Source organism: Physcomitrium patens, chromosome 14 (assembly GCF_059467195.1).
Source record: "Physcomitrium patens ecotype Gransden chromosome 14, ASM5946719v1, whole genome shotgun sequence".
NCBI lineage: Eukaryota > Viridiplantae > Streptophyta > Bryopsida > Funariales > Funariaceae > Physcomitrium > Physcomitrium patens.
Genome location: NC_143423.1, coordinates 15,657,477 through 15,729,066, shown reverse-complemented (window position 1 = coordinate 15,729,066; position 71,590 = coordinate 15,657,477). Strand labels below are relative to the sequence as shown.

General features: G+C 33.6%; 6 protein-coding genes and 2 long non-coding RNA genes across 20 annotated transcripts in view; 5 read left to right on the top strand and 3 right to left on the bottom strand.

Annotated features, from left to right (window-relative positions):
* The window catches only part of LOC112291758 (uncharacterized), a 4,041-nt gene extending 2,627 nt beyond the window's left edge, over positions 1-1,414 (top strand). The window contains exons 5-7 of one of the 2 annotated variants that reach the window (XM_024539621.3): positions 1-206; positions 477-986; positions 1,134-1,414. The exon at positions 1-206 is cut by the window's left edge and continues 3 nt beyond it. In XM_024539621.3, coding sequence (XP_024395389.1) covers positions 1-206; positions 477-954 — 684 coding nt within the window. In that variant the 3' untranslated portion in view covers positions 955-986; positions 1,134-1,414. Of the gene's footprint in view, positions 207-476 lie in introns of both variants that reach the window. The other variant, XM_024539620.3, reaches the window with a different exon arrangement.
* On the bottom strand, positions 239-2,898 carry LOC141046222 (uncharacterized). The gene is made up of 3 exons (XR_012218979.1): positions 2,156-2,898; positions 1,742-2,003; positions 239-1,347 (listed from the first exon to the last, which is right to left on the bottom strand). It is a non-coding gene; the product is annotated as an uncharacterized LOC141046222 (long non-coding RNA).
* Positions 2,899-3,680: 782 nt separating this feature from the next.
* On the top strand, positions 3,681-8,005 carry LOC112291757 (uncharacterized). Its single transcript, XM_024539619.2, has 2 exons — positions 3,681-7,277; positions 7,388-8,005. The coding sequence occupies exon 1, from the start codon at positions 3,681-3,683 to the stop codon at positions 6,822-6,824; it is 3,144 nt and encodes a 1,047-aa protein (XP_024395387.2). The 3' UTR covers positions 6,825-7,277; positions 7,388-8,005.
* Positions 8,006-9,584: 1,579 nt separating this feature from the next.
* On the bottom strand, positions 9,585-13,086 carry LOC112291805 (uncharacterized). Of its 2 annotated transcripts, none has more exons than XM_024539710.3 (12): positions 12,903-13,086; positions 12,478-12,686; positions 12,123-12,323; positions 11,881-11,962; positions 11,662-11,805; positions 11,466-11,526; positions 11,150-11,219; positions 10,807-10,919; positions 10,593-10,658; positions 10,340-10,459; positions 10,032-10,166; positions 9,585-9,906 (listed from the first exon to the last, which is right to left on the bottom strand). In XM_024539710.3, the coding sequence occupies exons 2-12, from the start codon at positions 12,538-12,540 to the stop codon at positions 9,771-9,773; spliced, it is 1,191 nt and encodes a 396-aa protein (XP_024395478.1). In that variant the 5' UTR covers positions 12,541-12,686; positions 12,903-13,086; the 3' UTR covers positions 9,585-9,770. The 2 variants fall into 2 exon arrangements, with proteins under 2 accessions (XP_024395478.1, XP_024395479.1); XM_024539711.3 differs by having other exon boundaries at positions 11,662-11,781.
* A 94-nt stretch (positions 13,087-13,180) lies between these two features.
* Positions 13,181-17,427, top strand: LOC112291806 (uncharacterized). Of its 8 annotated transcripts, none has more exons than XR_012218957.2 (8): positions 13,191-13,496; positions 13,688-13,800; positions 14,331-14,640; positions 14,957-15,112; positions 15,321-15,425; positions 15,667-15,771; positions 15,983-16,079; positions 17,079-17,427. XR_012218957.2 is itself a non-coding variant. In XM_090256042.1 (7 exons), exons 3-6 carry the CDS (start codon positions 14,623-14,625, stop codon positions 15,742-15,744), a joined length of 357 nt encoding a protein of 118 aa, XP_090112168.1. In that variant the 5' UTR covers positions 13,181-13,496; positions 13,688-13,800; positions 14,331-14,622; the 3' UTR covers positions 15,745-15,771; positions 15,983-17,072. The 8 variants fall into 8 exon arrangements, 4 of the variants coding, with proteins under 4 accessions (XP_090112168.1, XP_073394953.1, XP_090112166.1 ...); XR_016506437.1 differs by having other exon boundaries at positions 13,246-13,496; positions 15,940-16,079; XM_090256042.1 differs by lacking the exon at positions 17,079-17,427 and having other exon boundaries at positions 13,181-13,496; positions 15,983-17,072.
* Positions 17,428-23,782: 6,355 nt separating this feature from the next.
* Positions 23,783-26,035, top strand: LOC112291320 (uncharacterized). Its single transcript, XM_024538524.3, has one exon. The coding sequence runs from the start codon at positions 24,628-24,630 to the stop codon at positions 25,672-25,674; it is 1,047 nt and encodes a 348-aa protein (XP_024394292.1). The 5' UTR covers positions 23,783-24,627; the 3' UTR covers positions 25,675-26,035.
* A 1,278-nt stretch (positions 26,036-27,313) lies between these two features.
* LOC112291321 (vacuolar protein-sorting-associated protein 37 homolog 1) lies at positions 27,314-30,854 on the bottom strand. 4 transcript variants are annotated; one of them, XM_024538525.3, is made up of 7 exons: positions 30,731-30,854; positions 29,569-29,904; positions 29,018-29,105; positions 28,414-28,453; positions 28,220-28,266; positions 27,787-27,907; positions 27,314-27,692 (listed from the first exon to the last, which is right to left on the bottom strand). In XM_024538525.3, the coding sequence occupies exons 1-7, from the start codon at positions 30,754-30,756 to the stop codon at positions 27,523-27,525; spliced, it is 828 nt and encodes a 275-aa protein (XP_024394293.1). In that variant the 5' UTR covers positions 30,757-30,854; the 3' UTR covers positions 27,314-27,522. The 4 variants fall into 4 exon arrangements, with proteins under 4 accessions (XP_024394293.1, XP_073394674.1, XP_024394294.1 ...); XM_073538573.2 differs by having other exon boundaries at positions 27,833-27,907; XM_024538526.3 differs by having other exon boundaries at positions 29,569-29,901.
* A 28,121-nt stretch (positions 30,855-58,975) lies between these two features.
* Positions 58,976-59,409, top strand: LOC112291058 (uncharacterized). The gene is made up of 3 exons (XR_016506436.1): positions 58,976-59,025; positions 59,189-59,243; positions 59,377-59,409. It is a non-coding gene; the product is annotated as an uncharacterized LOC112291058 (long non-coding RNA).
* The last annotated feature ends 12,181 nt before the right edge of the window (positions 59,410-71,590 follow it).

Sequence of the window (71,590 nt, the reverse complement as noted above, 5' to 3'; positions counted from 1 at the left end):
ATGTCCTCTATTGTGAACTTCGATTCGGTGCTGGCAGACGCCATTGCTAAATCTCGAGTGTTAGTAGTTGAAGGTTACTTGTGGGAAATTAATCAGACCATTGAAGCTATTGCTCAAGCTTGCGAGACTGCTCGTCAGCAAGGGGTACTAGTGGCATTAACTGCTAGTGATGTCTCTTGCGTAACTCGGCACCGGCAACAATTTTGGTGAGTAACAGATTTAGCACGAACAACTTTCGGGCCCAAATAAAACTAATAAACTGGCAGTCGGGTGGCATTCGGAGATTGCCCTGGATTTCAGTGTTGTTTCTATTATCTCTGAAGTTTTGTCTACGAGTCTCTTAAGATAGAGATGTAATAGGGACTCTGATATACTCTACTGTATTGTGTTTGGGCACTTCGAGATATACATATCCTATGCCCTTCATATTGTAATGGAACGCCAACTTGAGTTAATGTTTGACATCTTTGCTGCAGGGATGTTATGTGCCAAAGCTCGGACATACTGTTTGCTAATGCCGATGAAGCTCGAGCTCTCTGTGCCCTTGGAAATGATTGTACACCAGAACAAGCTACCAAGCATCTGAATCAGTTTTGCTCATTGGTTTCTGTCACTGATGGGGCCCGTGGTTCCTACATTGGATTGAGAGGTGAAGTGTTTTTTATTCCACCTGCACCCTGTGTCCCAGTGGATACCTGTGGTGCGGGAGATGCTTATGCTGCAGGTATACTCTATGGACTGCTTCGAGGAATGCCAGACGTTAGGGGAATGGGTGATTTGGCAGCTCGTGTTGCGGCTGTTGTGGTGGGTCAACAGGGAGCACGACTTAAAGAAGAAGCTGCTCTAGAACTTGCTGAATCTGTGAACAGTTTTTCAGATGCTTTGGATAATCGAATAACGGTGCTTATGGGAATGAAAGACGAAGTGAAATCTCAGAAAACCTCGAATGTATGAGCAGAAGTTTGATTCGGCGATATATATTTCTGGTAAGGCTTTGCTAGACTTCACCGTCTCACTTGAAGATATCACTTTACTCATGACTTGTCCATACCTGGCGAAGATTATTTTGAGATTTGCGTCAACCATTTGGGCAGCCAGTCTGAAATGTCAGCACGTTGACATCTGATCCTAAGGAATTTGGCGAAAACTTCCGCGAAGACGGAGTCATCATGATCTAAATTCATACGAACTGTGGAGCCGAAGATTAAGATGTGTAAAGATATGGAATTGCACCTGATGCCTGTGGCTCGGCATGATCGATAGGGACTGAGATGAGTAAAGATCTGAGTTTTAGGATAAGTCTTGAAACGCATCCTTTCAACATACATTCCTGGGTCCCCAGACCATCTACATTCATATCAAAAACATTTACAGAAATTAATTTAACATTGAAACATTGATCCTGGAAAACTGACATATTGTATTGCAAGTCTAGCCATGTCTCAGTGCACCTGAATATTTTTAAAAGAAACTTTTTCGGCTCTTATCATGTCTACTGCGGTCGTCAGTTACAACATAGTTCGAATCATATATTACCCGGGATATACATGTGAACGTTAAAGTTACTATGGCTGCCTCCGAAGTTGCACATACATGCTCAAGGCTGACTGATTACTTAGGAACAGTTTCTATGTCGTCTTTTCTTCAATAATCTCATCACCAGTTTAAATGCCAGTCATTAATTGGTATTGACATGCAACATAGAATGTGCTTTATCAATTTGTACAATTATATGTCTCACCTGAAGACTATTTGCATAGCTTGCGGTCGTCATCGTTATTGAAGGAGGGTTGGACAACTTCTGGAATAAAAACACATGTCATCATCCGCTGGAATCTGCACACTTGTGACCATCGACAGCCGCACATTTTATGTTGTCATCACGTTGCATTGAAGATACAATCAGCTCAGCTGAGATAAAAACAAATCTTTGTTATTCGCTCTTCCCTCGTACACCATACTATCTTGCTTTTTCCTTGAAGAGAACTTAACCTTGAGCACTTCTGCGTAGCATTAGAGAATATTCAGCACGTAGACTCTCTCTTACAACCCTATCTACATCCTAATGCGGCAGCATCTGTCTTAACGATGTCTCATCCCGTTTCAAAAGCAAAGATTACAATCAAGATAACTTATTATGTGGAAAGTATGTTACTTTTCAAAGCCAGGGTTGGATCAAAACGGAAGACCGAACGGCATTCGACTACATGAGAGCTTGATCCTCATCCATGACTACTTTATTAGTTTTCTTTGAGGTAAACGACGTGGAATCGGTGCACTTTTGGATAAACATCTGTGAAGATGTGTCATCTTGATGATTTGGCACAGGCAGGACCATATCCCTTCTCACATGCAACGCTGAGTGTCTTCTCTTGGGATGTCGATTGATATACCTCGCTGTTTTCATTTTTGAAATTATCTTCAACTAATCCTTACGATTCCAGAACGGATAGCTCAGTGTGTCTCTGGGAAGTTGAACACCTACACAATGAAGCAGTCTAGTCAGTGCGTTGGATAGCGTGCATAGATACTGTTAGTACGTTGAGAAGCATACCTGACAGGTATAAGATCTGGTTAGATGTAACGGACGCTTCCGTGCGGTCTCAGGAGCTCGTGATGGGAAAATGTCATTTGGGCTCCACGTCTCTTCATCACTTTCATAGACTATTGCAGCGCTGCTCCAATCTGAACCTATGAAAACTCTAGGATTGTTAAAATTAATGAAAACATGAACGGGTCACTGGAATCAGCAGAGGTGTTCATTCAGAAAATAAAATCCGGAACTCAATGCGATGAATCGTTCAAATTCCACTTGGTCTGAATGGCTGCCATCTTGCAACATCTCCATCTGAGTAACGCTGTTTGGCTGTAGTAACATGTGTTTATCGGAATGGCTCGATCGTGTCTCAAAATGCAGGAGCATGTTACAACCTCAATTAGCTATAAAAGCAGATTGTCGATCCGCAACATCGAGAAACGGCACCATGGTTGAAGAGTGGACTTTGGTATCACAGAACGTCATCCAACCTTACGTTTCATTGCGTGCAATGTGGGAGAAAGAGGAAGTTTGCGGGTGAACTGATTCAGGTCAATGCTCTTTTTAAGGCAGTTCCCAGGCAATCAATGTTACGGAAGCTACGTGGAGTGAAAATCATTATTGTTACTAGTCTTCTTTTGTTTGACAAATCGGAATTTATTCAGACCTAAATTGTAAGTTTTTTTATTTCATGTGATCTAAGACATAAATCGTCGAGAACAGGATAGAGAGTGACACTGCCAAATACATAATGAACCATGTGATAATATTGCAGATAATATACTTGATGCAAGATAGCGTAAAGCTTAGGAAAATGCTGATATTGTTATTATATGCTCTAATACACGTATCCAAGTTCCATGTTCGGATACTCAAGCATTTTCTTCTTCCTTTTCTTAACATTTACAACTTAGAATGTATGAAGTTTGGTCCAGTTCAGACGGGTCAGTGTTGAAGCAGCCCTAACATTTGTTCTTCTGCAATGGTGCTCAACAGGTATATCCGGTATAGATATGGTTGTAGAGCAAAAGTTGAGCTATTAACAGCAATTCAATGGGCGCTTAGACCCTAACATGCGAATCTAGATCATGAAACTTTCTCAGCAATGATGGAATTGGTTTGTTTGACAACGATATAAGAATCGATGACGAAATACCAAGGTGGAAACAAATTCCAATATAAAGACCATATTTCTGCCAATGACCAGAAACATGATCAAACTAATAACGAAGCAAATATGAATGAGAAGCTAGTCCCTTCTCCCGGCTGGACTACCAAAGACAACACAAGAATTCTTCTGGAAATTTATGAACCTGAATCACACGCTGGAGAACCAAAACGAGATATAAAAGGAGGGGCTTCTTCCCTTCACTTAGAGAGTGAGTCTGGTTCACTTCCTGCATCCGTGATCCCTCATTACTCCAGCGATTGCAAGAATCTATGCTGCGGGTCCCCATGTCCTACCTCTGATCCGCGCTACCCATGTCCTCCTCGACAAGCTGGATTCTGTTTATCTGGGTTACACCAAGAACACAGAGACAACTATCCAAATTCTACAGAAAGTCGCATTCCAAGTGGCTACCCTGACTCTGTAGAGCACGACGACCTCTACTTGCCTACATCTCATCCACTGAACGCAGTCTCCCACAACTACAGCGGTCCCACAACCTCGAGACCCTGGTCGCCTCCCTCCCCACGACAGAAATGTCATTGCAGGGCAGCACAACATCACGTGAGTCCCAGAGCAGCTTGGGATATGCAAGATCCAGAGTTCAAAATTTGCTTCCAATCCTTCCATGCCTCGCCCCAAGAGTCAATTACCAGACCTGACGAATCGCACTTCTCTTTGGAGATGCCGCTGCAGGCGTCGACAATTAAACTCGAATCCAAGTCAACTTCTCCGATGCAGTCCTATCATAACGGCGGTTTGAGTCAAAAACATTTAGGAATCAGGGATTGGATAGGTATAAGTTGCCAATGTAGTCCTAGAATTGACCCTGATTCTGGGCCTAAGTCATACCAAACGCGAAAATCAGGGACTAGTTCACCGATTTCTGCTGACGACCTGGAGCCATCTCCTTGCTCTTCCCCTTGTTCTCCAAAAACTCGTCTATCACCTCGCCGTCCTTCGAGTGCTTCCCCTGATTACCCTCTGAAATCGATGGAACACGCCCCCCATCGGCTACTCAGCCGGTTACCATATACTGCAGAATTAGCGCAGCTGACTGTGGAGAAAAGCTTTCAGAGAAGCTGTTGTTCCCGCGAGGACAATGCCAATCATGATGAGTCGAATGGCGAAAGAGCTGGGAAATTGAAGCTCTATGATTCTGGAACTGGTGCTCTGATCAGCAGAGCTTCACATCCAGACAGCTCTTCTGAAATTTTATTGCCTGGCACCGGAAGTTTGGAATGTACTTGCCAGAAAAAACCAGCGAAGACAAGCCACAACCAGTTCTGCTATCCCACTCAGAAAGGGTCTCTTTCCCCGTCTCCCTCAGGCTATAGTCCTGCCACCAAGCAATGGCGCAATACAGATTCCGATCCTAGCCATGGGGCATTCCTCAACGATGTCAAGAGGATATTAAGTTCAGGTGTTCCCAAATGTCTAGTTGATGACAAAAAGGATTGGAGAAACGTCTGGAAGAAACCAGATCGAAACGAGGATTGTAAGAGCCTAGATCGGCAACAGGACTTAAAACAAGACTCAATACACGACTTCCACGCAAAGGTGAGGTCTGTACTCCACTCGGATTCACCAATAACAAATTTTATTCCTAGCGAAAGAACAACAAACCTGATGCAGGAATTATCCTCCAGCGGGAAAACATGTCAGCAACATGAATTGCTCAGCTCCACTGATATTTTCTCAAGTGCGAAGTCAACATTGAAACCAGCATTACCATCGATTGTTTCCTGCGGAAGACTGACAGATTCGAGTTGGAAAGAGTATCCCAGAATAGCTAATGCTGCCCCATGCGAGGCATCAGATTGGAGACAAGAGCATCCACCCCCACAGATTAACTTTGCCTTATGCGAGAGAACCACAGATCAGAGGCAAGCTCAACGGGAGTATCTATCAACCAGAAGCTCAATGGGAAGCTTGCGGAAATTGCCCTCGAGCGGGAGTCCAGCAGATTGGAAACAAGCTTCGAAATCTCCATCAAACCTGGACTGGAAGTTCCCATCGAGAGAAACGGACTACAAGCAAGAATATTTCTCATGCCTGAAGACCACAGAACGGGGCACTTCACCAATTGTCTCGACTCCTACCAAGTTTGAACCCAGCCCAGGTTTAAGTAGATCGCGTGACCGGCCAAAGACGGCTCCAATTTTCACAAACTTCAAGCATGGCGAAGGAGCTTGCACATCCAGGAAGTTCCAAAGAGGAAATGATCGCTTGGACACGACAAAAAGAACATCTGCACGGAAAGCTCCAGAGGCTTATATTTCACCTCCGGAAGAATCTGACGAAGACTGTCGGCACCACGTACAAATCACCGATCCTCCCGAAGCTTTGAAGTTATCAAAACGACCGTCGAAAGGCAATTCCAATAAATTGGACAAATCGTCGTGTTTGCGCAACGATATTCCCAAACAGGGCGTAGTATGCCAATGCTGCTGCGGAAGGTGCAAGACCACAAACTCCCGGGGCCAGGTTACGACGAAATGCCCCTTCTGTGCAAACGTGCACTCATGCTGCTGTGGCATGTGCAGTTGCCCCTTCCCGACCTGTGTCAGCAAATCCCCACTCGCCGACTCGATCTCGTCCAAGTGTACTTCCACCACAGATTCTATTGGCAACGACAAGCTACCTTCGGATAACTACAATCGAAGTTTTGCGTCACGGCATAAATCTCTATCTCCAATGAGGGGCAAGCATCCTGCAGGGCTTGAGAAGCCAGATAAATTCGGCCCCCGCTCCAAATCGTCTCTTTCCAAGCATACGTTCCAGAGAGCAAGTCCTAGATCGGCGTTTCAGTCCTTCCACGATTACCTGAAGGAGGAATCTCGTCGTTCGAAGTCAACCTTGAATTCTTACAGACGTCGTTCTGAGCGACAAAGTCGCAACTGGCGTCCACCATCGAATTCTCCTGACCGGAACTGCTCCAGGCGAACGAACCAGTTGAGTACAAACAAAGCTCCCGGGGAGCTACGAGCACCAAACGGCACCCACCCAATCCTGATGTCCTCAAGAGAATCAAATATCCAAGCTGTCGAGCACCGCCTACCTTACAGTAGATCCCACCATGGTTGCGGTTGCCCACAATGTACGCATGGAAAATTGTAGCTTCAGGAGATTGATAATGCGGAAGACAGCCGTTGGATCACTGGCGCCATTTGACATCTGCTCAGACCCGATTGATTCGCCAATGATTCGATTCCAGCTGTTTCAGACAATCTGAATACTGAATCATACCTCGTTACTTGCACCAATCCTATCGATGACATTAGCATTGTGGCATCAGAGAAAGCAAAGTCCACACCCGCAATCGAATCGAAGTTTCTGAAGATGGTCTGGAATGTCAAACGCTCGGCAAAGGAATGACATACCACAGAACCACTGTCCCCCGAACGTCGAGTCTCCATCTATGTGCACCCGGGGGAGTTGCTACAGCAGAGATTGCCAACACTTCGGTGATGCTCAAGTGCAGGGAATAGAAGCAAAGCTGGTGATCAGCTCAAACGTCGATCAGGGCACGATGCTAGACTCCATCCTTCAGAACTACACAGGCCTCGCGAGGTAAGAGACTCATGAACAATCTCTACATGAAATGCTTGCTCGAACTACTTGTGAGATGGGTCGATTGGCGGTGAGAGGAGCTCATGACTGCGAGAATGCGTGCCCTGCAGGAATTCTCAGGCAGCTTTTGGGCGGACTCAACGAGGCTACTGAAGCACGCAGTCCGCGGCACTTGCGTTGCCGACAAATCAAGCAAAGCTATATGTCAGACATCCAATTTTCCACTCTGTTCATCATCGAATCATCCGCGTGCTTCATTCATCCAAAACACAACGTATGCTTTGTTCATTCGTTCTAGCGCACTGGGTGTACTTCATTCATCTACTTCTAATGGAATTTTGATATATATTTTTCTTTTCTTTTTTTTTTCTTCTCTTCATTATATTTTCCACTGTATGCCTGCAAGACTTATTGATTTTGAGTGTAAAAAGTTAAGGGTTTTGGTGTGATTATTAAATAGCAGCTGTTTTTTTAATATTTGAGCCTAGATTTATCTATTGTTGCAAATTTATTTCGGAATTGCAAAATGGGTTGTCAGAAAACTACAAGGTTGTCTAAATTAGTTTAGGCGCTACATTTTAGGAGAAATGGTCTAAGAAGTTTCGTTTTTTGATCTTGTGGGATTGTGCATTTAAGGATTTTGAAGTGAATAGACTTGCCTTTGAAAAGCACTTTAGTCCTACAAAACGTATAAAATTAATTCCGCCTTGTAAATTATGGTAGTGTTATCATAGAGATATATCTAAATTATGGTAGTGTTATCATATATATATATATATATATATATATTTTTTTTTCAACAATTTTTTTTTAAAAAAATACCATGTTCAAGGATCTATATAAAGAATTAGTTTTTTTAATCATTTAGTACAAAAATAATAATGATAATAATAATAATAATAATTTTATTTGTAGAGTAAAATTAGAAGGAATAACATTATATTTATATATGATTGTTAAGTAAAACTATGAATCTTAAACTCTAATAATCAGAATAAAAATAAAAATAAAAATTAATTATTAAACATGTCATGAACATAGTACCTAAGTTTGGTAGAATGACCGTAATATGAGTTAGGAACAAGTTCTTAAGGTTTAAAGTGTTGAAAATACCATATAAAAAACTTTTAAAAAATAATAAATAAATAAAAACATATTTTCTTGAAAGTAGTGTTTTTTTTGACAGTATTAAAGTTTGGAAGGCAAGATAACACAAGGAGCTTTAGGGGTTGCATTCCACATAAGTATAAAACATGTTTAAAGTATATGTAGCTTCATGGCTAATAGAAAAAATTATTTATTCCCTTAGCTTTTTTTAATGCCTTCACATATTGTACACATATATTGCTGTTTTCTACAAAAATAGTTCTTTCAAGTTCTTATTTTAATAATATCTTTTGTAAACTTTGTGTAAATTCCATTTGAATGCTCTCTTCAAGAAAATGTTTCTTTGTGAATTCTACATATATATTATTACTATTAAATTAATTTTTAAATATTTATTTTTAATTTGGATTAGAATTCTAGTAAATAAAATTAAAAATTAAGTTATAATTTTAGCCAAAAACAAAATTTTATTTATGTTCTATATTATCTATTTGATATTTGTGTCCATCACTACTCTTTTTATATATGTTATTAATTTACCTTCATTACATTTTATGGTCAGGTATTGATTTTTGTAGTATTCTAATATTTTTATTATTATTTATTATTATTATTATTATATTTTTCTCTCATACCTCTCATTCTAAACCCCTTAACAGACTTCTTTCCGTTTTACACAGGAGAGAGGGAATTGGTAGGAAAACAGGAGAGCAATAAGCTAGACAATTTGCACAAATATGTGTGAAAATATTGGCATCTTAGTTCATTTGTAGCACCCAAAACCAAATACTAGGTGTGATTGATTAAGAACCAAATATTATTAGGGAAAGGCATTAGCTTTATCAATGATGAATTGTAAGGTTTTTTGTGGTAAGCATCCAACTTTCTAGATTGCACTGCGTTTTTCTAGATTGCACTGCGTTATTGAAGGTACGATGGATGACTTTATGTACACTCATGGTGCCACAACATTCTTTGGTTAAGAATAAGTGACCTGTCATATTACCCTCTTGTCTATATATTTTCCTCACGTGAGTGTTGATAATATCAAAAAGACGGCCATCACCTGGGTACTTGGATTGGTTTTGTGCAGTCTTGGCTAGAAGTATTGCCATGTGAGGTTAGAAAGACAAGAATACAAATGGCTACAGACGCCTCCCAATTACAGCATCCTCTCAAAAAGAATTCATACATATATCCTTTGATAATTGCCAAGAAGTTGACGTTCTTGTTGCACAAAGCATGTACTTAGTATAAATTGCATCGTGATGATATGAGTAGATCACAATTGAATTGGTCTCTTTGAGCCCCTTAGACTTAGACGCTTGGGGATGAAACCCCCAGCATCAATTTAGCCAACATAAAAATACAGAAGTCTAAGGGAATTTACAATGGCCTGCGCAACTCGGCAAACACATTGGAATTCCCATCTTGAGTAGATGTGCGGATTAGGAGGAAATTGTCAGTAGAAATTTCACGCTTCCACTCCAGTCCTATCGAATGCGCCTCACCTGAGACCTTTCTGCGTGCACACCGGAACCAGTAGCAGTAATGAGAGAAAAAGTCACACGAGTCTCTTCCAGATTACAATCTGTTTAGTTTTGCTACATGCACACAACAAAAGCTCGGTGCTAATTAACTTCAAACCTGAATGTCCATCCCCAGCAGTTTGCCCGTTTGATGTGCGAAACGGCCACTTTGAATTGCGTAGTGCCATGCAAGTTGTTCATGAGTTTCACTGCAACGTCTCTAGTTCCTTGTGCAACGTGCTTCAACTCCACACTGCAATACACCAGGACTTTGCGGTAAAGTTTTGATTTGTCACCCGTGTCGTTCAGGTCTCACAGATTGTGGAAATCAAGGTGCGTGTACCCAAATGGAATGATAAGGTGTTAATAGTCTAAGCGCTATTGTTTCGGTCCTATCCGATGCATTTAAAATAATGATCAACATACCTCATCTGATTATTGTGGTGAAGACTTCTTATAAATGCAGTCCTGAGAGTGTTCCGTTCACTAATCCGATGCTGAGTCTTCAGGCAGAACTCGTGATTTTGTTGGAAATCGGTGGTGAAACTGTCTTGTCAACATATATAAATAAATATAACAGTAGCATGAAAAACACAAACACACACACACACAAGACTGGAAACTAGTACGTTCTCGTATGTGTATACGCTCTAACCGTAAGTACTGAAGTGAATTTCACCTTTTAGAGATGTTTCCAAAGCTCCAAAACGGCAGGGCAGCTTCCAGTCTTACAGAGTGTTGTCCCCTGCATTGTGAACGTGGGTAGTTATAAAATTAGGGCTCATGGGCAACACCAGATGCAAACGATGCCACAGTTAGATTGCAAATGGGTACATGATATTGATGTAAATGTAACAACCCTCGTAGAAATGTGTATAGCCCGAGCCGGTTACCTTAAATTGGTAATGTATGTATTACTGAGAGAGAGATTGTCTTTTGTGTTCTTGGATTGCAACCGCAACAATCTCTCTCCAGTCCTTAAATTGGCAAGAAAAGTCTCCGACATCTGATATAAATAACCCACACGTTAAGCAATGCACTCTTAGTTGCACAATGAAACGTCTACACACTAAAATCGTTCAGTGCAGGCGTAATACTGACGGCACTCTCTTTCCAGAAATACAGCACATAACAGAATCAGCTGAAAGAATAACACAAATACCATGTTGTTTTCGAAAGGACTTCCATGTGCATCTCTATTGAGAGAACACTCCTGATCTCCTATTAAGACCTCACCTTCCTAGTCTCTTTCTCTTGCTCCAACTCCACTTCAAGAGTAGGATCCCCAACAGATGCCAAATAAAAACTGACACACCAAACATACGATCATTTACAAGCATGCCCCGATAGTTCAATTCATAGGATCAGAAATTATTTCGTGAGATCGCGAAATGCCACAAGACAAGAACACACCAAAAGAAAAAGTATACCATGAATGTTGCCATGGACAAAATATCTTCAAGATCACTATAAAATAAATAAATAAATAAATAATTAGAAACTTCAGCATCGGCTCAAAATACCAAAGACTATCTCCATTCGTGACACCTACCATGTCGAAAGCCTGGAGGCTGGAAGTATGGCATGAGATGTATTGCACGTAAATTCTTCATCTGATAACGAGAAACACAACATTTTAGAATCACACATCACAGTGCGTTGGACAACGATATATTTTTCGAACGAGGTCTACGAAGGAGAACAAACAAGAAATAGAAGGGCAATTGAGGACTTCAGATGAAATATACCTCCATTGAGATTATTGACGTAATTCGTAGTCAGACTGTTGCTGGCGTCCAATTTGTGAGAGGTTGACATGAGGATTGACTTGTTCTCCCCTAATCTCCCTTGCTCAAAACAGGTTGACACTGCACACATTGAAGCCCCAAGTTCTACTCAAAATGACCTCACCCCTATTGGATTTAAAGCATCTCCCCGCTAAACATCATGACCCCAAAACTACTAACCTGAATGATTCAAATCAATTGAAATATTTTCTTCTAACTTTCTCCCCTGCTCCAACTCGCTATACACGAAGTCAAGTGACCGCTGCACATCTTGATCTTGACGTCAGTTGCTGAAAAATTTTAAGTCAGCTCAGATATTGATATACACACGGTAACCTTTGAAAATACACTACTTCACTCGGACCCCATCAGAGCGAAAAACAAATGGATACAAATGATAAAAACAGAGAAGGGGACCTTACATTGACCAAATATAGCACACCAGTAGGTAAGGACCAAGCATGCCTTCGCTTCTTCCGCCTTCCATCCCAGAATGCAGAGTCCAGTCTTCCTGAAGTTGAAGCCGCAAGAACCGACTCAACAGACTCATCATCTGGCCTTGCGGTCTGTAGAATATTCTCAATCACTGACAAGCTCGTTCCTCTCAATTGCTGGACGGGCATCTGCAGAGTTTTGAGAATTGAATCGAACAGTAAGAACCTACAAATTGGCATGACCACCCAAAAGAATTGATGCCCATTAATAGAAGAATAACATCCTCCGTATTCAAGAAAATCTTCATAAACTGCCCCAGTAGGGTCACAAATCGATTCTCACCTCTGCATACAGAAGAGCGCAATCCCCCACAAGCAACCACCCAGCTCCCATTGCGTCCGGCATACTAATGCTCACCCAAAAAGTTTCCAAATAAAGCTCTCATTGAAAAGCTCCCCTTCAAATCAACCTCAACACAGGAAGGAGGCAGTCTAATGCACTTCCCACATTCGCCGGTTGGACCCACCCAATGCGTAATCCTTAGAGACCACCTACACGAATACCTCAACATTTTCATTACCATGCTAAGATTCTAGGACCAACTCGACTCAATTATCAACAACGTACAAGCAAAGCAGAGCAACACATGCGTAGAACATCAACCGCCAATATATGTGCTGAAGAGCTAGAAAGGAAATTGATTTGGCCAGAATTGCTGCGTGAGTAATCAGATTAACTCTGCAGAGATTTTTGTTAGAGATCTCAACCTATAGGGCATACAACGACGAGAGCTGTTCCTTCTACAATATGCCAACACAGATGCGCGATGCTTGATTACCATCCTTTGTTCACGACACTAACTCTGCCTTCATCCTAAGAAAAAGAATTTCATCCTCTCATTCTCTCCAAAGAAGTGGTCAAGCTCCTTGCAGTCAGGACTCTCCTGGCCGATCTGACAGGCTTCGGGACCCCCAATCCTCTTCGGACGGACTCAATTTCTGAGTAATGGCAGTGGAGAGGCTAATTTTTTCTCTAATGTTGGTTTGAATCTGATGATTGATGTGGGGGCAGCTACTGGCGGAGCAAGCTTACACAAGTAGAGACATGAGTGCAAGTAAAGTAGAATTCTTAGCTGGGTCTGGCTTCGAGGTGCCTTAATAGTGATGGCGTTGCTGTAAAGTAGCAGTGCCCAACATTGTTGGTACGGGAGCTCTCTGGGTGTTCGTAGTCTGTGTTGCGACCTTCGATTGAGTTTTGTTTCAGAGCGCTCCGTCGGCTGTGGGAGGTCAGGTTAAGAGAATATGGGTTGTGGGGTCAAATTCAACTTGGCGGTAATTCACAGAAAATGTGACATCGTGAGGGTAAGAGTCACCAATTGTGTTTTTTTGGGTTTAGAGAACAATGCCATCCTTGCTCTTTGTGATCAGGGTTCTTTTATTATGCTTATCGAGGGGTAACGCACCATGTATGGCGATAAGATTTGGTGGCTCAGGGCTGCGAGATGGGAGGAAATGACAAGAGTGATTAAGCAGGGAAGATCCTCGTGATACAGGCTATGAACGGGAAAGAGCGATGGCGTTGGATCCGAACGTTACGTAATCTGAGACAGCATCACCAACCATCCTCACAGATGCCATCAATTCGGGAATGTCCTTTCCTCCGAAGGTACAGCATGGAATTACATCTTTTCTCTTCTACTCCTTCCTTAACCTCTGACCCCCAACCTGTATTTAAGATTGATTTCAATGTATTAAGTGCAGGTACTCTTAACGCCGAAGGTCTATGCACATGTTGGTATAACAAACGGTTGTGATACATGCTCTTATTGAATCTTCAGTCATGCCACTGCAACAGAAGTACAAGAAACATTCGAGGGTTGGATAGACGCAAACTGGAGTTAACTTTGATCACTTTTCACGGTCTCCATTCAAGCCGAGGACATACATGTAGACGAGGACAAGCATTATTTGACTTATAGGTTTTATGAGTAGCTTGCTTTAGAACTGCATGTGTGAACGAGATGGATCTCACGAAAATTTATTTCTTTTCGTTTCCTTTCGTTTTGAGCTAAGTCTCGAAGATGGAAATGCAAACTGACGTCTCGCATTTCTAGGCCATGTACATTACACGGTGTAATGTTCCCCACATTTGATTAGGTTTAGCCCCTGATGAAGTTTTGGTGTCATTTGGCTCAGGAATGACGTGGATGTCGAATAAATTGGTTGTGAAAGCTTTGAAGCGCTGAAAATCATTAGAGAGCAGGACGCCATGAGCTGTTGGCGACCAGGTCTTCAGAATTCGTGTTTAGCTTCACTCGCTCGCGATCGTGAGATGTCCATGGGAGACCTCAAGCTTCGTAGCATACTTGCTAAACTTTATGCCTAATTTCTGTCGCGGTGTTCAGGTCAAAGATGCCTCGGTGCAGTTCGACTATGATCAGATTGATCCAAATGAAGAGGAAGCTCAACTCGCTCTGCGTAACAAGGCATGTTGTCATGTTTGCAGGTTCGACGCAATCTTTTCGTTTGGTGACTTTTGTGAGCTTGAGTCTTGAGCCTTTTATGATGTTGCTTGTATATTGATCACTAGTTTATTAGCGCAAACATGCTATGTTCCTGTGCTGTTGAAGGAGTAAGGGAAATGTAATAGATTCAGATTCTTGTCAGCAGGTCCATGTACACATCTTAATTTTGCTGATTGATTAGGATCCAATGAAGAGGGAGAGAAAAGTTAACAAGCTTACAGGCGAGCTCTTTGAGTATATAATCTACAACACAGTGTCACCTGAACTTGTCAAATCTGCTAATGTCGCACGGAGCAGGAGGTGGAGCGTTTGTTGCTCCATACATTATGGGAAAGTAAAAGCAATAAGCACAAGTGTGGAGAATCACTAACGACGAACACGTTCAAGGCTGCCCGTTCGACTAGTAAACTTTCAGATAGTGGAGTTGTGCAGTTGCGATGTAACATCTTACCGGTGAGAATTTATCTATCGCAAATCATTTATGCCAAGCTTAGATAGTTTATCTTCTTCTTCCATTTATCATTTTGCCTCTAACTTTATGTCGATACTGTATCATCAATTTTGTGAGAATTAGGAACCTGAGTGATCAGTAAACCTTGTAAATGGAACCGTTGACATGTTAATCGCTGCTCTACAATCACTAGATGTATCTATTTATCAGGTGATACATCTAGCTGGAACGGCGGAGAATGTGGAGATGTCTATTCGAGCGTCTGAGAAATATCGAGACGACGTGGTCAACCTGGATGCACTGTTGGTTCCCATGGTATGGACCAAGAACAAGACCAGCAAATCTAGGAAGTGACTTGGTTTTGGGGGCAGGCCTTCTGTAAAACATCCTTCTGCTCCTTCAATTCTTATAAACAGATTCACATAGTGAGGACCTATTGACTTCACGGTTGACTACAAGAACAGTAAAGCATTGTAGCTGGTGGTTGGACTGTAAATGTAGTTTCCCTAAGGCTGCTTTCCAAAATAACAGTTTTCAATTTGGGGGAAAACTTCAGGACGAAATTGTGTACCGAGTTCAAGCTGCGGCTGCGAAAGGGGTAATTCAAAAAAAGGAAAAAAGATTCAAAGATTGAATCACTCTGGCCAGTGCAGTGGGAGAGGTAGGGATCTGAGACGTGGGCTGTGTTTGGTTTTTTTTATCAGTTATCAAAGTTAAATGTCACTTCTAGATTTAAGGCTAAGTATGCATTGCCCTGCATAGCTCTTCTAAAATTATGGTTTTTATTACATATGGATAGCATCTTCAATGCAAATGTCTGTTCCCGCAGTAATCATTTGTACGCAACTTGGAACTGTACGAAACTGTAACAGTTGGGTGAGAGAGCAGCAAGAACCCGAAGAATTGACTCCAAGAGAAGACGTTCTCATTGTTCTGCAGCTTGGTGGAAGAGTCGGGAAATCTAGATGAGTGCGTTCCCTAAACTCGACTCTGCCTTGTTTTCTCTGCTCCATCCTTAGTAGCCTGTTTCTGGCAAATGAATGTTTCAACCTCGTTGATAATCCCCACCTCAATCCAGATCCCCGAGTCCTCTTTTGTGTTTTCCAACCCTGACTCAAAACCAGAATCAGATCCTACACTTGCCGTGACTTTCTTTGGAAAATAATTATATTAAAAGAGATGAAGAAACCGGTTGACAGTAGTATCCAGCCAACCAGTATCATAAGGTCACTTGACATTGTGGTCGACTCTGGGTTGGCTAAAGCACGATTCAGGAACAACTCAACCCTCTTTCATAATCACAATATGTGTGTGTGTGTGTATGTGATGACAATATGTCAATTACAAACGCTGTAGTGACTACTTGTTTGCTATCCGATCGATCCAGAGTGTTATTTTGATGCAAGGAATGCCTGAGTAGGTGGATATTGTGAATCAAAAGACGCCTCTTGACATTTTTGTTACCAAGCTTGAGAAGTGAATGCTTTCATGCTTCTCTTACCTCTTGACGAGGACATCGTGTCTTTTTGTAAGTACATCTTCAGCATAAGTTTGGATTAGCAGTGATTGACGACACATGCAATGTTCATGGATCACACGAAATCTGTACCCATTTTTGCACCACGTTGGTGCTAGCAGGCAGGGAAACAATGTCTGCAATAATATGCAACTTGCTGCTGATCCTTCTCTTCATCCCCAAATGGAAGTAATTTTTATTGTCCCCTCGAGGCGAAATAATGTATGCGTCCTGAAGGATTTTGTCTTGCTGACTGGTCTGTAAAGGTTCCCTATGTCGCACAACATTAGAGAGGACCTTATTTTTTACGTCAGAGCAGTTGCCGCAGCTCCCGACTTTTGTGTATTTCTACCTGATTACAGAAGTCGGATAGTATAGAAACTGGAGAGAATGTGTTTTCATTAAACTTTGAAAAATAAAATTTGTAAAAATCATTTTTTGTGCTCCTCCAGGACTATGTAGGGAATAATTCTTTGGGTTGTTAAGATCCAGAAGGTCGCCCTTGAGAGGAAGAGCCAGGACAACAAGCAATATTTCCAACTTTGTCCAAATCGCACTCTTCAGTCAGGTAGTTGGGTAGTGCTCCTCAGTCATTTGCTTTTTGCAATATGTATGCCTTACTGGTTCTGGTCAAACTCAAGGGAATTAGTTTCCTCTGCATCCTTTGCATACTATTATAGGAAACAGATAAATGCCTGATTAGAAACGCTCTCAAGTGTGACACCCATCACTGTTGGAGTCATGGCTAAACCACTTCCAGATTAGACAACAAAACCCATCTGAGATGTGGAGATTTTGGAACATGCTGGACTCGACACTGATCATGACCCTGTAACTACTAATTGATAACAGGTTCCGCAAAAAAAATTCTGCAAACCAAAAAAAAAAAAAAGTAGAACTCAAGCTTCTTGTAAGTTTCTTGATGGTTGCTGCTGCTGCTGCTAAGTAGGATATAAGCATCCAAGCCCCACAGACTTGGACGTCTTACCAAACGCGAACAACCGACATGACTGCCAAAGGTGCACGGATAGTGACTCTCACAACCTGAAGCTAATGAATGCAACCAACTCTTATGACCTCAATCATTCACAAGAGCTCATGGAAAAACCAGTGTATTTGATTTGCCTTGATTGTGACTACGACCCCTTGGAAGGCAAATATAATTCTTCCCTTTGACCAACCTTTCGTGCACCCCACTCATCATTCATCATGTTTCATTGTCGCAGCATCCATTTCTTACCCCCAAGTCCTTCAATCCAGATGAAACAGAAGAAAGATAGAGTGGGAGAGATTCTTTCCTTCCTTCCTTCCTGCTGAAAAGAGTCCAGGTGTGTGTCATGTTTGACAGCCAATGGACTTGACTTGGGTTCCATCAAACAGACTCGAAAGCTTTGCAACAACATTGGTTTCATAGTGTGAAGCAGCTTCAATGGGTAGGGGCCCTGGCTGGAGTGAGCTCACTCACGTCTCCAACCAACAAGCCAAGGTGAGGACCAAACTGAGGAAAAATTGGTTATGGCCTGTGCCATGATGTAGATTGGAACTCCAGTTTATTGTTATTCTAATACATTATTTATAATGAACACAGAAAGACAAAGATGACAAAGAAGAAAGAAAAAGGAATCTTAAGATTTCTTTACTTTTATTTTGAAGTCAACCAAATTGTTGTAATTTTTCCTAAATAAGTAAACAGGGAGCAGAAACAGGAGATGCTAAACCATTGCACCTAGGAGGTTACCAGTTTGATGCTGGAATCTGATTTGAAACTTTCCACAAATGCCTTTGTAACCACCAACCCAAATAAGACTTCATCTCCACCTTCCACCCATGATTTGCTCCAAAGATGCTCCACATCTCATCCCTTTTTATGATGCATTGGAAACACAACCAATGTTGTAAGAATACTACTCAGCAGTGTTCACACTCTTGCAATTTGTCATCTTCTTCTTCCTTCTATACTCCCATGCCCATTGAATTATAGCAGTACAAAGTGGTGCAGGAATCCATTCTGGATGCCCACACCTAGCCAGCAAGTCACACACATACTCCTCAGTTTGGGAGAACATAACACAACAATTAGAAGAAACTACACATTCAAATCAGGAGCCACATGAAAAACTGCCCATGTTCATTTTGCTGATAATCTCTCCAATATCTTACTTGTTCCTATTTTGACAAGTAATATGGACCATGAGGAGTTGCATTGTGTTTGTAGATAAAGATTGGTATATTTTATGTGTTTACCTGCAATGTACACACAATATGCTCAACTTGGAATTCATTCAAATAATGAAGCATGAATGGCTGAATTTCATGTGTTTATGCATACTGTTCATTTTTATTCCGTTGTGTAAGATTAATTGGTCATATGCTGCTTGCATCACCTGTCACATTGAAATATATGTAGTATTTCAAAAGGCATGTCCTCTCTCAGAAAATAGGAGGAAAAAAAATCCATGGGGAGTTGTAGACCATACAAAAGAGCATTTCTGTAGAAAGCACATGTTTGTATGTGTATATATAGTTATATAGATATATTTGTGTGATCTTGAGCTTGGCCCAATATGCTCTTTCTGCAAAGAAAATAGGCAACATGAGGCAATACCCTCAAAAGCCAAAAAAATCATGCAACTTTCCTACGTGGCACACAGCCACATATGTGCTCCCATGATTTATATATATTTGGAACTCCATCTTTGGTACACTTGGCAGCTGCATGCCTCTCCCAACCAACTGAGGTCCAATTAAAAACCAACATAATGAATCGAGAATAGATTGCTTCCAGTTATGCAGTCCCCATCACTGTGCTCACAAATCTTTGTATTAAAAAAAAAAAAAAAAAAAAAAAAAAAAAAAAGTGAAAGTAGAAGAAGAATAAGAATACAAACAGATGGAGAAGTAAATTGCTCCAGATAAATCTCTTTCTTTTTCTTCCTGTTTTGGCACAGATGGAATAGACTGTAAAGCATGTTAGTGTATAGGGAAAAAAAAAAAAAAAAAAAAAAAAAAAAAAACTTATGTTCAAAAGATGTTGGAATAAGTATCCCTTTTTGCCTACAATGGCTTCTTAATTTTAGGGGTTACTGGCAGAGGAACATTCCAACCATAAAAAAAATTGGAAAATTAAATAAAGTTTATAGGAAGCACTTGAGGCCCCATGCAAGTCCAAGTTGGAGAAGAGGGGAGAGGGGATGCAACTCTTTCTGAAATATCTCACCATGTTTGGCTGATGCTTGACTGAGGCAAACTCTTGAAACCCACCACAAACATCTCTCACCAAAGTCTCTCCCCCCAACAAAACCCCATTCAGGAGGGACCTGGGCCCATTCATCAATCACCACCCATGAACATTCATCCACAACAGAGGGGCCCACATTATGCTCGACTCCCAAGGCAATGAGAAACATTCACAGTGACTTGAGCCACAACCCAAATCTGGATTGACCAATCTTCCACCCTACTTGGGTTTGTATGGTGCAAAATATATATTTACTTTCAACCTCAAAAAAAAATTGATGGTTTTTACCTGAGTGGGCATACTAAAAAAAAAAAAAAAAAAAAAAACACTCAAAGAAGATCTGCAGCCATGTCATTGTGACATCTGCACTGAAGTTTCCCATGATCTTTCTTGCCATGAAAATGTGTGGACCAATCGGGGTTTACAGATTTTAGCCTATGGTCCTATTAGGTTCATGTAGTGGGGCTTACTAAGCTTCCCAAGGATGTGGGGCACTGGCCAAATCTGCACTTAATCAAAAACTCTGCTTCCTTCTCCTTGCTGTTCTGGACAAGTTGCAAAGAATGGGGCCTGGTTTCATGGCAGGGCCACACTAACAAACCCTAGTTTGGCACCAAATGCAGCATTCTCATTGTTGTTCAGCACAAGTTGCAAAGAAGGGGGGTTGGTTACATGGTAGGGCCATGCTAACAAACCCTAGTTTGGCACTAAATGCAGACTTGCATGCTCCAATGGACACTGCCCATGTCACTCAATGGGCAAAAAGGCTCTGTTCCAAATTTAGGAGAGGGGAAGTTCCTGTGCCTTTGGACATCAGTGGAGCTGCCCAGTATGCTGGCTGCATTACTCTCTGGTAAACCAATTTTGCTAACTGCACAAAGCATAACATGCAGCCCCATTGTTGGGGTGATTCTTATGGTGGTGGGTCTCCTGCTGAACCCCCCAACCCCTCTGCACCTCCTTTTTTAGGGGGAGCTTGGTTTGGTTTTGAATCTGTATTTCATCTTCTGGTCAAAGCCTCTGGAACCATCTGCCACAATAAGGGAAAGGAAGGGAAACACCACAACTCATACCAAACCAACTCTGACTTCCAAGGATTCCATCATTTTTGGCATCTTGACTTGTCTTTGTATTCAGGGTTATATTTTAGAGGAGGGAGGGGGGGGGGGTGAGCCAATGTCTGGAATGGGAGGGCCCTAGATTTGTAAACATGATGAAGAAACCAAAGGTGAAAAATAGGACCTGGTGTCACAGGGATGGAGGGTCCCCCCCCTCTCGTGTGGTACCTGAGAGTACCCATCACCTCTTCACAAGTGTTGTCCATGGGGAGAGCCCATGGCCATCTAATCCCACTAACAATGCATGAGCCCAAGCACAAAATTTTGGATTTGTGGAGTACTTCTATTCAAAGAGAGGGACCCATATCCTTGAAGAGACTCACTTTGGTTTCCCAGCTTTCAAAGTTTGTAAGTGGCATGACTGGAATTGTGTGAGAAGGTTTACTGCTCCTGCTGGAACAGGCCAGAATTTTTCCCCCACTTTTAAAGCTCAAAGAGAGCCACACATAAAGTTTATTAAAAAATTTAAGTGCTGGTTTGATGAAGTCAAGTGATTAGAAGATAGAACTTTTTCTTGTTGTGGGAAAGAGCTAAACTCATAGCCAAAAATCTTACTTGATCAGTATCTATCTACTTCCCTTTATGACCTGCCTTTTTCCTAAAGCATTTCCTGTCCTTTAGATGCTCCATGATCACTGTGCTGCTGGATTCTACCCAACTCAGGTACAGCATGTTTAGGTGTGTAGTGAATTTCAAGATCCGGAAGTGAAACAGACAGAGGAAATTCTGAAATCTACATACTTACTTTTGAAACATAGCAAAATAAGTTCCAAAGATTTTCACATGGAAAGGGGGGAAATTGAGACAATTTTAACACAATTTTTAAAAATTCAAATGATAAAATATCATCAAAAAAGAAGGTTAAGTGAAAAGGTGAATGCGATCAGAATCCCATGTTTAATGTGTAGTTGTGTGTGTGTGTGTGTAAATATATATATATATATATATATATGTATATGAAGCATGGAATGACATTGCAATATTGCACTGGAAACCATTTTAGCAGCCCCCACCTCCATTCCATCTTGTCCATGTGCAAAGTTATTGGAACAGAAGAGAAAATGAATTCATAGAATATACAGAACTGCACAGAAATGGTTTGCTGCAGGCTACTATTGGAGATTGCAGGCTTGTCTCAATGCACCCTTTTGCTACTCAGTCATGCCTGTGCATAAGTTGGAATGGCAACTGAAAAGAAAGAAAGACAAAGTGGGGGCTGGTCCCTTGTTCCCTTCACTATCAATACTAAACCTAATACTGTGTCAACTGATTGTCAAGAGCTGGATTCCCAAGCAAGCAAGCAACTCATATAGACCAAGACTTAGTCTACTAGCTTTCACAGGAAACCACCTCCACCACCCCCAACAACACAACAAAATGAACTACAAGAGCAGTAAGTAGGAGCAGCTTGACCCCATTGTCAGTCATAATCTAGACCAGAGTATTGTGTGGGGCTTGCCCTACAAGGTCTTGGAAGAAATGGTGAGACTCTTGAGACACTGGCTGTGCAAGTAATTGATTTTGATGGGGTGCTTATCTCTCAATTTCCTTTCTCTCTTTTGTTGGTATTGTCTGTATTGTTGCCAGTAATGACCAGCATGTAAGAATGGTATGTAATGCTCCATACATCAAAGGCTGTGGTGAGTTTTGGCAAAGAGCACAGAAGGGTGTGTGAGGTGTTTGGTCTCATCTCATCTCCTCCAGCAACACTTCAACATTGGACCACCAGTCACAACACACAAGCTTCCAAAGGGCCACCACCAAGTGGCTTTCAAACTTGTAGGCTGACCCCCCCCCCCCCCCAAATAATGCATCCACAATGTAATCATATGTTTTGTAAAGTGAATATGAATGGTAATAATAATCATGCACCTCAAACCATTTTTTATTTTTTATTTTTATTTTTAAATTTTTTGCAACCAAACATAGTTATTATGTAACATCATAACATCATAGTATTTTAGGTATGGAGTTAAATAATTACATTGAATGATACATATTTTACCATTTTCTTGCTATGGTTTGTATCATTTAAATTTCTCAATAACTGTTAGTTGATAGGTATGATATAAACATCAGTAGATGAAATTATAACATGTTCTTGTTGCATATATTTCCAGAGTCATTCACTCCAAATTTGAAATTTTCATGGTTTTTTCTCTTTTAATTTTTTGCTCCACATTTAATTTTCTAAAATTTTAACCAGTAGAATATTCAGAAAATTACAAAAACATACCAAAAAATTGGATCAAATTCAATAACATGTTTCAACTGAACATGAAACATGGACAAATATGTGTTTCTATTCAATCCTCTCCAACCACCATTCACACCACCTTTTGATACATGGGACCCCACCAAGCAACAACATCTGAAAAGGAAAAAGAACAGGGTTATTCTGAAGATAAACATGTACAAAGCATTACTTAACACACACTAGGGCAAACAGTTTCATCAGTTGGGGGGAGGGGGGAGGGGTAATTAGATTCTTTCTCTGCTAATCAAGCCTGGGAAGGGACGAGGACTGAATCACCAATCCATGTATGACACGTGGTAATCTAATGAAGTTCGGTAAATGAGAGGCTCGGTATCCGCTAATGGAGGGAGCTTCCACGGAAGATGGATAGGGCGGCTGACTGCCCTCCAATTATGCATTCCGTGGGGCAGAATCCATCTCCCCACCGGGTTCCCATTGCGCCCGGCCCAGCCCGGCCCGACCAACCCTAGGCGACTGCTAGACAACTGGGAGAAGGCTATTTCTGCTTCATCTTCTTCGTCTTCTTCATCGTTGCTGAGCCTGGTTGAGGGCTAATCTCTACCTATAGGGACGACATCGGTCCACGTCGCCCTCCATTCAGATATTTTCTCGCTGTCTCCTGCCCGCCTGCCCGCCCGAAGTTGCCCGCGAGACCCCGATCCCACCGCAGAGTTCGTTCCCAGGCTGGCTTGCCCTCTATCGCCCTTCGCTCTCTCTCGCTGGCTTCATCTCTCTCTGGTCTTGTGGTCTTTCTGGAGTTTCTCGTGCACTTTCACATGCACACACTCCCACTTCCATTTGCCTGCACTCCCGTCTGGCTAGATTTTTTGTTTGCCTTCCCTTCCAACATCGCCGTTGATACACCGATTCTCCTACAACTCTCCTCGGCTGCCGCCATTCGCCGCTTGTATTGAATCCCGTTGCTGTGCCGCTTCTGAGGCTTACTGCAGCGGATTGGGTCGTTTTTAATTCCATAAATTGGCTGCGTAGCCGTTCCTGTCTTCTGGTGTGTGTTGTGTTGTGTTGTGTTGTGTTTTGTTTCTTTTTTTCACTTCCTGTGTTAAGGTGATTTCGGGTGGTGTTGCTGTGGAGCAGCGACGGAATAGGATTTGGTGGGTCGGAATTGGCTGTGAGGAAAGTGAGTTCAGGACTAGACGGAGGATTAGATTGATCCAGGCATTTGTTTCCGGTGTTGTAGGTGAGGGATTTTGGGGGAGAACCGAGCGGAAAAGGTCACGGCCTTGGTTAGGGGGACGCATTCCCTGGAAGTTCCCTACTAAGTCGATGGGAGCTGAATTCTGCAAAGGTTAAGAAGAGTCAATAGTTTCTGTGAATGATTTCCGTCAGAGTTTAGTACTAGGTGGGTGGCGTAGTATATCCAGGACACCATGCAATTGCCTGCGCAGCAGCAGAATGATAGTGCCGCCCTAGTTGCCACTGTGCCCCATGGCTCCTCAAACGCCCTCAACGGTGGTGGTGACGCGCCGGCGAGCCCGTCTTCACCCGGGTCTCCTTCCAAGAATGCTATCGCTACGCGCGAGAAGCCAGACAAGGTGCTGCCGTGTCCTCGCTGCGAGTCCATGAACACCAAGTTCTGCTACTACAACAATTACAGTGTAACACAGCCCCGCCACTTCTGCAGGCAGTGTCAGCGCTACTGGACCGCGGGAGGGACGCTTCGCAATGTGCCCGTTGGAGGAGGCTCGAGGAAAAAGAGTCGGCATCCAAGGGGAATTGCAGAACCCTACTTGCAACGCTCGGGTGCGTTTGGTGTGGCTAGTTCCGGGGAACAGAGCGCGATGCAGAATGTGGGGTTCCAGCAAATGTTGACGCAGGATATGGTCGGGTTAAACTTCGCTCAGCTGCCAGGATTTGGCCCTCAGAATCCACATCACTACTTGCCTTTCTCAATGGACCACACCCAGGTTGCCTACGTACCCATGACGAACAAGCCGCCTTGCCAGGAAGATTTATCGAACCTTCATGCAATGTATGGAAACGCACCCATGAGCGCTCCCACAGGGGGATACTATCTTGCACCTGAATTGGGAGGTGAGAATTCCGGCAACGCGGTGAAGCCCGAGTTCTGGGTCAACAACATGGTTGCACCGCAGGTGCCGGTCCCGGGAAGCAATCCTAACCAGACGGTTAACAGGAATGGGTGTCTGGACTCATCCATGCTATTGAATTTGGGTCTCAACAATCGACCATCCGCTCAAGTGAGCGGCAACGGAAAGCCCGTATGGGACCAGCAAGATGTGAAGCGCCCTCTTTCGCAGCAGAAAAACGGATCGCCGCCGCACGGTTCTAGCACCATAGAGGAAGAGGGGAGCACTCCCACAAACGAGTACTCCAACAGCGGATACGAGGAGGGCGACACTGTTTCCTCGATGTGGAATGACATGCAACATGACATGGATAACATATTCCAGTAATGACGATGTGGTGGAGTTTGTCAAGGCTCTTTGTTTTTCGGTCGCGGAAGTTGAGAGTTAGAGGTCCCGTGACGATTCATTCTTTGGAGGGAGCGATACACCTGTAAATTACACTTTTCTGTACATTTCCCCCTTTTTATAATGTAGGTTTTGGGATTTTCTTTGTTGCTGCTTTGCGGGAAGTTGTGATCTATTGAATGTTCAAACACGGATTTGTGAATAGAGAACTGAGTTAGAGAACTGCGCCTTGAAGTCATCTGAGTTAGTGGCATTGACTATTCATGCGATGCGGTCCTCTCTCCCCTTGTGATCGGATTGTGCATGTAATATATATGGACTTTGTGTAAGCTTCAAGGTTAAAGCTCGTATTCTCCTCAGGTTCCTATCATTCGTGAAATGAAGTGCCCAGTGCCTGTAACCAGCTATGGTGATTGTTTTCGCGAAGTGAAGGCCGCGGATTGATTCAACAATTGATGACTACTTTGTGTGATGTCTCTTGTATCGAACTTTGCAGCAAATTTTTGTGTGGCTAGATTTCTTTACGCTGATATGTCTGAGAGCTGAGAGGGATCACGTCTATGGTCTTTTCAAGTGTAATATTGATCTTGACCTCAACAGAAGGCAAGGGGTGAAGCAAGCGACACGCTAAGATTTGTGAGCACTCCAGTGATCACAGAGACCATTGTGAGGGCGCCGCAGAGACTACTTTCCACGTTTCAAATGGTGTGTATAGTTGTCCCCAACTTCTCTGTTGAGTAGCAGAATGCCTGGAGTGTCATCTTTCTTCCTTCTACAGTCTGCGAAATGAAACTAGGTACCTCGTCCTTTTTCCAGAGCAAAATTTGGGTGGGTAAGTTTAACCTACGAAATGGGAATTCCATTACTATCAGGAGCCAGAGGTTCCCTACCGGTTGCGACCAAAGATTGCACGAGTGCTTACAGCACTACTTGGAGAGAGGTGTACTTAGAGGTACGTTACGATTGAAGTGGAGACAGCCTAGAGTTGACTGCCTACTCAACATCCGTGACCCTTCGCTATTAACCCATCGACATTATGGGATACGGCAGCGTTAAGTGCCTGTGGACAAGTACAGAAAGTTGTCTGTTGCGTACTGTATCAAAATAGTGAGGTAGATCTGCTGGATCAGTGAATTTTCAACTTCTCGTGCTCTTGCCATATAGAATCATAACACAACAGCATAACTTTGCTTCATCATGTTAGTAATTATTCTCAGCCGTTGACAATCTTCTTAGGCGTCCGGCTCTCCCCTTACAACTTCGTCTGTCCAGTCTGCTGCGAGTGCTAACGGACTTTATCCTTAATTGAAACAATTCTCTAAACTGTTAGCTTCACTGAATGCTATAATTAGATGTTAAGTGTAGTGAATAGTGATGACAGCAGATGACAGACGTTAAGAGAACACGCAATTATTCAAGAGCTTTAGCCCCGGTGTGGAGCAGCTAACGTCATGATTGGAAAAACTACCCGTGATCCTTGAATGGCACTTCAGATGTAGTATGTGGCTGGCTGGTGGACCAAGATCATGCTCAAGCCATTAAGTAAACACTTGGTAAAGAAAAAACATCGGAGGCGACCCTGAATCAATCCCAGAACAAAAATACACTAAAGCACGAGAACTTGCACCCTGGAAAAACTGATACATTATTTCTATATTCTCGGTTACACATCACAATTACAACCACCGTCGTCATATCCAGGCATCCATTAGGGCCCGATCAACAGTTGTGTTGGAAAAAGAACTGGATCGACATCGTATACCAGGTGTGGGCTAATAAATCCACTGTACAACTAGGTACGTAAGTGCGTACACTAGAATGCGACAGAGGCTACCCAGAAGTGCTCATAGAGGAAAGCATCGCCATGCGGATCAGCGAACGTCTGTGATAGAGGATACGCTGCTTGCGATACGTTTGAATGAATTCAAGGAGCTCTATTTCTCCTGCTAGAAATTCGCGATGCAGATTCTCAGATTCTTCATCAGTTTCATTTACAGCATCTGCAAATCCGAACCCAAACGTTAGAGCATGTAGAGGTAATTTTCTCTATACATCTATTGCACTGAATGAAACGTTTCTAGAATTCAAACGCACCCTGAAGTTTTGAAAGAAGGACAGATGGCGAGCAATTGGCTTGCACCTCCTTGTACCGCCTATCAACTTCCTCAAACTTTTCTCGACTAGCAGCAAGCTCTGTATTCCTTATGATCATGCACTGTGATACGAGAAGAAACGCATGAGGAAAAAAAAATAAACATCAGACATATCTCCCTTGACATATGCTCGAGATTGCAGTTTTTTCTGTTCTTTTTTTGGTTGATAAGCACCAAAATTGCATGAAATTGACCTTCACTCAACATTCATAGAAGATAGCAAAGGGAATAAATACTAAATAAGAATTAATGAAAATAGAAAATCAGACTATGTGCTACACTTGAAATAATATCTACTTTTTCTCATTCTAATACCATACTTGAGCATGAATAAATAATCAACGGAATAAGGATAAACATTATGACAATTATACCTGAGTCCTGAGCTCAGCGAGTTCCGACTCCCTAGCCAAATTGTTTCCTGCTCATTACAGGTTGCACGTGAATGACGCAGCAGCTACAGAAAACACCATGCTACACTATGGCAAAATGCCTACGAAAAAATGAGAAATGTTTCAATGTTCATCAGTTTCAACACTTAGAGAGAGCAGCAAAGTTACGAACTCACTTGATTCATCTATAGTAGACTTCTTCAGTTCAGCGGCAATCTGGAAATTCCCACACAATGTGGTGAGACGACGTAGTCGTTCAACGTTACTCAACTGAGTGAGCCAAAGCATACTGACACAAGTCTAGAGAAATTTCAAATTTATTATAAAGGCAAACCTACATGAATCAAATTTGACCAATTACAAAGATTTATAGTTAGGCAACCATTTATAGTTAGGCGCAAAGGATCAAACATTGAAAAAAAATACAGGCAACCATGTTTGACGGCAGTTTCATAGAGATGACGAATGGATGAAATACTAAGTTCAAAAGCACAACATATTTCTTGAATCTAGCTGAAAACAATACAGATACCACACTCTGAAATATATAATAAGAAATCACAAAGCAATGCACGCAAAAAAAAAAAAAAAAAAAAAAAAAAAAAAAAAAAAAAAAAAAAAAAAAAAACTCGATTTTAGACTTAAGTCACAAAAGTTATCATATGTCTTCAATACGATCCTCCAAAGTTGTCCTCCAACGACAGATAGAAAAGCCGTTGAAGCACAAACGATTCCTACATCCTGATCCGCATAGACTGGTTCATGACTATGAGTAAGCACCGTATCCAGCCGCCTCACTTCATCAAGTGAGTGTAGAAATGCATTATATGCATCTTTATCATTCAGCAATCTGGTCAGCTCCTCTGGACTGCACATGTGGAAAAATAAAATCAAGAGATGTAAATAAATAAAATTATCACTTGAGTGGAGAAATACACCACCAGCACTACCATCGTATCAAAAACTTGCTGGACCTACGTCATTTCTAAGAATAGTTCGTGTTCGCCCCAAGAACCTGAAAGATCGACAAAATTCGGCACGATAGATTTGTCCCTCTATAATGTTCTTACACTTGATCGACTGTTGCTTTGAAGTGAAGTGACACAAAAGGATCAAAGCGCTCAGGCCAAGACCACGGCCAATCTATTGAACTCAGCGTCAAAACTATGTCCGACGTAGCGATTAAACAACACCAATCAATACTGCAGGATGAAAATAGCTGCTAGATGTATTGCTCTTTTAGCCACTAGGTACAACACGAGTCTTCAAAACTTCTAATTGTCCTTCACTAGATAATGCAAATATGCCAGTTCTGGGGGCAGAAACGTCACCTCTTTTCTTTCAAGCTTGATACAGAATTAGGAGGCGCTGCATTTGACGGATATGACATGGAAGACGAAGCCGACGCACTAGTTGGTGTTGAATAACCTCCAGTATAGGATCCAGCTGAAGTACTTGAAGGATGGCCAACCGAAGTTGGGCGTGCTTCAGTAATAGCCGTCCGAGAATGAGGATTATTTCCTGAGGTATGAGCGCCTAAATTTGGAGAAGGAAGAGGTGGTGGCGCGCGAGTTGGTTGGCTACTAGATGGAGATGCAACTGAAGGAGGGTACCAGCTCTGTGCGGGAGGGGGAGGTTGTCCCTGCTGCTGGTGCTGACCACCCCTGCTTTATAAGTTGATAAGTAAAGATATCATTTATTAACATTCGATAACTGGGCAGAGTATTCAAGAACACCGCAAAACCAGAGCTAAGCAAGATTAAAAATTCACCCAATGAAAGAAGCTACAGTCAATCGATGGACGTCTGCTCAGTAAAACATTTGTAAAGGAGTACAATTCCACGATTCCTCTTCAGGTAGACTCAGACTTGCGCTTCACTCGAATTCGGGAAAAGCATGGGACTATACAATTCCTCTCTAGTGTATGCAGATTTGCACTACACGCAGTCCCAATGTGCAAAACACACAACCATCGGGAAAAAACTCAAGTTGTGCACGTTAACCTTCACCCTACTCTCTGAAAACACACCATCATGAAGCCAAGCTCTTAAAAAACCTTACACACGAGAAAAAATCCCATGCTCACTACACTTTGTTAAGTTCGACGTAATATGCCTATGTGACAACTCCAGACAACCACTGAGAACGATACCCTAAGCGTAAACAGATCATTCGGTGAAAGAAAATTACAACGATTACCCGAGTTCTGCGGACCCTACACTAGTATCCCCAGAAGAAAGAAAAAAAAAAAAAAAAAAAAAGAAAGAAAGAAAAAAAAAAAAATACAACCACCAAGGGCCACCTTCAAATAAGCTCCCCAAATCGTTTAATATACGCACGATCGCGCATGATCAATACCCGCAATTGCACAAACTAGAATTTAACTCCCGTGTGAAGCATTGATCGATTTTCCGACACAACATAACGCAACCGGAATTGAATTCGTTCTAGCTAGAAACTGAACCGCTTCGAGCGAAATTTGCACTTACGTACCTGGAAAATATACCTAATATGTTCATGGATGGTCAGAGGGGCAATTAAAGTGATGATCTGCAACGGGGAGCAGCAATCAATCCAGATGTGGCTCTCGAAAAAATGCGCTCTCTCTCCGAATCGCCAGTTCTCGCTCCAAACTCTGAAACCCTAATGCTTCCCGACTAGATCCAGTTGGTTTAATACCCGACCCGGTTAAATACCCGGAACCGTTCTGGAACGAGGCGATCGTCACAGTCCAGGTTCGCGACAAGGGGCACCAAAATGAGTGTGCTGGGAACTCGCGTTCACAATGAATGCGACGTAAAATACTTTTGGATGAATGTCGTCGATGAGATGGATTCAACCGAATAGGCTCTTGATTTGTACATTTTAATAAACTTGTGGAGAAGGAAATTGTAATAAGAATATTGGAAACACTGCCCTATCGTGACATCTTTCATAATTTAATTTTTTAAATTATGAATATTTATAGTAATAATTTTTATTAGAGTGAAAACATTTCAGAGATACACTTTTGCTGAAAACTTTGGCATGATTGCTCATGTACACTTGTTCGATTTTCATTAAAATTGTTCTTTGATGAATTCTGATTCTATCGGTAATTTTTATACTTAAAAAATATTATTTTCATAAAGGAGCTCTAGTTTCAACATCATAATGGAACCTATAATTATAATTATTTTTTCAATAAATAACATTATAATTTTACTATAATTTTATAATTGAGATTTTAATAATATGATTCATTTTTCATTAATGTGTCAGAATATAAATATAAATATATATTTTCAAATTATATTTAGTTAGTTGTATTTTAAAACTATTAATGAAATTAATTTTTGTAATTCTTTGATGCAGTATTTGCATTGTGCTTCATTAATATGATTAGATATAATTTATTATAGTAGTTAATAGCATCAACATCAGAATTGGTGCATTAAAAGTTCATGCTTAAATCATGAAACTATCTTGCATATTAAATGCCTCTTATTTTAATAAATTATATGTATATAAAAAAGACTAAATATTTTTATATATGTATGAATGAGTTTCTTTAATAAAAACTACAACATGTTTATTTTGGTATGACTATGTTATCAATATATATATATATATATATATATATATATAATACTTTTATTTTAGTTAAATAAATTGGATTATTAGAAAAAAATTATTTTTAGAAAAAATTAAGTGTGTTTTGGATGTTGATATTATTTATTTCTTAAAATATATTGTTTCTATAGTTTTTTGTTCTTTTTGTTTTTTTTGTTGTTGTTGTTGTTGTTGTTGTTGTTTTTTTTTTTTTTTTTTTTTTTTTTTTTTGTTTGCTAAATTAGTATATGTAATATAATGGATCTATATACATGATGCATGTAGTATTATTTATGTAATTAAAGTTTTCCTTACAAAGATTTTAATAAAAAATGGAAGGAGATTAGAAGCAATGCCCTCCACAGCATAGCATTCTCACAGCATAGCATTCTCACAGACATTCATATTTACAAAAATAAGGATTATTACATAGATAATAAATATACATGGCTTGTGGTACAAATTGGTCATGTGGTACACATATAGGAAACTTATCTTACAAATTAGACATGTGTCTTATAGGTTGAACATTACTTGGAGGTCCTATAGAACGTCACAATGTAGCTTTTAATTAGATAGTATATATGGATAAAAGAATAAAACCTTATTTATTCTTGTCAATTCATTTCTAATCTTTGATCTTGTCTTAAGAATCTCTAGTCTTTTTTTCTTTTTTTATAGCCATTCTAGTATTATATTAAACTAGAATAGTATACTATACTTGACAGAGGTAGGAATAGATTTGTAACTATTATAATTTTTTATAAGAATTTCAATATTATTAGGATAGAAATTTAATATATTACCAATACCATCTGTAGAAGTGTTATTCTTACACCTATAGAAGAAGTCAATGATGAAGTTCATAATCTATGCTAAAAAATTGTGTAATTAAAAGAAATAAATAGATGAAGCTTATAATTGAATTTAAGAAGTCTTATTACTATAAATATAAAGAAGATAAGAATAAGTATACTAGAGTAGATTAATAGAATAAGATTAAAATTTTGAGGATTTTTACAACAAGTCATGCTTGATTTAAGGTTATATCTCTTCCAATACCTTAATGGATTTGTTCAAGTTGGACTTATAAGAACATTCATATTTAGAAGTGTTCTCATTTGATTTGCATCCTTCATGGAAAATGATTTATGACTTTTCTATGATTTTAATTTATTTGTGAAAGAATTTTTGGCTGTATTTGGAAAAAATGATTGAAAAATGGTAGCAGAGATCAAACTCCTATCTTTATGACAAAGATCATGTTTAGCCACTATATATGTTGCAAAATTCCAAAATCTTACTTGCGACATAGATTAGAATGACAAAATCCTTATCAACCAATTTCAATATGAATTGAAAGATAATATGAAAGAATTATTATTAACAATTCCAAAAGCATAATCATTATAATAATTTATTTTTTAAGCTATTGCATATAATAATTGATTTTTTAGTAGATATCAAGAATAAAGATTTGGTTTAAGAGATACAAAATCAAGTCATAACAAAAACTTCAAAGTTTTTAGAAACTTACTTATTAAAATCAAAACCAATGTAAATTTATATAATATGTTTTAAATCTCTTAATAAGTAAAAAAAGACTCGAAGTTATTAAAAAGGTTTGTACTCATATTATAAAGAATCTAAGTACATTGTTGAATATTATCTAAATAAGCAATGTAGTCACAAAATGAGGATCATAGTTGCCAAAGAAGATATTATGTGAAAAAACAAATTTTTTTAGCTATAGTAGGAATTATATGGTTGAAATCTTGTAAAATATCCACTAAAGGTCTTATTTTCTTTTCAAATTCCTTATCTAATTTTACAATAGATGTTTGTTTAGAACCTAAAATTTATAAAGTATTTGCCTTATTAACTTCAAGAGTCTTATCTTATTTTATAAACAAAGACTTTGTTAAAAAATATTAAAAATATTTTTAGATAAGAAAATTAGACTTATGCATGTAAAAAACTATGATTATTCAATTGATCTTCAAAAAAAAGCTCAACCGTTATTAAGACCAATCTACAACTTATTATAAAATAAATTGGCCATACTCAAAGAATACATTAATAAGAATCTGGCAAAGAATTTTATATGCCATTCTAAATTTCTAGCATGAACTTATATCTTATTTGTAAAGAAAAAAATTGGATCATTGTAGATATGTGTAGATTATGAAAAATTCAACAAGATTACCATTAAGAATATGTATTCTTTATCTTTGATTTCAAGACTTCTTAATGAATTAAATCATGCAAAGATCTATATAAAAATAAGTCTACAAAGAACTTATAATTTGATATACATAAAAAATTAGATGAATAGAAGATTGTATTTTGAACCAAGTATAGATATTTTGAATATAATATCATACCTTTTGGATTCAAGAATATAATTTTTTTTTTCAATATCTTATGAATGATATTTTTTAAGAGTTTTTAAATGATTTTTTAATATATTATCAAGGTGATATTTTAATCTATTCTAAGAATACAAAAAACACAAATTTTATATTTGTTATGCATTACAAAAATTAAAAGATATAGAATTATATGCTAAGATAGAAAAGTATATATTTTACACAACTCAAGTTGACATTTTAGGATATATCATTTTAAATGATGGCTTTATGATGAATCTTTAGAAAGTTTAAACTATTATGAATTAAAAAACTCCAAAAATAATAAAAGACGTACAATATTATTTTTAGAATTTTTTAATTATTATTAAATCTTTATGAAGAATTTTTCTTAATTTGCAACTCTACTTATAGATTTGAATTATAAAGACAAACTTGAGTGGAATAAAGCAATTGAAGTAGCATTTGAAGCTTTATGAATATCTTTTATTTCAATACCAATCTTATATGCCATTAACTTTTCTAAGATATTTTTTATGAAAATAGAAGCATTAAATTTTGCTTTAGATAGGATATCACTATAAATGACAAGAGTTGACAAGCTTTATCTAGTAACTTTTCATTCTATAAAACTTTCAAAATCTAAGATCAACTATGAGATTCATAATAAAGGACTTATTGCAATTGTGGATTCATTTCAAAAATAGTGCCATTATTTAGAAGGCATCTCTAGTCTAATCATTATATATATTGATTATAAGAATTTCAAATATTTTATGTCAACATATGTTCTAAATTTTCGCCAAGTCCATTAGAGCATATCTTTGTGAAGATTTGAATTCAAGATTACTTATTGACTAGGAAAATAAAAAGATTTATCAAATGCATTTTCTAAATATTCTTATCTTGCACCAAAAGATTTTTTTTTTTTGAAGATAGAGTAATTTTATATTTAAGTAATGAAATCAATTTTGATTTTTGATTTAGTCTTTTTTAAGAAAATTTAATTAAGTATGTACCTTGATCCTTTTATTTATGATGTTGAGTTTCATGATACTTCTTTGAATTTAAAAATAATATACTTCATTTTGAAAGATGCTTATATATTTTAAAAAATAAAATATGAATATATGCTTTTCAAGCTTGTGACAACTTTCTATCTATATAATATTTTGAATACAATAAGACTTTGAAATTAATATCCAAAGATTTTTGGTGGCTTCAAATATGAAGGGCAATTAAAGACTTTATATTATCATGTAACATTTGCTCAAAATCAAAAATTCTATGTCATCAACTTTATAGATTATTTTAAGCATTACCTATTTAAAAATAAATATGTTCTTTTATTTCTATAGATCTTATAATAGGTCTTTTAATTTCAAGTTTATATAAATCTATATTTATTATTATAAATTATTTTACAAAGATGATACATATTATCTTATATACAAAATCTATTATAGATTAAGAAACAACTATTTTTTTGATAATATCTATTATTATTATAAATCATCAAAAGATATTATATTGAATAAAATAATCAATTTATATCAAAATTTTGAAGATAGACATAAAACTATCTTCGGCTTTCTATCCTCAAACAAAATAAGTGAATCAAGTTTTAGAAAAATATTTAAAATATATCATCAACTACTATTAAGATGATTGAATAATTCTTTGGCTATTGGAAAATTTTACTTACATTAATATAATACATTTTTTTATTCAAGAAACATCTTTCTATGCTAATTATTATTATTATCTATAACTTGATACTTTTGATTTTTTAAAATTAAATAATCTTGTGGCAAAATATTTGACCAATTATTTATTTAAATTATATGCAATAATAAAGAAAAAATTAGAATAAATTTAAGAAAAACTAAAAATTATTATAAATTTATATTATACAAAACAACCTCAATTCCACATTTATAACATGATATGATTATTTTGTTGTAATATTAAAAATATTTGCTATTCTAACAAGTTGGATTATTATAGATTTGAAAAATTTTTAATTTGAAAAAAATTCAATCCAACCACTTATTGATAACACCTATCAAAGTCTATAAAGATCCATATTATATTCCACAAATTTCTTTTTGAACCATACAAGATAGTAGATATGCTTGGAAGAAGACAAATATAATTTTTTTTTTTTTTTTTTTTTTTTTATATAAGTAGATAATAATTATAATTATAAGATTGAAGAAGTCATAGACTGTCAAGGATATGAATTTCTAAGAACCAAAATATAAATACACTCTTATGATACTTGAAAAGACTAAAAAATCACTCAAGATGATATAATATTAAACTAGAATGGCTATTACTAAAGATAAGAAAATTAGAAAGCCTTGAAATAAGACTAAAGATTAAAAAGGTATTGACAAGAATTAAAAAGGCTTCCTTCTTGCTTCTATATATACTTTTAACTAAGATCTACGTGGCAATGTCTTATATGACCTCCAAAACATGTTGACTTTACAAGACACATATCTTAACTTGCAAGGCAAGTTTTTTATATGTACGCCACATAATTAATTTATTCTGCAAGCTATCAATATTTTGTTAATTTATTGATCAATTTTCTATCTTATCAATTAATTATAAACACATGTAAAATCAAAGTAGTGTCTATAAAGCTTGTAAGAAGCTTCTTTAGAAAATATTATGAAATAAATCTATTTTTATTTATTTCTACTTAATCATATAGATAAATATTATAATAAATTTATATGTTTGTAATATTATCCTCTCTTTTAGGGATGACTTCTACAAGGAGTGGTTATCATATGTTGAAGAAATCTAAGATGCAACAAATTATATTTGCCACATACTTTGATCTTTGTTCTCTTTGAAGATAGTTGATACGTCCTTTTAGCTATTAATATTGTCTTATATCAAGGCAAAAAGACCACCTTGTTATTTGATTGTTATTGAGGTCTTTGTAACTTCCTTCAAATAAAACATTTGGAATACCGTCAATAATTGTTTTAACCTCTAATAAAATTACAAAATATTGGCAGTCTCTTCTAAGGTCATGATACCAAATATGTTGTATCTTTCCATTTATTTAAAAAAGGATGTATAATTCTTGAGGATCTTCATCTCAATTATGTCATCTTGAAGGTTGTAACAATCACAATGTTTCATTTAATAAGTAAATAAGTAATAGCTCTTGAGTTGAATTTGCTTGTTATTGATTCTCCATCTTTTTAGTATCAAAAATACATAAAAGTATCAAACAAGAATAGAAGATAGAATGCTATCTGTTTTAGATCTTCTTTCTTTTATATCAAAGATTTTTTATTCTTTATCTTGATTTTAATAAATATCGTCAATGAAAAACTTCAACCTTCTTTATTGCATTTATAAGATTCTTTGCTAGCTTCTATATGTGTTCATTAATATCATATTTGTATCAATGAACAAGATATTCTAATCTATTTTGGCAACACCTTAAATCTAAGACTTCTTTTACCTTGAATTTTTAATTATATTCTACTTCTATAGAATGAAGTGGCATTTGTCTTCTTTCTAAGATATTCATTGTCTTATATGGCTTAAAAAGAGATATATAAAATATGAGATAGTTCTTCATAGATTGAGATAAATATAATCAATAAGCAACATGATTGATTTATTGTCAAGGACATGAACTAAAAGATGATGCATAAACTAATGAAATCCATGTCAAAGAAAGAGTGACAAAATAAAAATAAGAAAGTATGTATATTAAAAGAAATTAAAAAGGCTTATTGCTAAAAGACAAGAAAACTAGAGAGTCTTGAAATTAGATTAGAAGCAAGAAAGAAATTGACAAGAGTAAAGAGGGCTTCACTCTTGTCTCTATATATAATATCTAACTAGGAGCTATGTGGCAATATTCTATAGGATCTCTAATATGTGTTGACTTTATAGGACACATGCCTTGACTTACAAGACAAGTTTTTCTACATGTGGGCCACATAGTTAGCTTGGTCTTCAATCTAACAACATGTATGGCACATGGCCAACTTGTTGATCACGTTTTTAACTCAAAAGTCAATTAAAAACACCTATAAAGTCAAAGCAGTGTCTATGAAGCTTTTAAAAAGCTTCTATAGAAGATATTATAGAATTAACTTACTTTTACCTACTTCTACTTATTTCTACCTATTTATACAGGTAATTATTGGCTTACATGTATATGTCCATGATACTTGTTCATTAATAAGAAAAGATCCAAGCCTACAAGTAGTTGTCAAAGACATGAATTTCAAAGAAAGAAATCCTCAATATACTCTTGTGACACTAAAAAGAAGTAGAAAGTTATTTAAAGATGATATATTATTGAACTAGAATGGCTATTGCCAAAAACAAGAAGACTAGAAAGTCTAGAAAGAAGATTAAAGACTAGAAAGGTATTGACAAGAATGATGAATTATGTTTGTCACATACTTTGATCTTTGTTTTCTTTGAAGATAGTTGATAAGTCCTCTTAGCCATTAATAGTATTCTATATTAGGACAAGAAGACCACCCTATTATTTGATCATTGTTGAAGCCTTTATAACTTTTTTTGAATAAAATATTTGAAACACCATCAAGAGTTGTTCCTATTTCTAATAAAATCACCAAACATTGTAAATTTCTTCTAAGATTATAATATCAAATACGTTGTATCTTGCCATCTATTTGAAGAAGGATATGTCATTTTCAATGATCTTTATTTTAATTACGATATCTTAAAGGTTGTAACAATTGTAATGTCTCATGTAATAAGTTAATAAATAAAATATCTTGACTTGAATTTGCTAATTATTGATTCTCTATCTTTTTAGTTTCACAAATGTACAAAAGCTAAAAAAAAAGATAGAAGATTGAGTGTTATCTTTCTTTGATCTTGTTTCTTTTATAGCAAAGATTTGCTATTCTTCAGCTTGATTTTGATGGATGTTATTGATAAAAAGTTTCAACTTTCTTAGTTGCATTTGCAAGATTCTTTGCTAGCTCCCATGTGCATTCACTAATATCATATTTGTACCAATAAAGAAGGTATTCTAACCTATTTTGGCATCAACATGAATCTAAGACTTCTTCATCCTCAAACTTTTGATTATTATCCATTTCAATAAGAGGAGGTGGCATTTGTCTTCTTACCAAGATATTCATTGTTTTTATGGCTCAAAAAGAGATATATGAAATATAGGATGGATCTTCATAAACTTTGGTAAATATAATTGATAAGCAACATGATTGACTTGTTTACTAATAAAAAAAGATTTTAGCCTATGATAATCCAACTTGTTACAAGGATAGATAGTCTTAATATTATAACGAGGTAACTATACCTTGTCACCGACATTGAATTGTGGTTTTTTCTTACGATAGGCATCTGTATTAATCTTTTGTCATTCTTGAGCTTCTTTTAATTGCACCTTCATTGTTGCATGTAGCTTTGACAAATAATTTGCCAAATCTTTTGTCATAAAATTATCAATTTTTAAAAAGTCAAAAGTATTAAATTATGGATGATAACCATAATTGGAAAAAAAAGGTGTTTGTTGAATGGATGAATGTATCAAATTATTGTATGCAAACTTTGCAAATGGTAAAAGAATTGTCCAATCATCTTGATGATAATTGATAGTATATTTCAAATACTGCTCCAAAATTTGATTCATTCGTTGTTGTTTTGTAACACGACTATATGGTAAAAGATAATAATATGGATCTTATTATAGAAGAGCCAAGTTAAAAGATAAAGTAGAAAAATATGAATAAAAGATAGGAAGATAGTAAAACTTTTAGTAGTAGTACTACCTTTTTATAAAAGTAACTTCTATTTACTTTATAGGGCCATAAATAAGGCAAAATAAGATAGATTAGAAAAATAAATGATATAAGCATCTTTAAGAAGAAGTTAAAAGTAAATTCTAGCAAAAATTACTTAGAAAAATTGGATATTGTTACACGAAGAAGGCCGGTTAGGAACCTAGATCGAAATCAGACCCTGAGGCACAAAATCGAGCACCTATAGTAACTCAAGGGTTCTTTGGTAGATTAGAGAGTGGGATTTGATAGCAAACTAGATAGAGTTTCAATAAACATTAGTTTTGTGTAATTTGGATTTGTAATGACTTTGTAAGAGCTTTACAAAGTCAAGTTTGTTTTTAGATGACTTGAATTTTGTAAAATAAAATAGGGTTGATATTTTGGATGATTTCAAGAGTTTTGTAATAGATCTATAGGTGAAATTTTGTGGAATAATGGCCATAATTGTGCTTAATAAGTTTTGTGAATCTTAGCTCAATCTAATGGTTAAATTGAAGGTTATTGAGGTTTAAGTGGGTCAAGGTCTCAAAAAGTAGAATTTTAAGCCTAATGAGGGTTTTTAAGATTTCTTGTAATCTACTAGTTGAATTGGAGTAAAATTTGAGTGGAAGGATATTAGACTTGTTTTCTTATGTATGTGATAATTTTGAAATCAATTGAATGATGAAAAGAAGAGATATTGCCTCTAGGAGATTAGTATCAAGGTCACAGTACGAGGCCGACCAATATCAAAGCACGTTTTTGAGGTTATCGTCTATTTAGTAATTTCGATCTTTTTCAAATTTTTTGTGCTTGTTTTCAACTTAGTTTTTAAGAAGTGTGAAAATTTTGAATTAAGATCGATGGTTCATTCATTAGTTATTGAGGTTTAAATCTGTTGTAGAAATTACTAGGATTTGGTTTAGGGTTTTAGATTTGGTTAGGATTAGATTTAGGGTTAGGATTTGGTTACGATTTGATTTAAGATTAGGATTTGATTTAGAATTTAAGATTCGATTTAGGATTTGAATTAAGATTTAGGATTTAGGATTTGGTTAGAATTTGATTTAGGGTTTAGGATTTGATTTAGGATTTAAGGTTTGATTAGGATTTGGTCTAGGATTTAGGATTTGATTAGAATTTGATTAGAATTTGATTAAGGTTAGGATTAGATTAGGATTTGATTCAAGGTTAGGATTTGGTTAGGATTTGATTTAGGATTAGGATTTGATTTAGGATTTAGGATTTAGTTTAGGATTCAAGGTTTGGTTAGAGTTTGATTTAGGATTAGTATTTGGTTTAGGATTTAGGATTTGGTTTAGGATTCAAGATTTGGTTAAAATTTGATTTAGAATTAGTATTTGGTTTAGGATTTAGGATTTGATTTAGGATTTAAGGTTTGGTTAGATCTTGATTTAGGATTAGGATTTAGATAGGAATTGATTTAAAGTTTAGGATTTGGCGAGGATTTGATTTAGGGTTTAGGATTTTACTTGAGTTTATTTAGAATTTAAGATTTAATTAGTTTTTGGCCTAAAGTTTAAATGAAGTCCAATAGGATTTCAACTAGGATTAAATTAAGATTGAATTGAGATGTATTTGAGATATATTTGTAATCATTCTAATATTTCTTTAAGATTTCTTATTGTTTCTTTGTAATTCTTTTGAGGTTTCTCTGAATTTGATTAAAGCTTCTTTAGCATTGTTAGTGTTCTATTAGAATCAGGATTTTATTGTAGTAATTTCCATTCTACCTTCGACAACCAAGTGCCCAGAGCATTCTTAAGCAAGACTTCATGTATTACGACATTGTTCCGTTTGCCTATTAATTTGAAGATAAAAAATCAAAGAAAGCTTTATATCCACCTTTAAAATCTTAAAAAAGATTATTTAAAATCTTGATATTAATTGATTCTTTTTTTTTGATATAATATCTTTAGATAATCCGTGATAGCAATAGATGTTAAGAAAAAACTTAGCTATTTCTTCACTTATAATAGATTTTGTACATGGTACAAGATATACCATCTTGATAAAATAATCTACTACTATAAATATAAAATCATATAAATTTGAAACTGGAAGATCTATAATAAAATCTATAGAAATGAAAGATCATAGTTGTTTTAAAATAAAAAATGGTAAAAGAAGTTTATAAGGTTGATAGCAAGGAATTTTGAATTTTGAACAAATATTATATGATTATACAAAGTTTTTGACTGCCTTCCACATTTAAAGCCACTAGAAATTTCTTGATATTAGTTCCAAAGTCTTATTGTATTCAAAATATCTGGATGCTAGAAAGTTATGATAAGTTTGAAGAATATGTAATCATGCTCTATCTTCTAGAATGTATAATCGTCCCTTGAAATATAGTAGGTTGTTCTTAAATTTGAGCTTTGAAGTATCATTAGACTTAAAAGATTTATTCTTGATATCATGGATAACTGAATCAAAAAACATACTTGATTGAATTTGCTCAACATAAGTTGAATCAATAGTCAATATTGTTTTTATTGCTTGAAGGTGAAAAAACTTTGATTTCAGGAGAATTATTTTTTGTTGATCAACAAATGCATCTTTTTTTTTGATATAAGATAAGAATATCTAGAAAGGGCGTCCAATAAAATTTATTATTATATGGGTCGATAAGTGATCTTGAAATCAAATCTTGATAAAGACATGTACAATTAACTTGGTAATCATTCAAAACATGTCTTGATAGGAAATACTTGAGGTTCTTATAATCTATATATATTATGATTGGACTCAAGGTACCTTTTAAATAATGACACTATTCTTGAAATGAATCTACAATTACAAGAAGTTCTTTTTTAAAGATTTCATAATTAATCTTGACTGCTAAAATATTTTTGGAATGAAAAGTTAGTAGATAGAATTTATCATCTGCTCCCATTTGTGATAATATTCCATCCAAAGTAAATTTTGATGCATGTATTTCTATAAAAAAAATACCTTGAAGAAGTCAATATAATATAAGATTGGTACAAAAATATATATATTTTTTTAAAACATCAAATGATGCTTTGACTTCTTTATTCTACTTAATTTTTTTACAAGTTTAATATATAAATGGAGCTACGACTTGAGAAAAATTCTTGATGGATAACTTCGATGATAGTAATTGGAAAATCTCAAAAAAAATTGCACTACTCTTACTATTCTTAAAATCTTCTAATCTATGATAGTATGGATCTTCTTTGGATCTACTATTAGCCCTTCATTGGTAAAGATATATCCTAGGAAGTCAACTTGAATAGTATGGAAGACACACTTTTCTAATTTGGCATATAATCTTACATTTCTAAGTTTTTGTAACACATAATGAAAATGAACTTCATAGTTTTTTATGTTTTTAAAGTAGATTAAGTTGTTGTCTTAATAACAGATGATAAAATCATCAAAATACTTACAAAAGACATCATTCATTAGATGTTGAAAAATAGCTGATATATTTGTGAGTGTAAAAGGTATGATATTTTATTCAAAATGTCCATACTTTGCTTGAAACATAACTTTCTATTCATTTTTTTTAATGCGTGTTAGATTATATTTTTGTATAGATATTTACTTGATTCAGTTGATCAAGAAGTCCTAAAATTAAAGATAAAAAATATCTATTCTTCATGTTCATCTTGTTAAGTCTTCAATAATCTACATACATCTACAAAGATCTATCTTTATTCTTCACAAATAAGATAAAAGTCCAAGTTGGAGATTTAAAATGAAGTATGAAATTCTTAGCTAAGTTTTCATTAATATACTCCTTGAGTGCACTCAACTCGTTTTGTAATAGGCTATAGATTGATCCAAATGGTGGTTGAGTTCCTTCATAAAGATTGATATAACAATTATAAGAACAATGCTTTGATAGAAAATTTGTATTTTTCTTTTCAAAAATGTCCTCAAAATCTTGATATTAGTTAAGAATACTACTTGATGTCTTTTTACCATCAAAAATAGATATAGTATATGAAGTAAAGATAACATTTTTTTTACAGCATACATAAAAGCTTTCATACCTATTAATAAGGATTTGGATGTATTAGACTTATGTATTTCTATTTGACTAATAAGATTTTGGATTATACTATCAAAAAAATTAAGGTTATAAGAAATCCAATCTATTAGAGGATTATATTTTTTTAAGCAAGATAATCCAAAAATAATCAAATTGGACGAAGATCTTATTATATTAAATATTACTATACTATTGTGATCTTTAATTTTTATATCTAAAAAAATAGTCTTATACATAATATCTCTAAAAGTTAACAAATGACCATCTATGACTTTTAGATGTACAAATTTCATTTTTTTAACTAATAATATATATATATTTTTATTGACGAAATCTTTGTCTATAAAATAAGCTAAGGCTTTTAAATCTAACAAAGCTAAGACTTTGTGATTTTTTGGTCCTAAATAAATTTCTATTGTAAAACAAGGTGAAAGATTTGAAGAGAGAATAGAACTTGTACTAAGACTTACATAAGATTCCAACTACACGGTATTGTGTTGTAATTTGGCTATCATGTGAAAATAATGGATTTATATATTTAATACATAATATACTAGACAACATGGTAAAAGCCATGTTAATGGATTTTGTTGATTATAGGATGTGGATAGATTACTAGTTCAAAAAGAAGTTATTTAAAAGAGCTTCTATTAGAATTTATATAACTTTATTTTCTTTTGATAGTGATTTTGAAGTTGATCTTATTAGTGGTAAGTTTTAAATATTTAGAGTCACCTTTGTTAGATATTGGTGATCCTTAAAGTCTTATTTTTTTTCCTTATATAATGTTTAGGACATATATTGTATAAATCTTATAAAGAAAAGAGTTGGAGAGGGATTTTGGTAGCAAAAAAGGTAGTTAGGGCACCCATATGAATGAATGGAGATAGATAATGAAAATCTCCATTCCTATCGGTCAAAAATCATGACCAATGGACTTCAAGGAGGCTGCTTGAGGCCATATTAGGGATTAGGATTACATTCTCAAGCTATTTGAGCTTTTGAAGGCTATGATCAAGAGTATCAAGATTTTGACTATGATTTTGATTAAAATTTTGAATCAATTGGAGTTTTTATAAAGGAGATATAGGCACTCAAAGTTGAAGTGTCAATTTTGTACCTATTGTCATTCTTTTAGGTATAACACATGGATACTGAAAGCAACAAACGGTCAATAATTGAGATTGAAGAGAACACTTTTTTAGTTACAATTTTGGCATACTATTTGATGGATTTTAAGTTGAAATGAAGTTAATATTAGACAATCTATAAATTTATAGTTTATTTATTTATTTATTTTTTTAGTAATGCTTAAGGATAAATTCTATGTTATGTGTAAAGTTGACAAAAATTGAACAATTGCATCGAGAGATATGAATTTCTAAAGTTTGAGAAGAAGAAAATCTTTGCAAGAAAAATATATTTTGAAGGGATTTTATTATAAATTAAGCATTTTATACAAAGTAAAGGGATTTTTTAGAAGTCAAGATTTTGTATATATGTTGAAGATAGATATATAGAGCTATGGTTAATTTTTTTATATAAAGATGAGTTTTTGAGAGGAGATTATAGATTTTCTTTGGAATTATTAAAAATCTAACTTATCAGCAAATGGTTAATTATGATTTGATATAACTAAGAATATTACGAAATTCTTAGATATTTTAGAAAGCCTTATGTACAAACCTTCTTAAATATAAAAGTTTTTATTAGTGTGATATCTTTTTGATATTGTAGTATTTATTTATCTTCTACTTAAAAGATTAAATAATTTATTAGAGCTTAGCCAATAAATTAAAACTAAAGTCTCTATAGATAGGTATCCAACGTATTTCTAAATATAAAACCACACAATATGACAATGATTCCTATTATATTTAGAAAAACTCGTTTTTGATACATTGTCTTCTTTGGCAACCATGCTTCTTATTTTGTAGTTGTATTGTTTCTTTGAACAATGTTGAGCAATATGTTTAGCTTCTCCATAATATAAGCATAAGACTTCTTAATGTCGTTAAGTCTTTTTCTACTCTATGAGTGGTTTAAAATATATTGGATTAATTTGCATTGATTTTAGCCTTGATTAATGTGTTTCTGAAAACTTAAGAGCTGCCTTCATATTTGATTTGTTCCTCTCTACTCAAATCTTTATTCTTAATGTCTTTCAAATAATTAATTGTTGCATGTAATGGCTTGAGAAATAAATTTTTTTAAAGATTTTGTCTTTGATATTGTCAGTAATAAATCTTTGATATGAGATTTGTCATTCTAGTTCACGTTATAAGCAAGGTTTTGGAATTTAATAGAATATATAGTGGTTGACCATGATGCTTATGACAAAGATAAGAGCTTGGTCTCTGCTTCTCTTTTTTGATCACTTTCTCCAAATGTAGCCATAAATACTTTTAGAAATGAATTCAAATCACAAAAGAATTATAAATCTTTTTTTAATTAAATGCATAAATCAAAAGAGAGCAATTTTTGATAGAAGTTTGCCTATGAATCTAACTTGAATCTATATGATTAGATAAAAATAGGTAAAAATAGATTAATTTCATAATATCTTCTATACAAGCTTTTTAGAAGCTTCATAAATATTATTTTGACTTTATAGGTATCTATAACTAATTTTTTAGGTTGAAAACATGGTCAATAAGTTGGCCATATGCCACACATATTAGTAGCTTGAAGAACAAGCTAACTATATGGCTCACACATAAAAAACTTGCCTTATAAGCTAAGGCATGTATCTTGCAAAGTCAATATATATTAGAGATCTTATAGAATATTACCACATAGCTTCTAGTTAGATAGTATATATAGAAGCAAGAGTGAAGCCTTCTTCACTCTTGTCAATTCTTTTTTTTGCTTTTAGTTTAGATTTAAGAGTCTTTAATTTCCTTGTCTTTTGGAAATAGCTATTTCAGTTTCTTTTTAATATACATATTATTTTATTACTATTCTTTTACTTTTTTTTTCACACAAATTTTCCAGATTTATACATCTTCTAGTTCATGTCCTGGATAGCCACATAATTAGCTTGTTTTGCAAATTATTAATATGTGATTAACTTATTGACCAAGTTTCTAAGCTATTAATCAACTATAAATACATGTAAAGTCAAAACAACATTTATGAAGCTATAGAAAGCTTTTCTAAAAGATATTATAAAATTAACCTACTTTTATCTATTTTTACCTACTTCTTTTTAATTTTATAAGTATTTATTAAATTATACATATATATATATATATGTATATTTCTATGACATTAGTCTTGATATTATGATAAAATAGCCATACCTTGTCATTCACGTTGAATTGTAGTTGTTGCTTGCAATAAGCATCTTCATTGATCTTTTGTCTTTCTTGAACTTCCTATAATTGTGCCTTTATTATTACATGTAGTTTTGACAAATGATTTTAAAATCTTCTACTACAAGATTATCAACTTTTGAAAAGTTAAAAGTATCAAATCATGGATGATAATCATAATTAACAAAAAAAATAATTTATTGAGCAGAAGAATGTACCAAATTATTATATACAAACTCTATCAATGGTAAAATAATTTTTTAATCATCTTGATGATACTTAATGGTACACCTCAAATATTGCTCCAAAACTTGATTTACTTGTTTCATTTATCCATTATTTTAAAGAATATCAACTTGGAATGTAAAATCATCCCTCAAAGTAGAGTGAATTATTTTAAAATTCAAACTTGGAAGTATAATGAGACTTAAAATAATTATTCTTAATATCACAAATAAGAGGAATATAAGACATACTTGATTGAATATGCTTAACAATGATTGAATCAATAGTAAATGTTTATTTTATTACTTAAAGATGAAAATACTTTGGCTTCAAGAGAATTATTCTTTGTTGATTAAAAGCTATATCTCTTTTTTTTATACAAGATAAGAGCGTCTAAAAAGAGTATTTAATAAACCTTATTATTTTTCAAGTCTATAAGTTATTTTGAAATCAAATCTTGATAAAAACATACTCCAACAGGCTTGGCGACAACTTAAAACATGTATGGACATGAAGTACTTGAAGTTCTTGTAATTTGTATATATAATAATGGGACTAAAATTTCCTTTTAGATAATGACACTATTCCTTGAAATGAATCCACAATTATAAGAAGCTCTTTATTAAGGATCTTGTAGTTAATTTCAGCCATTAAAAATTTCTTAGAATAAAAAATAACTAGGTAAAGCTTATCATCTCCTTTCATTTGTGATAAAAAAACATCTATAGCAAAGTCCAATGCATCTATTTCTATGAAGAACTCTTTAGAAAAATTGACATATTATAAAATTGATGTAAAAATAAATGTTATCTTTAAGGCTTCAAAAGATATTTTTGTTTATTTGCTCTTCTTAAGTTTGTCTTTACATATCAGATGTGTAAGAAAAGCTACAATTCGAAAAACAAATCTTGATGAAGATTTGTTAATAATTAAAAAATTTCAAAAAATATTATATATCTTTGATTGTTTTTGAAATCTTTCGATCCATGATAGTTTGAACCTTCTTAGGATCTATCATTAATCATTTGTTGAAAATGTTATATTCTAGAAAATCAACTTAAGTAGTGTGAAATACACACTTTTTTTTATCTTTGGATATAATTTGGCATCTCTAAGTTTTTTTTAATATATAATGAATATGAAGTTCATATTCTTCTATATTCTTAAAATAAATTAGAATGTTGTTTAAACAACAGACAACAAAATTATGAAGAAATTTATGAAAGATATCATTCATGAGATGTTGAAAAGCAGTTGGTGTATTCGTGAGTCTAAATGACATGACATTATATTTGAAATGTCTTTATCTAGTTCAAAAAATAATCTTCCATTCATCTCCTTCTTTAATATGGACTAGGTTATATGTTCTTTGTAGATCTATTTTTATATAGATCTTTGTTTAATTGAGTTGATTAAGAAGTCTTGAAATCAAAGGTAGGAGATACCTATTCTTGGTGGTGATCTTATTAAGTCCTCAATAGTCTATGCATATTTGTAGAGATCTATTTTTTTTCTTCATAAATAAAATAGGAACTTCTGTTAGAGATTTTGTATAATGGAATATGGATAAGATAATTGTATTATTGATGCATAAAGATAGGTAATTGGAGCCAGATTGGTGGTTTATGTGAAGCCTACTATAGAACATCTTAGAAGAATTAAGGACAATTATTAGGTAGGACCTACCATTCAAGACATTCTAAAAAATTCTATGATAGTTGAATAAAGTATAAATAGGATTGATCAAGGCTATTTGAGGTATTTGGTCAAATATGACTTAGGTCCCTTTTTTTCATGAAAGTTTGATTTTTAATTTTTATATTATTTTATTTTATTTCTTTTTGCTTAATTTCATCTTTTATATTCTATTTTTTAAAATTTTATTTAGTTTTATTTTGATTTATTTTTTCCTACTTTGTGATGGAATTTATGTTGTTATAGACTAAAAAGGTTTTAGATCTTTAAGAGAATTTAATCTTATTATTAATATTAGAGCAAGTATTAATCTATTAATTTGTAATGTATTAATAGCCACTATCTAGTTAGAAGTTAATTGTTGTAGTCACATTGGTTATTATTTTGAGGCTACCACAAGTTACTTTTAAGAAGTCAATTGGAAAAGTAGAAGACATTATGATAGTAAAGTTTGATAAAGAAATTACAGCACAAAAGATATAACAGAGCCATTTCAAATGGAAGTTCATATATAAGTCCTTTTAGACCAGATAGCTACTATATAAGAACAAATTGAAGCTTCTAGGACAAGGGAGTTGACATCTACTAGGCTAAAATTAAGCAAATTTAGAATATATTCAGAAACTTCAAGACAAGAAGATATATGCTAATGGCTCTTCAACGTGTGAGAATATCTTCAACTATCTGGAAGAAGCACCACTCAAGGATTCATGTATGCAGCTAGCTATTTGAAAGGTGTAGCAGCTATTTGGTATTGAAATTAAGCTCAAAATTATAGAACTCAAGGTAGATTTTGTAAATAAGAAGAGTTTTAGACCAAACTTAGGAATTAATTTAGATCCATCAATGTAGAAAAATTAGCACGTAATCAATTGGCCAATCTTATATAATCTAGGTCACTATAAAATTATATCTCTCAATTCAAGTTCCTATGTCTCTGAATTGACAACGTTTCAAAGACAAAGACGATCGATTGGTTATACAAGGATTAAAATCTTTGATTTAATAAAAAGTAGAATTAAGGGATGTATAATTGTTTGAAGAGATAGTTAGGATTGCAAAGAGGGATGATGCTATAAATTTTAGAAACCATGGAGCACAACCTATAAGGCAAAATTTTATGCTACTATCTAATATTATGGTATAACAACCAATGCTAATGGAGATTGATGCCTTATAAGGACCATTGTTACTACAGAGACAATAATTATTGGCATAAAAAAATTTGTATTATTATTGTCAAGAGTTAAACCATCAAATCAAAGATTTTTCAAAGCATCAAAATTGAGGTACTAATAAAATAAGGTGGATTTATAATTTCAAGGCTCATTAGCATGATAAAGAAGTAAAATAGGAAAATGGGGCTCTCTAGCAAAAGCACCAAGGGCCAATGCTGGGGATAACCATTGTCTCTTAGAGACAAATAGCATGGCCTTGGATAACTATTAGAAGGGTCGACTGGTGTGTCTAATAAATCAATTAAGAGGACAACCATATTAAGTGCTTATAGATTGCGACTCTACAAAAAATTACATCTTGAGTGATATTGTGAATCGACTTCTTTAATGCCAAGTCGATCAAAGAAAAAAATATATATCTAATTAATGACCAAGAAAATATATTAAGTGAGACATAAAAAGAAGAAACCTTGAAGTTGGATGATACCTATACCTTAAGACAGAAGTTCAAAGTATCAAAGCTCAAATATGATGTTATCTTTAGTATACCATAGCTAAAGGTGGAAAATAAGAAATTTGATTAACTAATAAGAACAATCTCCTTCAAAGATGATAGATGCAAGGTAATTCTTTGTGCCTTCATATCAAGTGAAGTAACAAAATAATTTGTAGCTAAAAGCTTACTTGTAGAAATGACCTTCATGAAGAAACAAATACAACATAAGCAAGAAATATATATAGTGATTCTAAGTCTTGCCTCAATGGCGGAAAAGATAATCAAAAGAGTAGAATGGACAGAGCAATTCATACATGAATATTAGGAAGTTTTTCTAATTAACTTACATAATAGTGTGCTACCTAATTAAGATACCCTCTTTCAAATAGAATTATTGCTTGGAGCCAAATTGACAAGTCAACTAATTTATTACCTAGGACTAAATGAACTTAAAGAGCCGCAAAAGATATTAGAAGAACTCTTAGAGAAGGACCTTATTCAAAAAAATAAGTTACCATAAAGAGTACTTGTACTCTTTGTACCGAAGAAGGATGGTGGATTTTAGCTTTGCGTTGATTATTGAGGCTTCAATAAGCAAATTGTCAAGAATGCATATGTATTTCCATGTGTAGATGATCTTCTTGACCAACTTTTAGTTGCAATCATTTTTAGCAAATTGGACTTTTATAGTGGCTATAAACAAATACCTATTAGTTAGAAAGATATAAAAATGACAACATTTCATATGTGCTATATTTTGAATGGCTTGTTTTACCTTTTGGCCTCACTAATATTCTAGCCTCTTTCATGGCTCACATAAACAAATTATTTTGGGATCTTTTGAACAATTATGTAGTTGTTTTTATCAATGATATCCTAGTCTATAGTAAAATCTTTAGAGAGCATGAGCAATAGCTATGGATAGTATTATACTACTATAAGATAGTTGCTTCTATCGTAGCAATCACAGTGTAAACATTATAAGTTGGAAGTCATCTTTTTAGGGCATATAATTTTCTTTGAGGGCATATGCATAAAGTAGAATAAGGTGAAAGTAGTATAAGATTGGCCAACCTCCAAGGATGCTTATGTAGTCTACTCATTCTTAGGCCTTACTAGATATTATTGCTATTCTTTTTGGTGATTTACACATATTGATGCTTCATTAACAAGCCTATTAGAGAAAGGTGCATCATTTGAATAGAAATTGAAGCAGCAAAACACTTTTGATAGGTTGAAGGAGGTACTCATTATTGCTCCAATATTACAACCATATGATCCCAACCTTCTTTGTACACTTAATATTGATACTTTCAACTTTGCTATTGAAGCAATCTTTCAATAAGACTTTGGTAGGGCTCTTCAACTCATGGTGTATGGATTATGCAAGCTTAAAAGAGCAAAGTATAATTATTCTTTATATGATTAAAAATAATTAGTGATTGTACATGCCACAAAAGTATGGCAATACTATTTGTTGGACAAGCTAGTGATTGTTCAAATTGACCATCAACCCTACTATATGATTTGCATCTGAAAGATATAAAATTAAGACATCATCATTAAGAAGAATAGTTAGAATTTTTTGACATTTAGCTTGAGTACAAGAAACGATATCATATTGAGTTGGACAGCTTATTATGAAGACCAGACTTGAAAGCCAAATTGAGAGACAAGGTAGAAGTGACTACCATTAATAATATGATTTTAAATCTAACCAAAGAGGTAGAATAGAAAGAAGCTATGCATCAGGATGCTTATTTCAAGATGATTAGCAATCGACTAAAAGTAGATGATATATAATATCAAGATTACAATCTTAATGATGGCTTATTTTATTTTAAGAAGTAAATTTATGTACTTGATGATACTATATTCTAAATATATATATTTCAAGAGGGACACAATATTTCAATATCTAGGCATTTAAAGCATGAAAAGATTTTAGAATGAATATCAAGGATATGGTTTTGGATAGGTTTGGATCATCATATTTGAGCTTTTGTATAGTCTTGCTAGTCATGTCAATATAACAAAGTATGCAATGTGACATTTCTTGAGATATTGTAGCCAATTCCACTATTTATAGTACATTGGGAGTAAATGACTATGAACTTTACTATATATTTACCACAGATGCTTTATAATCACAGTACAATTATTGTCTTTAAAGGCCGACTTTTGAAATAACTTTATTTGGCTACGATTTAAGTTGATATTGATATCTTAATACTTGCATAAATCTTCTTTGATATTATCTTTCATCACCAGAGATTACTTCGTATCATCATTTTAAATTAGGATGTGCACTTTATGAAGAGTTTTTGATAGGCCTTTTTCAAGCTACCAAATACACGACTTGCCATATCTACAATCTTCTATCCTCAGATAAATAAAAAAAAAAGCATGCAAATTCAATCATGAAAGATATGCTATGGGTATTTGTGGTGGTTTACCATAATAATTAGCATGAATATTTGATGTCCGTAGAGTTTACTTATAATGATAGTATTTAAGCAAATACTGATTATTTACTATTCTTCTTTAACATCAATTAGCATCCAAGTATGCCAACGACTCTCCATCATCCTATTGACATCAACAACTTGACAACGAAAGAGTTTATACAATGGCTTATATATGCCTTGTACAAAATACAGTATCACTTCTTTATCACACAAAATTGACAAAAGCAATATGTGGATAACCACCGGTAACATAAGACCTTCCGAAAAGGTGACCAGATATTACTCTCTAATACCAACTTTTCACTTGTTACATCAACTCAAATTCGTAAGCTAACACCTTCGTGGCTTGAACCTTTTTGCATTTCTACAATGATTTTTAATATTACATATTGCTTTGAGCTTTTGTTACATATTCAAGTCTATCCAATCTTCTATGCTTAAAAGCTCAAGGAATTTTATACTAAATTAAGGTGCTTCTTGAATTGATGCAAACGACCACTACCACCAGTGGTAATTGATAACTAATAAGAATATAAAATAAATAGTATTTTGGAGCATGGCTACCTTTGTCGTGGCAATGGACATTTGTAACTTCAATATAAGATCCACTAAAAAGGCTATCCTATTTATGATGCAATGTAGAAACTTGTATGGAACCTCACACATTATCAAAGAACAATTCAGATGTACAATTAGGAGCAAAATAAGAACATTTTGTATTAATAGAGGAAAATTAATTGTGATAGAATATGGATAAGATAATTATATTATTAACGCATAGAAATAGGTAATCAGAGCAAATTTCATGGTCCATATAGGATCCACCATGAAACATCTTAAAAGAATTAAAGGCGATTATTTAAGTAAGGTCCATTTCTAAAATCTTCTAAAAGAGTACTTATTTTGGTGGAATCTTCTATTAGAAACATTCTAGAAAGTTCTAAGATGGTTGAACAAAGTATAAATAGGACTAATCGAGGCCATTTGGGATATTTTATTAGGTATGGCTTTGATACCTTTCTCATAGTAAAGTTTAGTTTATATTTTCTGTTTTTCTATTTCTTTTTGTTTAATTTTGTCTTTCATGTTCTATTCTATTTAGTTCTGTTCAATTTTGTTCTAGTCCATTTTGTCCTACTTTGTGACAGAATTTATAATGCTATAGATTAGAAGGATTTTAGATCTTTAAGAGAATTTAGTCACATTTCATTTTAAGTAGTGTATGAAGTTCTTAGCCAAGTTCTTGTCAACATATTCTTTTAGTATAGCCAACTCATTTTGTAATAAGTTGTAGATTGGTCCAAATAGTAGTTGAGCTCCTTTTTATAGATCAATTGTACAATTATAAAGTTGATGCTTTCAAAGAATATCTATTCTTTTCTTTTAAAAAATATCCTAAAAATCTTGATATTAGCTAAGAATACCACTTGATATCTTTCTACCACTAGAAATAGATATGGCATACATAGCAAAAAATGGTCTTTCTTTTGTTGCATACATGAATTTTCTTGTACCTGCTAATAAGGATTTGGATATACTAAGTTAATCTATTTCTATTTCACTATCAAAATTTTGGATTAAACTATAAGAAAAATTAAGATTACAAAAAATCTAATCTATCTAAGGATTATATTTTTTTAATAAAAATAATCCTAAAATAACTAGATTGAAGAGAGATCTTATGATATTAAATATTATTATACTATTATGATCTTTAATTGCTACATCTAAAGGAATAGTTTTATGAATAATATCTCTAAAAGACAATAAATGATTATCTATAATTTCTACATGTATAAATTTAGTTTTCTTGATTAAAAATATTTTTTATTTTTTAATAAATTCTTCATCTATAAAACAAGCTGAGGCTCTTGAATCTAATAATGCAAAGACTTTCTGATTTTTAGGTCCTAAACATACATCTATTGTAAAATTAGATGAGGGATTTGAGGAGAGAACAAGACCTTTCCTAGGTATTGCACATGATTTTAGTTACGTGGTCTTTGTTAAAATTGGAGAAACTCGTTCTTTGACACATTATCTTCTTTGAAAATTATGCTCTTTATTTTGAGATTGCATTGCTTCTTTGGACAATATCAAGCAGTATACTTAGCTTTTTTATAATATAAGTACAAATCGTCTTAACAATGTCAAAATATTTCTTGTTCCTTGAAGAATTTAAAACATATTTTATTAATTTACATTGATTTTGGCCTTAACGAATAAGTTTTTGTAAACTTGAAAACTATCAGTATTACTTGACTTGTTTCTCTTCAACCTCTCTCTTGCTCTACTTCTGCATCAATTGACTCACTTCTAAAACAAGACAAGAATAAAAACTTAGTATTCTTATCAAACTATCAACTGAACTATTTATGAAACTATTTATGAAACTAAAGGATATGAACTTTAAAAAATTAAAATATCAATACACTCTTGTGATACTCAAAAATACTAGAAAATCACTCAATTTAGTATAATATTAAACTAGAATGGCTATTGCCAAAAACAAGAAAACTAGAAAGTCTTGAAATAAGAATGAAGACTAAAAAGGTGTTAACAAGAGTGAAGAAGGCTTCATTCTTGCATCTATATATACTTTTAACTAAGAGCTATGTAGCAATATCCTATAGGAGCTCCAAAACGTATTGACTTTGCAAGACATGTATCTTAATTTACAAGGCAAGTTTTCTATGTATACGCCATATACTTAATTTGTTCTACAAGCTATCAATATGTTGTTGATTTATTGACTAAGTTTCTATCCTATCAATCAACTACAAATACATGTAAAGTCAAAGTAATATCTATGAAGCTTCTCAAAAGCTTTTCTAAAAAATATTATGAAATAAATTTATTTTTACTTACTTTTGCTTAATCATATAGATAAATATTATAATAAATATATATGTCCATGACATAGATTCAAGATGGCACTACAATAGGTTGGAATATCTTCTATATTAGTACTAATATGATATTAGTGAATGTACATAGAAGCCATTTAGGAATACTCTAATATATTAAAGAAGATCAAAGTTTTTTTTATTGATAACACTTATCAAAACCAAAATAAAGGATTATAAAAATCTTTATTGTAGAAAAATGAGATTTGATAAATTTTTTATTTTGTCTTTCATCTTTAATTGTTGTTTCTTTATAATTATGACATCAAGGAATTAAAGAATCAATAATCAATAAATTCAATCAAGAGTTACTTTTTGCTAAATTATTAAATGAGATGTTATAATTATTGTAGCCTTCAAGACAACATAATAGAAATGAAGATTCTTAAGAACAACATATTATGCCTTGAGTAAATAATAAAATATAATACATTTCATATCATGACCTTAAAAGAGACTTTCAATGTTTGATAATATTATTAAAGATGAAAACCACTCCCAATGATGTTTCAAATATTTTGTTTGAAAAAAGTTACAAAATCTTCAACAATGATCAAATATCAAAGTGATCTTCTTATTCTAATATAAGATATTATTGATGGCTGAAAGGAACTATCAACTATGTTTAAAAAAAACAAAGATAAGAGTATGTACCAAATATTATTTATGTCATCTTAAACTTCTTCAATAGGTGATTATTGCTCCTTTTGGAATTTGTTCCTATAAGCAAGGAAGGAGGGGAGGAAGGAGAGAAGAAAGAAAGTTATATTTTAGACATACATGTTTACTTAAATTAAAAGAATTAGATAAAAATAAGTAGAAGTATATAGATTTAATAATATCTTGTGGAAAGTTTCTTAGAAGCTCTATATATACAATTTGACTTTATATGTGTTTATAGGTCATTTATAGGTTGAAAACTTGGCCAAAAAGTTGGTAATATGTTGCACATATTGGCCACTTGTAATAAAAGTTTGTCATGTGGCAAACTTGTAAAACTTGTCTTGTTAGTTAGACATATGTCTTATAAATTGGACATATGTTCGAAGTCCTATAGAATGTTATCACATAACTCCTATTTTAATAGTATATATAGAAGCATGATTGAAGCCTTTTCACTTTTATCAATGTCTTTCTAGTCTTTAGTCTTTTTGAAAAAGTCTCTAATCTTCTTGTCTTTAGCAATAGTCATTATAGTTTTAATATTATATTAATTTTGAATGAATATCTACTCTTTTTGAATGATAAAAGAATACATTAAAGTTTTATTATTTGTAATTTATATTCTTGATATGCAATCACCATTCTTTGAAGAACTTGTCTTTAGAAGAAACAATAATATTACAGATTTATGTATCTATTTTAATAATTATATAAATAATATTAATATTTAGAAGTAAATAAAAATAAATAAGTTTAATAATATCTTATAAAAAAGTTTTTTAAAAGCCTTATAGATGGAATATACATAGGTTTAAAACTTGGCCAACAAGTTAGCTACGTTGTTATAGTAGAGAGAATTTTGCCTCAAAAAAACACTAGGCCTCTAATTGCCACTAATTTCTCAAACAAGTTGCAAATTTATAAAAGACAAATCTTATTTATAATTTTTTCTCATGAAGAAAGTTGCATTAAATATATAAGTTTTGGATGCACAAGAGTCCCTTGGATGTGATTAAATATCCTAAAATCACTTCTACTCTTATAAAAATTCTTTCTAAATCTGTATCACCAAATAACATCAAATCTAATCATCTAGTGGGCTTAATCTTCTTTACATGGAATGGCTTAGAAGTCAAAATACTATATCCTTAATACCAAGGTTCTTATAAATTCTTTATCAATAAACCCTATAACTTCTATCTTTAATTACAAAACTTAAATTATAAACTTAAATAAATAAAATAAATATTATATTTTATATTTATATTTATATTTATTTTTTAAATTACAATCCAAACTTTCATAATATTTTATATTATTTTTACATATTATGCTACTTTCCCACATAACATCCATCTTTTCTAAACTTATACATCCTCCAACATATGCTAATCTAATCATTTCCATCTTCTTCATCATCTCCATTTCTTTCTATATCTTCTATTTGCTCTAGATCTTATGTTTGAAAATCTAAAAGATTACTTAAAAAAGTTGAAATTTTATTAAAAGAAAAAACTACTGATGATTTAAAACATTTTTTTGAGTTTTATATTGATAATATACTTTGTCAAAACTATAATTGGGAAACTAAATTTAATTTTATTTTTTGTAAAACTATTAAAAACAATAAAAAATTAAATTTAAGTACAGATAACAAAATATTAACAAATAGTTTAATTTTTCAAATATTTTCTGCTTTTTGTGAAAAATTACTTTTTGAAATAGAAAACCCTTTAAATTTAAATCAGTTAAATTCAACAATTAAATTAAAGAATAATCAACTATTTTTTTCGTTTTCAAAATCCTATCAAAAAAAAAATAGCGTTGAATTATTATATTTATTAAAAAAAAATGTAAGTCAAAATTTTAAATTTTGGGGTGAAAATGATTCACTGATTGTAAAATCCTATATTTTTATAAAAAAAAAAGGATGGTTTTTTTTCAATAATTATGCTGAATTTTATATATGGCAATTATATAAAAATTCTTGCGGAGCTGGAGCAGGCGGTGCAAGAGATTCGGCTTAATACTCTACTAGTGTGTTGGCCGCTCTTGTCCCTCCTCTTTCTTAGATAGGTCTGATGCATTGCGTTTTTTTTTTTTTTTTTTTTTTTTTTTTTTCTTCTTTCCCCCCCTTCGTCTCGGAATGCAATTTTTATGAAGTTTTGGTACCAACGCTGGCGTGTCTTTATCTTTACAGGTGCTGAAGACTCCCTATTATCGAAATTGCAAAGCTGCACGGAACATACGGAGAGGTGTGTGGTCGCTTCTGTATTGTGTCCCCTCTGCATTGCGTCTTTCGTAATGTAGGGTAAGATTATTTTATGAGTTTCGTCTGGGTTTGGTGTGAATTCGTGATGGCTTTTTGATCACTTGTAATTGCAGTAGGCATGCGAGTAATACGAGAATTGTGCAAGCAAATGCGATCGGAGACTGTTACGATTGGGAAAGAGCGGAAAGAGAAAGGGGATGGTAGTGCAGCGAAGCGCACTGAGACAGTTCATGTTGTTGGTTTGAACTGCGCCAACTGGTCCAATATTCACATCTGCTAAGTTAAGCCCTGGTTTTGTCTGAGCTGGTGTTGGCGTTATCTAAACTGTTCCAAAAAACCTTCAATTGATCCATAGAATGCGATGCCATGTTATTTCAGATCCATTCCTCTCTTTCCAACCACCCACTTTTAGATCTAGAATGTCTGCATCAAGACTTGTCGCATTATTTTGATTCGAATTGTCGATATATCTGTTATTTTAACATTAATTGTTTAAAAGACACTCAAAATCAGACATGTTTGTATATTTGCATGATATTTTTATAAAAATTACACGTTGGAGTACTGTAGTGCAAATAACTTCAAACTTGATGTATTACATACACAAATAAATATGATCACTATTTGTATTAGGTGGAGTTAAGTAAATTTCATAGACTTTATAATCTCGTAATATTTTATGTTTTGGCATATTTACTCTAATTAAAAAAATAGTATATTTATATTCATGATTTTAAGTGTTTTCGATTTTTTTAAAAAATGTGTATATTTCTAATGATTTGTTCCTATAAAAATGTGTACGTGCTCTTATTTATTTTTAATTTGACAAATTTATGTTGCAATTGAAATAATATATAAACATAATTTGCTTGAAGGTTCACTCTTGTAAAAAGAAACAAAGTTATTGAATTAATTGATTTGAATAATAAATAAATTATAATGTTTTTAGACAAAAAAAAGTAAGATATAAGAATCTATGAGAAAAAAATAAATGAGTGAATATATCATGTAAGGATGTACAAAATAACAAAGATTTAAAAATAATAATAAAAAAAATTATTTAAGATAATTCTTAAGATATTATGAATTATCACAAAAATGTGAATATTATCATATGTAACTTATATATATATATATATATATATATATATATATATATATATATATAATTATCATATGTAACTTATATATATATATATATATATATATATATATATATATTATGAAAATCCTATTTAATAAGCTAAATAAAATAATTATACATTCTATTATTTTTTGATTCTCTTATTTGTATTTTTAAAAAATTATTAATCTATATTTATGCATTTTTTTCCTTCTTTGAAATTAAAGTAATAATCAGTTTATATAAAATTTAAAAATGAAAGTTGGATAAATATTTTAATGGAAAGTTTACGAAGATTAAATTTGATTTTAAATTAGCGGAAAAACTATCTCCTTGTATAATATGGATGCCAAATATTCATGAACTTAATGTAAATCGTTCAACTCAAAATGTTGAATCTGATCCAACTTTTTTGTCTTGGCATTTTTTAAAATATTTTCAAACAGGATTTAGTAAAAAAATACTAACAATATAATTATTATTGGTTCAACTCATCTTCCTTATTGATTCTCTATCTTTTTAGTGCCACAAATAGAGAGGAACTATAAACAATGATAGAAGATAGAATGTAATTTTTATAGAATCTACTTTGTTTTGTAGTAAATTTTTTCTTAACTCTTCATCTTGATTATGATAGTTATTATTGATGAAAATCTATTGACTTTTGTTGTTTTTGTAAGAATCTTAGAAAGCTTTTATGTGCATTCATGAAATTTTATTAATTAGTATTAATCAAAATCAATCAACTATTCAAAAAAACTATAAGATTAGCTTTTCATAGACAAACTTTAGGTTCTACATATATAAATAATAAAATAAATTTTACAAAAAATTACGGAATATTGTTTTATAAAATTGGAAAAGCCATTGTACAAATTTATTTATAAAAATTCTTCTAAAAATCCTTTATATTTCGGTAACGATTTGTGGAAAAAAATTTTTACTATTTATCTAAATGGTATTTAGAACCTTCTATTTTAATCAACAATCAAAGAATTTACAATTTTACCTCATATTTTGGGTTGTTTAGCTGGATTAGCGGCCCGTACTTAATTTAATCTAAAAATAAAATAAAGATTTTATATTCTTTGAGAGATATATTTTTAAAAATATTTGGAAATAAAATATTATAAAAATAAAATAAAAAGACTTTTCATAAATATGCTGAAAATGATTTTTATTTAGCTTGTGGGATTTTAGTAAAAAAATTTAAGAAAAATATTAATAAAAAAACTTTTTCAATTTTCAGTTTCAAACAAAAAGAAGGCTTTACACATGGTTAAAAAAGGACTTTATCAATTAACTAGTAATATAGTTTGGGCTCCTAAAATATCTCGTCTTAATTTTATTAGAACTAATTTGTTTAATTGGATAAACCGCCCTAATGAATTTGAAATTACATCGAATTTAAAAAAAGCAGATAAAAAAAATATTACTGGCTCATCAGATAATTCTCATTCTTTTGAAATTATTCAGCATAAAATAAAAGAACAACTTCCATATGAAAGAATTTTATCACGAATAAGACGAAGAAATGTACAAGAATTAGAGTCGCAATTAGAAGATATTTTATTAGAAGAACAATTTGTAATATTAGGATTTTCTCGACTATTTACGGAATATCGAATGGAATCGCAATTATCTAATAAACCTCTTATATTTATTGGAGGAAGAATTCATGAAGACCTTTAGGATTTTCAACTCAAAGTTGAAGGAGCTTCAAAGCCAAGACTATAAAGTTATATAACAAGTGATGGGAATTATTATTAATTTAAAATTAACATTATTTTTTATAATCAACATCTAAGTTGGTCTTTTACCTTTCTTAAGTTTTTTTTTTTTTTTTTTTTTTTTTTTTTTTTTTTTTTTTTTTAATTGTATCTTTATTATTGCATATAATCTCAATAAATAATTTTTTAAATCTTCCATTATACGATTATTAACTTTTAAAAATTTAAAATTATCAAATTATGGATGATAATCATAATTAATTTAAAACTATAATCATTTAATAAAAATATATATTATATTATTATAAATAAACTCTTCTAATGACAAAAGAATTGTTCAATTATCTTAATGGTAGTTGATGATATATATCAAATATTTTTCTAATATTTTATTTAGTCGATTTGATTATCCATCAATTTGAGAATGAAAAACCAAAGATAATTTTATTTCACCTTCAATATTGTAAAAAGACTTCTTAAAAATCTCAATACAAATTAGATCTTCTTATTTAATATAATATCTTTTAGTAATTTATAATAGTAATAAATATTATTAAAAAATAAATAAATATTTCTTCACATATGATAGTTCTTTTATATAATATAAAATATGCCAACTTTGTGAAAAGATTTGCCATTAAAAATATAAAGTTATAGGAACTTGACTTTAGAACATCTATGATAAAATTAATAGAAATAAAAGATCAGAATTTTTTTGGTATATGTAGTGGTTGAAAAAGTTTGTAAGATTGATAAAAAGAAGTTTTTGATTTTGAATAAACATCACATGATTGTATAAAGTCTTTAACTCCATCCTATATTTTGAGCCACAAAAATTCTTATAAGATTAATTTTAAGGTCTTATTATATCATAAATGTCCTATAACTAAAAAGTTGTCACAAATTCAAAGAGCTTGTCATTGTACTTCATCTTATGGAATATATAAGTATTATATAAAATAGAATAGATTATTTATGGATTCAAAATATCATGAAATTTTAAAAAATTATCTTTAATATCATAAACAAGAAGATTTGAAGATATATTAGATTGAACTTGATTAAAAAATATTGAATTAATAATCAATGATGATTTTATTACTCAAAGATAAAATCATTCTAGCTTTAAGAGAATTATTTTCCATTGATTAAAATTTGTATCTTTTTCTTTTTTCATAAAATAAAATTATAAAAAAAAACATCTAATAAACTGTTGTTTTGATGTGGGCCATTTAATAGTTAAATGATAGGCATTCATGTAAATTTTGCCTATCTTAAGTATATAATTAAATTGATATTAGTAATTTGTTATTTTAGTTCATATATTTTTTTGTTTATCAATGGAAGATTGACCATTAGATTAATAATCAGGATGGTTGTTAGTAAAGATAAAGATAAGATAGATTATATGCGATAGATTCTTATCTTGAAATCTTTTTGGTGATAATTTTGAGGATTAGAATAAAAGTAGGGTAGACCATATGTGGTGGATTTTCATCTTAGAATCCTCTTAGAGATATTTTTGAGGATGAGAATAAGAATAGGATAGACTACATGTCATCGATTCCTATATCAGGTCCTCTTAGGATATTTTTAAAGAGAAAAATAAAGATAAGATAGACTACACATAATAGATTCTCATCTTGGAGATACCTTGGTCATGATTTTGAGGTGTCAAGATAATTTAAAGGAGTGATGAGAGAGAAAGAAGAGGAGGAGAAAAGGTTTATATTTTTTATTTTGATGAATAAAGAGAAAAAAATTTGGATCTCAATTATTGATATATTGTAAATAATTAGAATAGTATATTAGTACAAGATTTTAGAGAGGGTTTTTTGAATGAATTAAATTAATTGTATTAAAATTTTGAAGGCTTATTTTGTACTAAAGGAGTTATAGAATGCTGTTGTATTACATGTTGTCTTCTTTGGGAATGCACTAAGTACCTTGCTGTGAAAGGTGAAGTTGTATTTTATAAATATCCAAAAAATCCTAATAGTTTTTATCCATAAAAGAAGAATGTAATTCGAATTTCAATTCAAAAGTACTTAAAGTCAATATAAAGTGCTCAAAAATACTCTTTTTAGTAACTTGAACCATACACAAACTCCAATTACCTTATTACTTTCATAATTAGGTAATTTTAATTTTTCTTTGCAAGCCTTGGCCATAGTTAGTAAGCTTTAGCAAGTTGTAACTCCTAATTTGACTGTTTACTTGGTACAAAATTTTGTACACAAATTCACTATAAGTCTTTTACATGCTTAGAAAAATTCAATTCAATTCAACTTACAAATTGCAAGAAAACAACCAAAAAATAACATTGATATCACTTGGCTACTAATTCAAAAGTTGATGCAAATGTTCCAATAACAATTTCTCTTTCTTTAATCATTAACTTCAGCTCAAAATTGGTGTGGAGCTTGAAATTATTTTAAAATTATTTTAGTCATTAGAGGTTTGATTTCTATCTTCTTTTACAAATGGTCAATCCTCAAGTATGAATTCAACCTATTGTAGAGGTTTTTTTAGCTCAATCCTATCAATAACTTAATCTTAGTGTCAACCATACTAATTGTTTATCTCTTTTGTCATATTTTTATGAATTTATGGTCTTTCTAAGGTATTAAAAGATTTTTTATAACCTACAAGGTAAAATTATTAACTAACCTTTAATCTACTAGCTATTGAGACAAGAAAATAAACTAAGAAGATTTTATAAAATCCATGTTGAAATTTCTTGAATTAATATTGAATCAAGATGATTAGATATTAATTAAAAAATTAATTTTTATTATATTTTTACTATATAGTTGCGTTGTTATATTACGTGTATTCTTGTTTGAGAATGCATCAGATATCTAACTAAGGAAGATAAGTAGAAATATAAAAAAAATTCTATCAAGTCTAATAGAACCTTAAATAACTTTGAATAGACTTTAATAATCTTGATTGAACTTTAATCAATCCAAAATAAATTTAAAATAAATTATAAAAGAAATACAAAAAATCCTAAAAAAATAATAAATATAAAAATATTAATATAATTCTAATTAAAATTCTAATTGAATCTTAATCAAATCTTTGGTCAAATCCTAATAAAATCCCAATTAAAAACTTAATTGAACCTTAATTAAATATTAAATAAAATCCTAATAAAATCCTAATGAAATCCTAATGAAATCCTAAATCTTAGACAAATCCTAAAGAAGTTTTGAACCAAATTCTAAGCAAATTCTAGACCAAATCTAAAACCAAGCTCTGATCAAATCCTAAATCTTAAACAAACTCTTAACAAATCCTATAAAAAATGGAACGTCAAAAATTAATAAACAAACCATTGATATCAATTCAAAATTTGCATACTTCTTAATATCTTAGTTAGAAACAAGCATAAGAAAGATAAAATCAATCACACTTATCAATTGAGAGGAATGCAAGATAATCCAATTGGGTATAAGGCAATCTCTTTTCTCAATCTGAATGCTAAACTTCTAGCACTAATATTTCTTTTTTGAACTATTAAATTGATTTAAAATTTTACTTAAAATATTAGAAATTGAGTCTATTATCCATACAAAAAAATTTCATGTTAATCCAAATGACAAATTATTGAAGATCTTAGAAATACTCACATGCCCTCAAACTCTAATTTTGAGACCTCAATCCATAAAAATCTTTATACACTTGGATCTAAATATTTGATTGACCTCAAAATATGCATACACATTAATAACTAACATAACAACACACTATCCAAAATTCACTTATACACACATCACAAAACTTAAGAAACATTCAAATTTATAAACATATTTTTATTTCTCAAAATCTAAACCAATTAAAAATATTATTAATTTTGAAAATCCCTCAAAAACTTAATATTGAATTAATTAACATAAAAATAATGCCCAAAAATCTCTTCTTAAGTTTGCTTTCAAATTCTACTCTTTGTTCTACCAAAGAACCTCAAAGTCATCATAGATGCATAATTTTGTGCCTCATGATTTGATTTTGATCCAAAATAACAACTAATCCTTTTTGGATATCAATTCTTGGCTTCTTGAGATAAATTTTGCTAAAATCTATTCTTTATTTTCTCCAACATATGGTTTAATTTCCAAATCTCCTTTGTTTTGCCTTATTTATGGCCTCACAAAATAAGTAGAAGACTATTTTATAAAAAGGCAGCATTAACACTTTTAGTTTTACTATCTTTTTGAATATTATCTATATTTCTAAAATAATTTACTCTTATATTTAAAAATAAGATCTTTTGTAATATAAAATTTTCTTCTATCTTTTATTCATTAGCCATGTTACATCATAATAGTATTATAACACAACATCGTTGAAATAAAGGGAATTTAGAAACTAAAGCAATTAAGTGATTCAATTTTAAAAGTTTGATTCTTGGCAAGTATTGTAGCTATTAAAATGAGATTTAGAAGACAGCTTTTGAGATGCCTTATCTTATTTGTAATGAAATATTAGATGCATAAGTTATTTAGATTGGAAGATATGCACTTTGATGCAACCAAATCTATATGAGAGAGTTTAGGGGTAGAATGTTAGTTTGAATAAAAATTGCACCACAATTTGAATATTGCTTACATAGTCATGAAATTTGATAAGTAGGTAATTAATAAAGTGTGCAACTACCTTACAAAGTCTTGTGACAAGAATATAAAGGAGGTGAGAGTTATATGAGAGCAAAATAGACTAGGTCAGTATTGAGAATAATATGCGGTTTGAGTGAACTTGGACAAGGTTGAGAGATGTTTGAAGGATGTTTGAAGGACTACTGCATGTGAGAAGCAAATTTAAGGCATAAAAAATCTCCATTAAAAAAAACAATGAGACGCCACGTGTAGGATTTGTGTTGAACGACTGGTTTGCACCGAAAGTTGGAGCATTCATACAATTGAGATTCTTCACAGTTGAGACCCGTCACAACGTCTAAGCAGCAAAGAGAATGCTGTGGATCGTTTTACTGTAAGAATAGCAACTTCTTTCTTTCCTAGCAAATTTTAGCACATATGAAGTGTCTGATCAGCACAGCAACGTCTACAACACGCTTGATTGTTCAGTTGCTGGTTGCTGGTTGCATCGATGTCGGTGTTGGTGTCGGTGTGATGACCTCGACGTGAACAGAACCACTTCGGTGTTGTTGTTGTAGTTGTTGTTGTGTAGCTGAGCGTGGCTAGGTATACTTGAAGAGGTAAATGTCCCATTTGTATATATGCAAAAGGTCTGACATCACGGTGGTGACGTCCACACTGCCTCGGTAACCAGAGTATCCCTGGAAATACCCAGTGCCTCCAGGTATAATCCCGCCTGGTACGATCGTTAAAGAGGAGCCATTGTAGGGTGATTCTGGACCATAGACGTGTTGTGACATCATCTGAACACCGCCATCTCTGGGTCCTCCCATCGTTGTCGAAACTGCCCAGCCTGTGACTCTGCCAAGCGTTTGGCTGTCTGTGTTTTGGTACTCCTTGATTATGTTATCGAACACCACAAAGCTTCCCCATGCCACCTGCGAGAAGTTCCCTCCCTGCGCAGGGATGCTCACAGCAGAATGGTGGCGTTCGGACCCCCTCTGATCTCGTTTGTGAGTAGCTGAGGTGCAAAGGCTGTTTTGTTGCTGCAACACCTCCACTCGCGTTAGCAAGGTAAATCGTGTCATGCATGTGTGTGTGTGTGTCAAGAGTAACTGTCACAAGCCATGGGAAATTTCGTAACTGTTTGATAGAGGGTGATAATGATAAGGTGGATCTTACCCATGACCACTGTGTGCAGGCTGCAAATGCATAGCGCCATGCAGAAGATGTATGTCGACAATGACGATGCCATGGTTCCTTATCTGCACGCAAATGTACTACATGTTAATTTCGCATATGTTTCGTAAACAGAACGACAGTCATTTCATGGTGAGGATATGTTCTCCTAGATCAGGTGCATGTGCAGCACTCCTGCCTCGTGCAATCGGGGAGTAGCAGCCCTGAGGTTCCACTGCTAACAAGGCGCAGTTGTCAGCATGAAATGTAATTCACATCACTATAGATCACATTACCGAGTGTCATTGCAGAATTCAAGCGGCATTTAAGTTCTTAAGAATATCTGTGAACTTTCGTACGATATGGTTGTTGGTTTCACCTCGTCGCTCCTGGACTTTTCTCACTTTTTCCTGTTTTCGGATTGCTACAAAGTGAAATACACTGGCCCCACGAGTTTGAATCAATAGACGAATTCAATGCCCACTACCACAGTCCGCCTTTCCTCATAATGAAAGTACCTCATGTCTCGTATCCATCGGGCGTGGACACTTGTGCACCTATATAACAAATCGTACAGCCAGTGATTTCACCGTAACTGCCCCGGTGGATGGATATTAGTTGCACATGAGTCGTGGACCCAGCCATGCAAAATCAGTAAAAGTGCTCAAAAACACTGTGATGCACCAAGTCCCCGTCTGTGACGCGGGATGCGTCATGGTTTTGTCTAGTTTGAGCGAGGATCTGTGGAGTTGGGTGTCATCTTCTTCTCCCTTGTCAACTTCAAACCGACGATGACTCTACCGTCCACCTTCCCATCAGTTCCATTCTCCGATCCTTTAAGACCCCTCCGAATTGTTCCTGCATCGACGACCCTGGACCTTAGAAACACAAGATCATGCCCCTTTTCTGAAGTGAGAGATTCCGAGCTCAACATCGCAGGATCCAGGAATTCATGCAGCAGTTGAAAGGGTTACTTCTGTGCTCAAGTACAATATAAGAAATGTTTCTAGAAAACATGATCGATCCTTTCCGCGTCGCCGAGATCTGATAAGAAATTCACGGTGCTGGGCTGACTGTGTGTGTCGCGGTTGAAGGTACCCCTCGTGGTCATGCGCCACCGTGGAGGGCCTTATTACCGAGTACCTTTTAGTTAGGTGGTCCAATTTGTTAGAAACTTGAGTTATTTTGAAAAAATTAACCTTATATTTTAAAAAAAATTCTCGTCCCTAGGTTTCATACTAAAAACAAAGTAGTTACCACATGAACGCTGTCCAAAAGAAAGCTTGTGTTAAAGTTTTTGAAAATCTTGTTTTTGCATTGGATCCAAATAATCTTTGTACATGCACCAAGAATAAGTTAGTGAAGGTCAACATTTTTTTGTGTAGAAATTTATTATATTTGATCAAATATATGTTTTTTTGGAGGATAAATAATAGGCAGTACTTTTCTTTCCATTCTTTGTTAATACTATGCCTATTTCTTAAAAAGAGTCCAATACCATTGTTGCATGAATATACAAGTAACTTTTGACAAGATAAAAGAAAATACCATTGGATTATGAAAAGTGGTTTATTCATTCATTTCTTTTAACACAAACCAATTAAATTCTAAAATTAATAAGAATATGGATTATTACAAAACTTTGAAGAAGCAAAATATTCTTATGACATTCAAAATAAAAAAGTATACAAATCAAAGATAGATATAAGATAGAAACTAAAATATCTATTATCAAATATAAAAAAATTAAAGATTCTTGAGCTAAGATAAGATCACAAGAAAAGCATTAAATATTGAAGAAATGCAATAAGCAAGACACAAGTAAAAAACAACAAGGTTGCATACAAGAGAAGTGTGGAATGAGTTACCTTTCACTTCCAATATCCTTTACTTATAGGTGTCAAAGACATGAACTAAAAGATGATGCATAAACTAATGAAATCCATATCAAAGAAAGAGTGACAAAATAGAAATAAGGAAGTATGTATATTAAAAGAAACTGAAAAGGCTTATTGCTTAAAGACAAGAAAACTTGAGACTCTTGAAACTAGACTAGAAACAAGAAAGGAGTTGACAACAGTGAAGAGGGCTTCATTCTTGTCTCTATATATACTATCTAACTAGGGGCTATATGGCGATATTCTATAGGACCTCCAATATGTGTTGACTTTGTAGGACACATGCCTTGACTTACAAGGTAAGTTTTTCTATGTGTGGACCATATAATTAGCTTAGTCTTCAAGGTAATAATATATGTGGCACATGGCCAATTTGTTGACTACGTTTCTAATCCAAAAAGTCAATTAAAGATACCTATAAAGTCAAAGCAATATCTATGAAGCTTTTAAGAAGCTTTCATAGAAGATATTATAAAATTAACTTACTTTTATCTACTTTTATTTACTTCTATTTATTTATATAAATAATTATTGGCTTATCTACATATGTCCATGACATTATCTCCCTTTCTAGATATAAGTTCCATGAGGAGTAGTCATCATATGTTGAAAAAATCTATGATGCAATGAATTGTATTCGCCACTTACTCAGATCTTTGTTCTCTTCAAAGATTGTTGATAGGGCCTCTCAACCATTGATAGTGTCTCATACCAAGGCAAGAAGACTACCCTGCTATCTAATCATTATTGAGGCCTTCATAACTTCCTTCAAATAAAATATTTGGAACACTGTCACGAGTTGTTCTTACCTCTAATAAAATTACCAAACATTTGGAGTTTCTTCTAAGGTTGTGATACCAAACGCATTGTATCTCGCCATCTATTTGAAGAAAAACATGTTGTTCTTGAAGATCTTCATCTCAATTACATTGTCTTGAAGGTCGTGTTATTCGCAATGTCTCGTCCAACAAGTCAGCAAACAAAGGCTCTTCAGTTGAATCCGTTGGTTGTTGGTTCTCCATCTTCTTAGTATGACAACTACAAAGAAGCTACAAACAAGGATTGAAAGTATAATATTATCTTGCCTAGATCTTGTTTCTTTTATATGGAAGGTTTTTTATCTTAATTTTAAAAGATGTCATTGATGAAAAGCCTCCACCACCTTTGTTGTATTTGCAAGATTTTTTACTAGCTCCCATGTGCATTCATTCATATCATATCTATACCAATGGATAAGATATTCCAATTTATTTTGTCACTGCCTTAAATCTAGGACTTCTTCGACTTCAAACTCTTCATTATTATCCACTTCTATAGGAAGAAGTGAAGCTTATTATCTTCTTGGTATGTCCACTGCCTAGTATGATTCAAGAAGAGACACGTGGAATAGTGTATGGATTTTCATTGACTCTGATAGGTATAAACAATATGTAATTGGATTGATTTATATAGAAATAAGAAATGGTCTAAATTTATGATAGTCCAACTTGTCACAAGGACAAATGGTCTTGATATTGTAATGAAGCAACCATATCTTGTCACCCATATAGAATGGTGGTCGTTCTTTTTGATAGACATCCACATTGATCTTTTATTGTTCTTGAGCTTCTTTTAACTGTGCCTTCATTGTTACATGTAGCTCTGATAAATGATTTTCTAAATCTTCCGCCATAGGATTATCAACTTTTGAAAAGTAAAAAGTATCAAGTCATGGATGATAACCATAATTGGTAAAAAAAAGGTGTTTGTTTTATAGAAAAATGTACCATGTTATTATAAGCAAACTTTGCTAATGGCAA

What these genes read in the sequence shown, in the direction of transcription:
- LOC112291321 (XM_024538525.3), bottom strand. Translation starts at nt 30,756, where the DNA reads ATGAACATATTAGGTATATTTTCCAG. An exon ending in AAGTGAGGCGGCTGGATACG is followed by an intron (nt 28,454 to 29,017) that starts GTGCTTACTCAT and finishes GGGAATTTCCAG; the next exon opens with ATTGCCGCTGAACTGAAGAA. An exon ending in TCGCTGAGCTCAGGACTCAG is followed by an intron (nt 27,908 to 28,219) that starts GTATAATTGTCA and finishes CTCGTATCACAG; the next exon opens with TGCATGATCATAAGGAATAC.
- LOC112291757 (XM_024539619.2), top strand. Translation starts at nt 3,681, where the DNA reads ATGACGAAATACCAAGGTGGAAACAAATTCCAATATAAAGACCATATT.
- LOC112291320 (XM_024538524.3), top strand. Translation starts at nt 24,628, where the DNA reads ATGCAATTGCCTGCGCAGCAGCAGAATGATAGTGCCGCCCTAGTTGCC.
- LOC112291805 (XM_024539710.3), bottom strand. Translation starts at nt 12,540, where the DNA reads ATGCCGGACGCAATGGGAGCTGGGTGGTTGCTTGTGGGGGATTGCGCT. An exon ending in GTGTGCTATATTTGGTCAAT is followed by an intron (nt 11,963 to 12,122) that starts GTAAGGTCCCCT and finishes CAAGATGTGCAG; the next exon opens with CGGTCACTTGACTTCGTGTA. An exon ending in TTTGGAAACATCTCTAAAAG is followed by an intron (nt 10,460 to 10,592) that starts GTGAAATTCACT and finishes TTGACAAGACAG; the next exon opens with TTTCACCACCGATTTCCAAC.
- LOC112291806 (XM_090256042.1), top strand. An exon ending in TGCGATGTAACATCTTACCG is followed by an intron (nt 15,113 to 15,320) that starts GTGAGAATTTAT and finishes TCTATTTATCAG; the next exon opens with GTGATACATCTAGCTGGAAC. An exon ending in ATGCACTGTTGGTTCCCATG is followed by an intron (nt 15,426 to 15,666) that starts GTATGGACCAAG and finishes GGAAAACTTCAG; the next exon opens with GACGAAATTGTGTACCGAGT.